Below are 71250 nucleotides of genomic sequence, written 5' to 3'. Positions count from 1 at the left end.
TACTGACTCGACCACAGAGGCAGAGTACTTTGCTGCATCAGATGCAGCAAAGGAGCGAGTCTGGTTGAAGAAGTTCATCACAGATTTGGGAGTCGTGCCGGGTAGCGAGGAGCCGATCTCCCTATATTGCGACAACAATGGGGTGATTGCTCAAGTAAAGGAACCTAGGTCTCATCAGAAATTTAAGCATGTTCTGAGGAGGTTCCACCTTATCAGAGAGATCGTAACCCGAGGAGATGTAGCAGTGGAAAGAGTTCCATCCGAAGATAACATTGTAGATCCACTGACAAAGCCGTTGTCTCAGATTGTCTTTGAGCGTCACAGGGGTCTGATGGGGATCAGACACATAGGTGATTGGCTTTAGGTCAAGTGGGAGATTGCTAGTCATAGGTGCCCAGCAAGCCAATCACGTGAGTGATGACACGTGTGACTTGATACAAAATCTTTTTGCTTATTATATTTTGGGGTATATCACTTTATAACTATTGCATAAATGCATATATATATATTGTGATGTCCTTGGATTTGTGCAATGGGAATCGGATCGTGATGAGATCACGATAATGAGATCGATTCACCTTTAAACACATATCCTAAATAATCCCGGTCATAGGTTACTCGAGAGGGACATCGTGATAACCGGACAGACTGGTGTGCTGTATACCCGTCCATATAATGGATGCAATTGGTCTCATAGCTGCTCGTGTAGGGACACTAGGGATACAGTAAAGGTGCTCTTTGGAGAATGAGTTCACTAATTGATCCGCTTACGGAATGCTGGATGGTTGATGATGCCTTATTGTCAGACAGCGATTCCATAGTCCTAGTGGTATATCTGGTCCTTAGACTTGAGACACTAAGGATGTCCTGTATGAGTGCTCCACTCTTTGATACCAGACTTATAGGTTTGGCTGTCCTAGATCTAGTACAGTTGGCCATTAGGAGTGGTAGTCAACCTTACGAGGGCTATTGAGTGTCGATAGAGGATCATCCACTCTCGGTGTCATAAGAGGAATATCCCATGTGTTCTTGCTCAGACAAATCCATAGCCAGGGTCATTCGGGTTGAGAGAGAAAGAGTTCTCCGGGAGAATCCGATTAGAGCGAGACTCGAGTAGAAACCGTATGGGTCTGACAGCACCATGCTCGATTTACGGTCTCTGGGATATTAGATGGATGAGGTGTTGGGAAATCATAAGGGGGCGACATCATATGCGCAGCGGAAGAACAAGAAAACAAAAATCCCCGATTCCCAAAAAGATGTTCATCGTCGTGCGAAGATTGGTGCGCAAAATCCGCAAAAACACAAAACTGCGTATAGAGATTGTGTTACCTAGGGAGATCGTATATCCCTGTTTCCTTGCAGATCCTTAGGAGAGGGTGAAGGAGGTCAAGCGTCCTCCTCTCTAGCGGTGATCCACACAGCAGGGTTGCGACGACGCTCCTCAAAACTCCAGGCCTACTCTGAGGGGGAGAGGGAGAGGAGAATAGGAAGGGCAAGCAAAGACTCTAGCCTATGAGGCTGTGAATCCCTCCTATTTATAGAGATCCCGTGTCAAAACCCTAATGGGTCCTTTCCCTAGTGGGTATTGGATCTGCATCCAATAAGACAAGGGCTCCGTCGGATATCTCATATCCGAACCTCTACTCATCGCAATGCCTACCATATGTGTGTGACCCTCTAGGCCCAATATCGAGCTGGCCGTGAGTCATACCTGTCAGAACTCCTTCTAACTCAGTGAATTATTATCTCTGTAATAATTCACTCGACTCATCGACTACGGAAGTACTAGGCCACTACGCCGTAGTCCCCAGACGATACAGGGGAATCCAATCCATTGGACCTGTCTGTCCTCAGTTACCATGTACCTATAGTCCCTCATCCATCTAATATCCCAGAGACCGTATATCGAGCATGGTGCTGTCAGACCCATACGGTTTCTACTCGAGTCTCGCTCTAATCGGATTCTCCCGGAGAACTCTTTCTCTCTCAACCCGAATGACCCTGGCCAGGGATTTGTCTGAGCAAGAACACATGGGATATTCCTCTCATGATGCCGAGAGTGGATGATCCTCTGTCGACACTCAATAGCCCTCGTAAGGTCGACTACCACTCCCAATGACCAGCTGTACTAGATCTGGGAACAGCCAAACCTATAAGTCTGGTATCAAAGAGTGGAGCACTCATACAGGACATCCTTGGTGTCTCAAGTCTAAGAACCAGATACACCACTAGGACTACGGAATCGTTGTCTAACAATAAGGCATCATCAACCATCCAGCATTCCGTAAGCGGATCAATCAGTGAACTCATTCTCCAATGAGCACCTGTACTGTATCCCTAGTGTCCCTACACGAGCAGCTATGAGACCAGCTGCATCCATCATATGGACGGGTATACAGCACACCAGTCTATCCGGTTATCACGATGTCCCTCTCGAGTAACCTATGACCGGGATTATTTAGGATATGTGTTTAAAGGTGAATCGGTCTCATTATCGTGATCTCATCACGATCCGATTCCCATTGCACAAATCCAAGGACATCACAATATATATGCATTTATGCAATAGTTATAAAGTGATATACGCCATAATATAATAAGCAAAAAGATTCTGTATCAAGTCACACGTGCCATCACTCACGTGATTGGCTTGCTGGGCACCTATGACTAGCAATCTCCCACTTGACCTAAAGCCAATCACCTATGTGTCTGATCCCCATCAGACCCCTGTGACGCTCAAAGACAAAATGAGACAACGGCTTTGTCAGTGGATCTGCAATGTTATCTTCGGATGGAACTCTTTCCACTGCTACATCTCCTCGGGTTACGATCTCTCTTATAAGCTGGAACCTCCTCAGAACACTTCTGATAAGACCCGGGTTCCCTTATTTGAGTAATCACCCCATAGTGGTCGCAATATAAGGAAGTCGACTTGTCGCTATCTGTATCGACTCCCAAACTCCCTCCTTTGCTGCATCTAATGCGGCAATGTACTCCGTCTCTGTGGTCGAGTCAGCAGTGGTATCTTGCTGGAACTCTTCCAGCACACTGCTCCTCCATTCAAGGTGTACACATACCCTGAATTCGACTTGCTATCATCGACATCAGACTGAAAACTTGAGTCAGTGTAGCCTTCAACCTTAAGGCTATTACCTCCATATACTAGTAAAAGATCCTTAGTCCTTCTCAAGTACTTAAGGATACACTTTACTGCTTTCCAGTGCTCCAAGCCTGGATCCGCCTGATACCTGCTCGTGACACTCAGAGCATGCGCTATATCAGGCCTAGTACATAGTATGACATACATGATAGACCCTATTGCTGAGGCATAAGGTATCATATTCATGTTTGCCCTTTGGAATTTTCCATGCCAAACCTTTTGACAATGGTTTCTATGTACCTGGACTGGGACAAGCCAAGCATCCTCTTGGATCTATCTCTATAGATTCTAATCCCCAAGATATAAGATGCTTCTCCTAAGTCCTTCATGGAGAAGTGTCTAGATAACCAAGCCTTTACTGTGGATAGCATTCCTATGTCATTCCCAATGATGAGGATGTCATCCACATATAACACCAAAAAGCTAATAGCGCTCCCACTTACCTTTCTGTATACACAAGGCTCATCTTCGTTCTTAACGAAGTCATAAGATCTGATTGCCTCATCAAATCTTATGTTCCAACTTCGGGAAGCTTGCTTTAGTCCATAAATGGATCTAAGCAACCTACACACCTTATCTGGGCAGTTCTTGGACACGAATCCCTCAGGTTGCATCATATACACCTCCTCCTCCAGGTTCCCGTTGAGGAATGCGGTTTTCACATCCATCTGCCAGATCTCATAATCTTAGTGTGCTGCAATAGCCAATAGAATTCTGATGGATTTTAGCATTGCTACGGGTGAGAAAGTTTCGTCGTAGTCAACACCTTGCCTTTGACGATACCCCTTAGCCACTAGCCTTGCTTTATAGGTCTCTACCTTTCCATCTACTCCGATCTTTTTCTTAAAGATCCACTTGCAACCGATGGGTACAATACCTTCGGGTGCATCAACTAGGTTCCAAACCTTATTGGAGTACATAGAATCCATCTCAGAATTCATGGCTTCTTTCCACTTCCCGGAGTCTATACTCATAATAGCCTCCTCGTAGGTCTGAGGATCAATATCCTCTACATCCTCTGCTCTAATATGTCCCACATATCTCTCAGGAGGATGGGATACTCTATCAGACCTGCGTAAAGTTGAAACTTGTGTATTAGATACCTGAACAGACTCGGGCTGTAGAGTGGTGCTTGAGCTTGGTTCTCCAACCTCGCTCAATTTTATCATTCTCCCACTGTCTCCGTCAAGAATGTGTTCCTTCTCAAGGAACACTGCTCTCTTAGCTACAAAGACCTTTTGGTCCTCGAGATGATAGAAGTAATACCCACAAGTTTCCTTGGGGTATCCCACAAATTTACATCGCCCTGTCCTTGATTCTAACTTATCGGGGTTGTGTCTTTTAACATGGGCAGAGCAGCCCCAAATCTTAACTACTTTAAGATCAGGCTTCTTCCCTTTCCATATCTCATATGGTGTAGACACCACCGACTTAGTTGGAACTCTGTTCAGAAGGTAAGCTGCGGTTTCTAGGGCATATCCCTAGAATGAGATGGGTAGGTCAGCGAAACTCATCATGGACCGTACCATATCTAATAGCGTACGATTCCTCATTTCAGAGACACCATTGAGCTGAGGTGTATAAGGAGGTGTCCATTGGGATAATATCCCATGGTCCTTGAGGAACTGAGTAAACTCTGTACTTAAGTATTCACCTCCTCGATCTGATCGAAGAGTTTTGATACTCTTTCCAGTCTGGTTCTCCACCTCATTCTTATACTCTCTGAATTTCTCAAAGGCCTCGGACTTGTACTTCATTAAGTACACATATCCATACCTTGAGAAATCATCAGTAAATGTAATGAAGTAGGAGTAACCTCCAATGGCATGAGTTGACATGGGTCCACATACATCACTATGTATGAGTTCCAACAACTCGGTGGCTCTCTCTCCAATTCCACTAAATGGAGAGTTGATCAGTTTTCCACGAATGCAAGGCTCACAAGTTACATATGACACATAGTCGAATGGATCTAGATATCCATTATTTAGCAACTTTTGAATCATTCTTTCATGGATGTGACCTAGCCTACAATGCCATAGGTATGCACTGTTCACCTCATCTCGTTTCCTCTTAGACACTTACATTCATGATATGTGGAGTAGTGTCTTGCATAAACAAACCTTTATGCAATATTCCTCTTGTCAATCTCCCCTCGGCATTGCTAGAATTTATAATAAATTGTAGATGTAATAAGCAATACTGGTATCCAATACCAATGCACTATCACAAAAATCTGCCAATTGGAGATTGATCATGAATGTACCTGAAGCTTCACCAAGCTTCTATTTCGCCCTTTCTGCAAGGTACTCTTTGCAGTTTCTCTTCCAATGCCCATCTTTACCATAGTGGAAGCACTGGCCTTTGTCCTTTGTTGGGTTTTTCTTAGCAACCTTTGCTTTACCTTGTTTGCCCTTGCCCTTTCCCTTCTTAAGGGACCTTTCTGCTTTCCTTTTCTTTCTGGTCTCACCAGTGTAGAGAACTGGCTTCTCTTTCTTAATAGTACTCTCTGCCTCCCTCAACATATTGAGGAGCTCTGGGAGAGTCACCTCAAGCTTGTTCATATTAAAATTCATTATGAACTGTGAAAAGGAATCTGGTAGGGACTGAAGCACAATGTCCACACACAAGTTATCCTCTAGGACCATTCCTAGACCTGTGAGTTTCTCTATCCACTCAATCATTTTTAGGACATGGTTCTGAACCGATGTCCCCTCAGTCATCCTAGCGCGGAAAAGGCTCTTGGATATCTCATATCGTTGAGTCCTTCCCTGTTCCTCAAACAATTTACGGACATGTAGGAGAATGGATCTGGCATCCATCTTTTCATGTTGTCTCTGTAACTCTGGAGTCATAGAGCCCAACATATAGCACTGAGCAAGAGTGGAGTCATCAATGTACTTCACGTAGCGAGCGATCTCATCCTCGCTTGCCCCTTCTTCGGGCGTAGGCATCACTGTATCAAGGACGTACACGATTTTCTCCGCTGTGAGAACAATTCTCAAGTTACGGAGCCAATCCGTATAATTTGGACCAGTGAGGCGGTTGACATCAAGTATGTCACGTAAGGGATTTGAAAGCGACATTTTCTGAAAATAAAGATGTAGCAAAAATGAATAACATGCAGATTTTGCAAGAAATAAACTATCAAGATATGGACTTCTATCTTAATATGCTCCCACTATTTTACTAACGAGTCACGCGACACCCTCAGCACGTGAAACGGAAGTCTCCGGCAGACTTCTAGTGGGGATCAGGATCCAATCAGCGTCTTAGTGTAACCTCGAGGGACTCGACCAATCACACTAAGCCTAAAAGGTAGACAACTCTTGCCGATCACAACTCCTTGTGATTCCCGTCCTGTTCGGCCTCCGAATCACCATGGCCTCGAGGGACTCGACCAACCATGATGCTCGGTTAAGTCAACACCTTCGTTACAAGATGAGTCTGATTTGATGATATACCCTCGAGGGACTCGACCAAGCATATCATGCCCTCAGGTCACCGGTGACATCTCTATGTCGTAAGCAAGATAGCGAATCGCGATATAGGTGAGTCTCGAGGGACTCGACCAACTCAACCTACACCGGGATTCGGTTCCTACTCATAACGATGGAAGGCCACGTGGGTCAATCTAATTGCCTCACGTTTACCGACTTAATTTTATCGAGAGATGTTTCTATGATTTGGTCTCCTAATATGACATGTCACACATATACATATTTAATATATATCTACATCGCATGCAAATATATATACATATCTAGTATGTGTATAAGCAATCACACCAGATGATCATGGACCACAACCTAATATGATTAGGCCCGAGCCAGTAGGCCTAATCACTCACATCAAGATCTATGTGTGCAACGGTGCATCTCCATGCCTTGTGATCGTCCATCTCGTCCTCGTCGGTTCCGTCGACATCTTGATGCATCTCCATGCATCACGATCGTCCGTCTCGTGGGTCCCGCTATGGCATCCACGCTCCCACTGCGCCTCCTCATTTGATTACAACTTAATCATGGGCACGCAGGCCCGACAATAAACGAGAAATATAATGGAGGTTCGCAGACCTCAATAATAATAATCACAAGTACACACATCACACGGTCCATGATCATCCGTCCACTCATCATACATCACATGTATAAATAATCATCATCATGTAGGAATACTAGATAATAATAAAAATAATAATCAACTAAACCTTTTAATTAATTAATATTTTCTGAAATCAGGGATATATAGGGAATTTCTCAATTCTTAAGGGTATTTTCGTAATTTGGACAAAAGACAGAAACTGGAATTTCTCAAATTCCGAGGGGCAAAACTATCTTTTTTCCAGAAAACCCTAATGCCTTTTCCCCTTTTCGCTGCTGCCGCCGCCGCCACCCTGCCGGCGGCGGCCTGTGCGGCGAGGGGCGGGGCGCTGCCCTCGCCTGCGGGCGGCACGCCCGCTGGCCCCCCCCCGCGGGCGTCGCCGCCTCCGCGGGCAGTTCTGCCGGCGAGGCAGCGCCCGCAGGCGGTGCTGCCTCGCTGGCGGCCGCCCCTGCGGGGTTTTTGCCCGTGGGAGCAGCGGCCACAGGCGCCGCTGCCCTGCGGTGCCTCAGCCCGCGCTGTTGCCCCGCGGCGCCTCTACCCGCGGGCTCAGCGGCCGCAGGCGCCTCTACCCGCGGGCTGCCAGCCCCGCCGGCAGCAAGCCTGCTGCAAGCAGGCCGCCGGCCGGCTGCTGCAGACACAGCGCTTGCGCATGCGCCGGCGCTGTGCTGCCTGGCTGCGACTGCGGCTGCCGCTGCAGGTGGCTGCAGGCATGCAGATCGAGGGCAGCAACTGTTGCTGCCCTTCCTCGCTTTTGCGTCAACGATTTTGACGTCAATATTCTTCCTAAACACAACACACGCAGTTCAAAACCAATCATTCGCACGAACAACCTGGCTCTGATACCACTGTTGGGAAATCATAGGGGGGCGACATCATATGCGCAGCGGAAGAACAAGAAAACAAAAATCCCCGATTCCCAAAAAGATGTTCATCGTCGTGCGAAGATTGGTGCGCAAAATCCGCAAAAACACAAAACTGCGTATAGAGATTGTGTTACCTAGGGAGATCGTATATCCCTGTTTCCTTGCAGATCCTTAGGAGAGGGTGAAGGAGGTCAAGCGTCCTCCTCTCTAGCGGTGATCCACACAGCAGGGTTGCGACGACGCTCCTCAAAACTCCAGGCCTACTCTGAGGGGGAGAGGGAGAGGAGAATAGGAAGGGCAAGCAAAGACTCTAGCCTATGAGGCTGTGAATCCCTCCTATTTATAGAGATCCCGTGTCAAAACCCTAATGGGTCCTTTCCCTAGTGGGTATTGGATCTGCATCCAATAAGACAAGGGCTCCGTCGGATATCTCATATCCGAACCTCTACTCATCGCAATGCCTACCATATGTGTGTGACCCTCTAGGCCCAATATCGAGCTGGCCGTGAGTCATACCTGTCAGAACTCCTTCTAACTCAGTGAATTATTATCTCTGTAATAATTCACTCGACTCATCGACTACGGAAGTACTAGGCCACTACGCCGTAGTCCCCAGACGATACAGGGGAATCCAATCCATTGGACCTGTCTGTCCTCAGTTACCATGTACCTATAGTCCCTCATCCATCTAATATCCCAGAGACCGTATATCGAGCATGGTGCTGTCAGACCCATACGGTTTCTACTCGAGTCTCGCTCTAATCGGATTCTCCCGGAGAACTCTTTCTCTCTCAACCCGAATGACCCTGGCCAGGGATTTGTCTGAGCAAGAACACATGGGATATTCCTCTCATGATGCCGAGAGTGGATGATCCTCTGTCGACACTCAATAGCCCTCGTAAGGTCGACTACCACTCCCAATGACCAGCTGTACTAGATCTGGGAACAGCCAAACCTATAAGTCTGGTATCAAAGAGTGGAGCACTCATACAGGACATCCTTGGTGTCTCAAGTCTAAGAACCAGATACACCACTAGGACTACGGAATCGTTGTCTAACAATAAGGCATCATCAACCATCCAGCATTCCGTAAGCGGATCAATCAGTGAACTCATTCTCCAATGAGCACCTGTACTGTATCCCTAGTGTCCCTACACGAGCAGCTATGAGACCAGCTGCATCCATCATATGGACGGGTATACAGCACACCAGTCTATCCGGTTATCACGATGTCCCTCTCGAGTAACCTATGACCGGGATTATTTAGGATATGTGTTTAAAGGTGAATCGGTCTCATTATCGTGATCTCATCACGATCCGATTCCCATTGCACAAATCCAAGGACATCACAATATATATGCATTTATGCAATAGTTATAAAGTGATATACGCCATAATATAATAAGCAAAAAGATTCTGTATCAAGTCACACGTGCCATCACTCACGTGATTGGCTTGCTGGGCACCTATGACTAGCATGAGGTACTATAGGTACATTGTAACTGAGGACAGACAGGTCTAATGGATTGGATTCTCCTATATCGTATGGGGACTACGGCGTAGTGGCCTAGTACTTCCGTAGTCGATGAGTCGAGTGAATTATTATAGAGATAATAATTCACTGAGTTAGAAGGAGTTCTGACAGGTATGACTCACGGCCAGCTCAATATTGGGCCTAGAGGGTCACACACATATGGTAGGCATTGCGATGAGTAGAGGTTCGGATATGAGATATCCGACGGAGCCCTTGTCTTATTGGATGCAGATCCAATACCCACTAGGGGAGGACCCATTAGGGTTTGACGGGGACCTCTATAAATAGGAGGGATTCAGGGCCTCATGGGCTAGAGTCTTTGCTTGCCTTTCCTATTCTCCTCTCCCTCTCCATCTCAGAGCAGGCCTGGAGTTTTGAGCAGCGTCGTCGCAACCCTACTGTGTGGATCACCGCTAGAGAGGAGGACGCCTGACCTCCTTCACCCTCTCCTAAGGATCTGCAAGGAAATAGGGATATACGATCTCCCTAGGTAACACAATCTACTCTATACGCAGTTTTAAGTTTCACGGATTTTGCGCACCAATCTTCGCACGATGATGAACATCTATTTGGGAATCGGGGATTTTGTTTTCTTGTTCTTCCGCTACGCATATGATGTCGCCCCCAAGATTTCCCAACACAACCGACAAGAGCTACCGCTCCCAAGGCCCCCACCTCTTCCCTTAAATGCATCCCGCACCAAGATCTTCCTCCAGATCAAGGAGATGGGCCTCTTGCTGCAATCTCGCCCCATGAAGGCCGCCCGCAGAGATCAATCTAAATATTGTAGGTTACACCGGGACTATGGTCATGACACGGAGGACTGCTACGACCTCCAGAATCAAATAGAGGCACTGATCCGTAGAGGCCACCTTGGACACTACCTCAAATCCCGGGAGGTGACTCCACGCCCCAAAGGACCCCTCGAGAGACAGATCAACGTCATCTCTGGTGGGCCAATAGCCGACGGAAGTAGCACGACAGCAAGAAAGGGTTACGCGTGCAGCACAGTAGAGAAGCATACCCGGCTTGAGCACGAGCCTAAAATTACCTTTGGGGTAGGAGAGGTCGAGCGCTCCCACCACATCGACGCTCTGGTAATCTCCATCCAAATCGCCAACGCCCAAGTTAAGAGGGTGATGGTCGACACCGGGAGTTTCGCCGATGTCCTCTACTTCGATGCCTTCAACAGGCTCGGCTTGACCCAGGGAGATCTTACCCCTGTGGCATCAACTCTTATAGGGTTCACTGGGGATTCCATCTCCCCGCTCGGGACCACAGTGCTCCCCATCACCATCAGGGAGGAACCAAGGGTAAAAACGGTAATGACCACCTTCATGGTAGTCGACTTGCCCTCGACCTACAATGTCATTCTTGGCCGCCCGACTCTCAACAAGATCTAGGCGGCGGTCTCCACCTATAATAGAACCATCAAGTTCCCAACCTCGGTTGGGGTTGGGGAGGCCCGGAGTGACCCGAGGGAGTCGTAGTGATGCTACCTCACCGCAGTTGCTCTCCCAGCGAAGCAGCACCCAACCCCAGTTTCCGATCCCCGTGAAGCACCCGTCCCACCAGTGACACTGGAGCCCCCGGAGCCGCTTATCGAGGTACCCCCTGAAGCGGAGCCGACCCGACCAGATTGTCAAGGTCGGGACCACGCTCCTCGAAGCGGACCAGCTCCACCTTATCGACTTCCTGAGGAAGAATGCTAACATATTTGTGTAGTCCCCTGAAGAGATGATTGAGATCAACTCATAGGTGGTGCAACACCGGCTTAATGTCGACCTTGAGGCGCGACCGGTAAAACAGAAACTAAGGAGGTTCACCCCCGACCGACAAAAGGTGATCCTAGACGAGGTCGATCGCCTTATAAAGGCCGGGTTCATCACCGAGGTTAAATACCCCTAGTGGTTGTCTAATATAGTCCTCGTCATGAAGCCTAATGGAAGTTGGAGAATATGTATTGATTACACCGATCTCAACTGGGCATGTCCCAAGGACTACTATCCACTCCTCAGAATAGACCAGTTAGTCGATGCCACCATAGGCTATAAACACCTTACGTTCCTGGATGCATTCTCCGGCTACAACCAAATCCGGATGGCGACCCAAGATCGAGAAGACACTGCCTTCGTCACCAACCAAGGGGCGTATTGTTACAAGGTGATGCCCTTCGGCTTAAAGAATGTTGGTACGACCTACCAAAGAATGGTTGATAAACTTTTCAAACACTAGCTCGGGAGGAACATGGAGGTGTACATAGATGACATGATTGTAAAAAGCAAGGTTGTAGGGACACATTTGGCTGACCTGGCAGAAATGTTCCAAACGCTCAAGTAGTTCAACATGCGTCTGAACCCGACAAAGTGTGTCTTCGGGGTCAGCTCGGGGAAGTTCCTCGGCTTCATCATTCACCAGAGAAGGTGCACACCATTACCGAGATGCACTCCCCCCGCTCGGCCAAAGAGGTACAACGACTTGCTGGGAGGTTGGCAGTGCTCAGCAAGTTTGTGTTGCGTTCAGGCGACAAGTGCCTCCCCTTCTTCCGGGTTCTACGACGGGTCAGCGACTTCACTTGGACCCCATAGTGCAAAGAGGCCTTCGAAAAATTGAGGAGTGCCTCGCCCGCTTGCCCCGACTCACTTTGCCTGAGCCGGGCGAGACCCTCAGCCTTTACCTAGTGGCCTTGGTATAGGTCGTCAGCTCGGTGTTAGTCTGGGAGGTACCATCGGTGTAGCAGCCAGTGCATTACATCAGCCATTTCCTCGGAGGGCCCGAGACACGATACTCCTCGATTGAGAAGCTAGCTCTCACCCTTATCATGATGGCCCAAAAATTGCGGCCCTACTTCCAAGCCCATACGATCAAAGTAATCACCAACCAACCGCTGCGACAGACCCTTTCCAACTTTGACACATCGGGTCGTGTGCTGCGATGGTCGGTCGAGCTCAGCGAATTTGACATTCAGTACTTCCCCAGGACCGCCATTAAAGCTCAGGTACTGGCCGATTTTATCTCTAAGCTAGCACCCGAGGACCAAGCTGCAAGGCAGCAAAGCAGCCAAGGCACGTGGACGTTGTACGTAGATGGCTCATCCACCTCCGAGGGGGTCAGGGTCGAGATTATCCTCAGGGACCTGTCAGGAGAAACCTATGAAAGATCTCTCCAATTGAAGTTACAAGCCACTAATAATGAAGCTGAGTACGAGGCGCTACTCTATGGTCTACGCCTCACTCTAGAGTTGCACGTAGACAATCTTGAAGTCTTTAGTGACTCCCAACTAGTGACGGGACACATCAATGGGAGCTACGAAGCCCGAGACCCAATGATGGTATCATATCTAGTGGAGGTAAAGCGACTCATCCACCGTTTTAATCGCCTTTCAATCACCAGAATACCTCGGAGATAGAACGAGCAAGTCAACGCGCTGGCCAAGTCAGCCTCCACCTGCACCCCTACGTCGGTCCCAACCACGGAGTTTGTGTCGGCCCCGACAATAGCGACTCACGAGGTTATCGAAACGAATCTACCCCCGAATTGGATAGAGGAGATCCTCCGCTATAAAGCGGGCGGGAAAGAACCCGACAATCCTACGACTGCGAGGCAATTAAGGTGAGCCCAAGCTTGGTACTACGTCATCGGCGAAAGATTGTACCGAAGGGCTTTCTCTCAACCCCTCCTCCGCTGCCTCGCGCCGTCAGAGGCTGCAACCGTCCTCGCCAAGCTCCACGAGGGGATTTGTGGGGAGCACGTCGGGGGACAAACCTTGGCCTTCAAGACCCTTCGGCAAGGGTACTATTGGCCGACCATGCGCTAGGATGCTGTATCTTACGTACAACAGTGCCCGTAGTGCCAGCGACACGCTTGATTGCCACGCCAGCCGGCAGTTCCCCCGACTCCGATAGATGTGGCTTGGCCCTTTTCCCAATGGGGGCTCGATCTCCTCGGGCCTTTCCCTCCGGCATCAGATCAGCGACGCTTTCTCAGACTCGGGGTCGACTACTTCACGAAGTAGGTCGAAGCCAAACCCTTGGCCTCCATCACCGAGAAGCACGTCCAGAATTTCACATAGAAGAACATCATCACCCGGTTCGGGATCCTGAAGGCTATCATCGCCGACATCGAGACTTAGTTCAACAACACTAAATTCAAGGCTTATTGCCAGTCATACGAAATCCAGTTGAAGTTTAGCTTGGTCGCACACCCCCAAACTGTTGAATCTCGTATTTTGATGATGAAACTACTTGATATAAGTTTATGATTTAATCTGTGTTTTGAGTGACGCAGGATGAGACAATTAAAGCAGGAAAATCATATTGTGCTGGAGGAACATGTCAGAAGATTGGACGTCGGGCCGAAGAATCGGACGAAGCGTCGAGGGACCAATGACATGCCAGACAACTTGGTTAATTGCTTAGGATTAATTGTCTCAATCGAAGTTTTGTTTACATGTGCAGGATTAACTACGATGAAAGTAAGACATGCAGCAGGAGTTGCGCCGGAGTCAAGACAATGATCACGTTGGGAGTTCGAGAGTTCGACGGAAGTTCGGACAGTCGTCGGAGGTTCTGCGGGAACAAATCCGAGAAGTCCATAAGCTTGCCAAAAGATGCTCGTCGGAACTCGCCAAGTGGATCGTCGCAAGTCCAGGAGTTTGCCGGAAGTCCGCAGGAGCATCACCGAGGGTTCATCGGATGATCGACGAAAACTCGCCGGAAGAAGCGATTGACGCACCGGAGCAAGCTGCAGAAATTGTCTTAGGATTTATCGTAGTTAGCACAATGATTAAGTTGGAAATGGGAGGTGATCCCATTAGCTTAATCTTGGGGCAATTGGGCCCTTGAAAAACCCAAATTGGCCGAATGGATCTACCCATTCGGACCCTGATTGTTGTGGGAGGTGCAACCGCCCAAGCTAGGAGGTAGCACCGCCTAGGCTAAGTCTCCCAGGGAGACTGAGCGGTGCAACCGCCCCAGCCAGGAGGTAGCACCGCCTGGGCTCAGTCTCCGAGCGAGACTAGGCGGTGCAACCTCTCCTGACAGGAGGTAGCACCGCCTGAGCTCAGTCTTCGAGCTCTGGCAAGCGGTGCAACCGCCCCAATCAGGAGGTGCAACCGCCTGAGCTCGATCTTTGAGCTCTGGCAGAGAGGTGCAACCGCCCCTGACAGAGGTGGCACCGCCCAGAGGCTCAGTCTTCGAGCTCTGCCAGGTGGTGCAACCGCCCCAGTTAGGAGGTGCAACCGCCTGATCCCGGAATTCCGGGAATTGACAGTTTTGAGCTCCAAATTTGAACTGGGTTGGGGCCTATAAATACCCCACCCATTTAGCACTGAAAGACAACAACTAACACTTGAAATCTTGATCTTTTTCTATGATTCTTAGAGCTCAAAATTGTTGTAAAGGCCAAAATTTCTCCTCCCTCTGTTCTTCAAAGTTTTGAGTTGTAAAGAGAGGAGAGAAAATTTCTGTAAGGGTTGTCTCCTAAGCCCGTCAAAAGGAGTGAAACTGTAAAAGGGTGGTTGACCTTCGCCTATTGAAGGAAGGCCTCTAGTTGACGTTGGTGACCTCGTCGGTGGAGGAAGCGAAAAGTGGAGTAGGTCAAGATTGACCGAACCACTCTAAATCTCGGTTTGCATTTACTTTGAAAATTTTATCTTTACTGCAAACCTCCTAAATAGCTACTGCCTTCTGCGCTTTTACGAACGAGTTTCTATGTTCAGAGCTTTCCGAATCTGCATTTAGACGTAAATCGACTTTTTCGTACGATCATTACATTTCAGTTTACGTTTACGTTTTGATTTCAATCATAACTGCAAACTGCCTTCTGCGCATTTATAAAACGTATCTCAAAGTTCAGTATCTTCAAAATCGGCATTTAGACGTAAACCGGTTTTATCGTACGAACGTCGTATTTCAGTTTGCACTTGCATTTTGATTTTCATCATAAACTGCAAACTGCCTTCGTAGATTCACTTTAATGTCATCTCGCTTAATCTTAAGTTAAAGTAATCTTAGAATCGGCTTTTACATCGAAATCATTTTTATCAAACGAACGCAGCTTTCGATTTTAATAGTGAAAGATTTCCGCTGCACTAATTCAGCCCCCCCCCCCTCTTAGTGCTCTTGATCCTAACAATTGGTATCAGAGCCTGGTATTTCTCATTTAAGATTTACACCCGAGAGAAATGGCTCTTCAAGAGGGCTTATCGGTTGTTCGTCCACCGTTGTTTAACGGATTATACTACACTTATTGGAAAACTCGAATGAGAGTTTTCTTAATTTCTATGAATCTGGATTTATGGAATATCATTGAAAGCGATTTTCAACTTCATTCTAAACCGATGAACAAATGGTCGGATTTGGAGAAGAAGTATTTTTCTTTAAACGCAAAGGCTATGAATGCCTTATTTTGTGCTTTGGACAAAAATGAGTTCAATCAGATTTCTACGTGCGAAACGACTTTTGACATTTAGCGAACACTGGAAATCACGCACGAGGGAACTAGTAGAGTCAAAGACTCGAAAGTTAACTTTTTATTGCATGATTTTGAGCTTTTTCGAATGCAACCAAGCGAGACTATAGGCGACATGTACACCCGTTTCACGGATATCGTCAATAGTTTAAGAGTTCTTGGAAAATGTTTTTCGGATTTTGAACTCGTAAACAAGATTTTGCGTTCTCTTTCTAAGAATTGGGATTCAAAAGTAACTGCAATACAAGAAGCTAAAAACCTAAACAACTTACCACTTGAAGAACTAATTGGTTCGTTGATGACATATGAAATGGTGTACAATGCACATGATGAACATGTTGAACACAATCACCTTCCAAAGAACAGGAAGGATTTGGAACTCCGAACAAATGAATGCCACTTGAGCGATGACTCAAGTGATGAGGACAATGATGAACTTGAACTTCAAACACTAAATCTTAATAAGTTTATTAAACAAAAATCTAAAATAGACAATGAACTTGAACGAAGGAAGAGACCAAAGAAGAGGAAGGCAACAAGGATGAATCAAGAACTTCCAAAGGTGAAACGACGAATTGGGCTTTGACGGGCTTCGACTACAAGGTAAGTAACTCAACTCTCTTGAATTATTTCGAAATTACATGATGCTCTTCATAATACATTTTCTTTTTAATATAGAATTAATTTTCTTAAAAATTACATGTTAAAAAAAATGATGAAAATGCAAAATTTATGATCATGCTAGTAGTTTTGAAAATAATCATGAAAAATACATATTTTATGATAAACAAACAAAATGATTTTGATTGAAAATATGAAATCATGCTTGATGATATAATGATGTTTTGATACCATGATTTTATTCTATGCATAAGATTTTAAAAATCGTGTTTATTGGTTTTATAATTATGGATGATGAATCTTGCGATTTTCGATTTTCACGGTAATGAAAGTGCCTTATTGATCTTTGTCATAATAAAACTTGCACTTTCGATTTTAAAACATGCTACATGTTTGGCATAGATGAAATAAAATCATATGAACTAAAACAACTAAAAAGAGAAAAGTATTTTTCTTGAAAATTTATTTTTCTCTACCGTATTGACTTTTTCACTAAGAGATCAATAAAATTATCTATGCCATTTTGAATCTCTTGAAAGTAATGTGGAGATTTTGATGATGTGTTTTTATTGAAATTTATTGAAATGAATTGTGATTTCTTGGAATTATAACTTGAGAATTCTTTTTATAAATCAAAATAACTTACTGTGATTCTTTCTTTTTGCTATTTGAGTTATCTAAAAAGAATCATAATATGTCTCTTAATATTCATAATTTGTCTACATGATTCGTAAATCTCATTACCAACTCTTCTTGATATTCCTTATGTGATGATATGAATACATGAAATATTCATTTTGATGTATACAAATGAAAAGTTATGATCATGGTAAGATATAATTTGACAAAATTGATACCATCATGATATGAAGCATTTATGATTTGCAATGATGCATGCAATACTTGAGTTTTTTAATTATGATGTGATGTATTGTATATGATATAAATCATGATTTAAAATGCTATGAGTTGTTACTAAAATGATGTATGTTGATTTAATGTCATGAATACTCTAAATGATGAATGTTTGGTATCATGATCAAAATGTTGATAAATAGTTAAAAATTTAAGTATCATGTATGATATGCTCATAATATTGATTGATTTATTCAGTATCATGCATGAATGAAATATAAGGTTTTTGAAATTGTGTATATTCGAATTTGAAAATATAATGATGCACAAATAAGATTGAAACCTTCCTTTGTCATGATTTAGAAATTGATGTAAAGGGTTTTTCCCTTCTTTTTGCCAATGACATAGGTGGAGAAAGAGTTGCTAATGTGCATATCTCAAAGAGAAAATTGCTAGCTTGCGTGTCTTAAAATGTTGAAATTTTTTTGCTAGCTTATATATTGTAAACTTGCTATCGTACTATCATGATGATAAGCATGTCTTATCTTCATGATTGTATTTGAAAAACTATGGTAAAAATATGTCCGAATGATTGAACTTGTTAAAATTAATTTTCGGACTTTCTTGATTGAATGATCAAATCACTCGACTGCCATGATGATTTTACACAATTACATACCCTAATAATAGGTTGGAAATTATGTGCTTTAGATACAAAATTTCCATGATAATAAGCATGTTTTGTCCTCATGATTGTATTTGAAAATCAATAGCACAACCTTGTCCGAATGCATGAAAGTGTTAATTTCATTTTCGGATTCTCTTAACTATTGGTATCCTAACAATTGAATTTTCGAATTATCCTCTTCCAGACTTAATAAGCATATATCAAGTTTAATTCATATCATTGATTTTTGACATATGGAATCAACTAGCAAATACATCTCTCATACACTTATCATGTGAACAATATTTTGTTTTGAGAAATAGATTTGATGAAATGATTCCTGCTTATAAATTCCTTCTTGAAAAAGGAAGTCATTTTTACGTACAAGGATTTGATACATATCTTGATACTTGTAAAAATGAAGAGTGCTTTAATATCTTACCGATTTTAACTTCATTCGAGTAAGCTCAGAAATAGCTTTCCTCCTTCATGCAAAAAGAAAATAACAAATAAAATGGAAGAAGTTTTCAAAGCTATCTCCATGTCATGTTTTCCTTGAAATGTTTGAATATTTGGTATCTTATCACTCTTTGTTGAAAAATGACATGAACCTACTTATGGCATCGCACTTATATTTAAAATTTGCTTATATCGTTCTCCTTTTTGTTGACGACAAAGGGGGAGAAATATATGAATTGATGCTATGATTGCCAAAATTGCATTATGCCATGTTTGCATCATGTGTTAAGATGTCAAGAACTTGTATCGTAATTTTACGCGTTGATATCTTACCATGTGATGAAATGCTACAATTGATAAACACTTGTGATATCAAAAGCTTACATCGCAGTTTTAAATGTTGATATTTGATAATAGCAAACTTGCATGATGATAAAACTTGATATTATATTTTTCATGCAATGAGTTGAACCAATATTACAAACACTTGATTGTGGTACTTCTCCTTTTTGTTGATGACAAAGGGGGAGAAGTATGATGTTATGCATAAGTTCATGATGACGTGTTGCAAGTATTCATGATGAATATTGTAATGACTTGAATTCAGTTTGAATTCAAGTTTTTATCAATATGGCATATTGATAGGGGGAGTTTGTTTAAACTCCGAGAGTTAAGTTTAACAAGATAGGGAGAGTTTGTTTAAACTCCGGGAGTTAAGTTTAACTCTCTCATCAAGTGGTTGTCATCATCAAAAAGGGGGAGATTGTTGAATCTCGTATTTTGATGATGAAACTACTTGATATATGTTTATGATTTAATCTGCGTTTTGAGTGACGCAGGATGCCTCGATCAGGATGAGAAAATTAAAGCAGGAAAATCATGTTGTGCCGGAGGAACATGTCAGAAGATTGGACATCGGGCCGGTGGATCGGTTGACGTATCGACAGAAGGCTTCGGGCCGTGGACTCGGGCATCGGGCCAAGAAGAGCGGGTATTGTGCCAAGGATATCGAAGTTGCGGAGCCAACTGATCGATTGGGCAATAGGCCGTAGGAAAGGACGATGTGCCGAAGAATCGGACGAAGCGTCGAGGGACCAATGACATGCCGGACAACTTGGTTAATTGCTTAGGATTAATTATCTCGATCAAAGTTTTGTTTACATGTGCAGGATTAACTACGATGAAAGTAAGACATGCAGCAGGAGTTGCGCCGGAGTCAAGACAATGATCACGTTGGGAGTTCGAGAGTTCGACAGAAGTTCGGATAGTCGTTGGAGATTCTACGAGAACAAATCCGAGAAGTCCATAAGCTTGCCAAAAGAAGCTCGTCGAAACTCACCAAGTGGATTGTCGCAAGTCTAGGAGTTTACCAGAAGTCCGCAGGAGCATCACCGAGGGTTCATCGGATGATCGACGGAAGTTCGCCGGAAGAAGCGATTGACGCACCGGAGCAAGCTGTAGAAATTGTCTTAGGATTTATCGTAGTTAGCACAATGATTAAGTTGGAAATGGGAGGTGATCCCATTAGCTTAATCTTGGGGCAATTGGGCCCCTGAAAAACCCAAATTGGGCCGAATGGATCTACCCATTCGGACCCTTATTGCTGTGGGAGGTGCAACCGCCCAAGTTAGGAGGTAGCACCGCTTGGGCTAAGTCTCCCAGGGAGACTGGGCGGTGCAACCGCCCCAGCCAGGAGGTAGCACCGCCTGGGCTCAGTCTCCGAGCGAGACTGGGCGGTGCAACCTCTCCTGATAGGAGGTAGCATCGCCTGAGCTCAGTCTTCGAGCTTTGGCAGGCGGTGCAACCGCCCTAGTCAAGAGGTACAACCGCCTGAGCTCGGTCTTCGAGCTCTAGCAGAGAGGTGCAACCGCCCCTGACAGAGGTGGCACCGCCCAGAGGCTCAGTCTTCGAGCTCTGCCAGGCGGTGCAACCGCCCCAGTCAGGAGGTGCAACCGCCTGATCCCGAAATTTTGGGAATTGACGGTTTTGAGCTCCAAATTTGAACTGGGTTGGGGCCTATAAATACCCCACCCATTCAGCATTGAAAGACAACAACTAACACTCGAAATCTTGATCTTTTTCTGTGATTCTTAGAGCTCAAAATTGTTGTAAAGGCCAAAAGTTCTCCTCCCTTTGTTCTTCAAAGTTTTGAGTTGTAAAGAGAGGAGAGAAAATTTCTGTAAGGGTTGTCTCCTAAGCCCGTCAAAAGGAGTGAAACTGTAAAAGGGTGGTTGGCCTTCGCCTATTGAAGGAAGGCCTCTAGTTGACGTCGGTGACCTCGTCGGTGGAGGAAGCCAAAAGTGGAGTAGGTCAAGATTGACCGAACCACTCTAAATCTCGGTTTGCATTTACTTTGAGCATTTTATCTTTACTGCAAACCTCCTAAATAGCTACTGCCTTCTGCGATTTTACGAACGAGTTTCTAAGTTCAGAGCTTTTCGAATCTGCGTTTAGATGTAAATCGACTTTTTCGTACGATCATTACATTTCAGTTTACATTTACGTTTTGATTTCAATCATAACTGCAAACTGCCTTCTATGCATTTATAAAACATATCTCAAAGTTTAGTATATTCAAAATCGGCATTTAGACGTAAATCGGTTTTATCGTACGAACGTCGCATTTCAGTTTGCGCTTACATTCTGATTTTCATCATAAACTGCAAACTGCCTTCGTAGATTCACTTTAACATCATCTCGCTTAATCTTAAGTTAAAGTAATCTTAGAATCGGCTTTTACATCGAAATCATTTTTATCAAACGAACGCAGCTTTCGATTTTAATAGTGAAAGATTTCCGCTGCACTAATTCACCCCCCCCCCCCCCCCCTCTTAGTGCTCTTGATCCTAACACAAACCAACGGTCAGACCGAGGTGATGAATCGAGCAATTCTGGAAGGCCTCAAGAGGAGAATCTCGGGGGCGCATGGGGCCTGGGTGGACGAGCTCCCCAGCGTCTCGTGGGCAATGTGAACAACTCCCAAAACCGCCTCGGGGGAGTCCCCGTTCAGCCTGGCGTTCGGGACCGAGGCGGTTCTTCCACCCGAGATGGTATTCCTGACCTTACGCACCTCCAACTATGAGTGAGGGTACTCAGAAGAGGGACTGCAGGCTAACCTGGATCTCCTTGAGGAGAGAAGAGCCAGGGCACACCTGTGCACCCTGGCCTACAAGAAGGCGATCGTTCGGATATACAACCGAAGGGTCCGTCCGTGATCAATCTAGGTCAGTGACCTTATCGTCCGAAGAGCAGAAGTAAGCGACCCGACCCGAGCAAGGGGAAAACTTGCACCCAACTCGAAAGGCTCATATCGATCTATGACATGGTATGAGAAGGAACCTACCGACTCGAAACTATGGATGGAAGTCACCTCTCGAGAACATGGAATGCCATGAACCTAAAAAAATTCTACCCTTGAGGGGGGAAGGGTTGGTCGGGACGCAGGGAAGATGTGGGAGCCCGTGCATCCACGGTCAGGGAGAAGAGTAAGCCAGAATTCTAAAGTGAAAGTGCTTCTTGATTATAAAGGTGGTACATGTAGCGGTCGGCCGATGTGGCCCCAAGCCCGACCAGACAAAAAAAAAAAAAAAAGGTGGGGGAAAGGAAAAAAAGGCTCAAAAGCTGAGGGGGTGCAGCCCTTAACTCGAGGGAGGAGTCACCGGCCTGTCGTCGAAGGGGACATTCATCGGCATGTCGACATCCTGGTCTATCGGGTTATCAACAAACGGGTCCGAATCCAGGTCCAGGTCCGAGTATTTTGCCCGGAAACGAGCACAGGCCACCTGATACCCATACTCGTACATGACCCGGCCCGACCTAACCAGGCCATGCTCAAACTCGACGGACGCTTGGTACCCGGCGATCGCGTCCTCGACCTTCCTAGGCAGTTCCAGCCACTCCCCCTCGAGTGCCTCCTTGGCAGCCCGGGCCATCGCCTTGGCGGCATCAACATCCTGGGAAAGGGATAGCAACTCATCATCCAATGAACGGATGTGTAATCGGCTTTCTTCTAGCTCAGTCTTCAAACGAGCCACCTCCTCCTCCAACGTCGTGGCGCGCTCTTCGGCCGCAGCAACCGCCTTCGCACCCCCCCCTGGCCCGCAGCTCTAGGTTCACCTTCCGGAGGGTGTCATTGAGCTCTATCTGACACCCAATCGCCCGGCCGACGTCGAGGACCCGATCGATCAGCGCCATTTCGTAGTGCAGGCTCTACATGGGAATCATTGTCAGCACCAACAAAGGAACCAGACGAGTGACTTGGCCGCCCGCTCAACCAGTGCCTCCGAGTCGGAGTAGTACAAGTCCTTGGCCAACAAGGGGTGTAGCACCCCCGGACGAACTCCTGGGCGGTTTCCCCATAGCCCAAAGGGCGGTTGTCGGCCTTCAGGGCGGCATAAGGGGCTCCCGCCTCCTTGGCCTGAAGATCGGCCATGATCCGGGCTTGGAACTGCTCACCCTCGGGCCAGGGGAAAATGTGGCATAGTTCCCGCACTGGCAGGGGGCATGCCGGCCCCCTCCTGGAAGGGTCGCTGCCGGACGACCTGATTGACCCCTTCCCCCTTCTTACTCGTTGAGCCCTCCCCCTAGGCAGGGGCCCCGGGTGATGCCAGGGAGGCGCTCGAGCAAGTGGCTCTACTGGCCGGCATCTTTCGAACCACTATCTTCATTTTCTTAGGAGGGCGCTTCGATGTCGGTGATTCCAGCGCCCTCTTCGGCATCCCGTCCAACGGGACAATCCCGCCTCCGGAGCCCTCCCCATCCCGAGACGGGGGCTCGACAACCCTAGTGCTGGCCGTCTTCTTCATTGATCGTAGGTCCACCATTTCTGTAAGAATAGACAACGGTTAGACGACATGGGATGAACGAATGACCCATTATATACAAATGGCCATACCCCCGGTGGCAGGGCTCAGCTCAGCTCCAACCATCCACTGCTTTGTCATCTCTTTTATTACCCAAGAAGAGGACATGATACCCCTTAGATGGTCCACCATTGCTATGTCACCAGCAGAGAGTGATGGGAGGGCGTTATCGATGGACCGAATAGCCCACCTGGTACTGAAGCCCCACTCTTGAGCACAACTGATGAAGAAGAAGTGCCTCTTCCAACCTTTGTTGTTGGAGGGTGCACCACTAATCTTGAAACTGTTACGAGTGGTCAAGTAATATTCGCCTGGTCCCTTCCCTATGCAGAAGCAAGCCAGAAACAAAGACTGGGACATATCGATCCCAGCCTCCCGACACTCCCAGATGAAGGCCACTAGGTAGTGCCAGGAGTTGGGCAACACTTGGGATAGGGAAATCCCCCATAAGTGAAGGCAATCCCTAATGACGGGGTGCACTGGAAATCGTAGACCGGCTTCGAGTGCCCCCACAGTCAACCCAAACCCGTCAGGGAACCGGTCATACGGTCGCTGCCCCAGGCGAGGAGCGTGCAGGCCGTAGCACTCTGGGATGCAGTAGCCATCCCAGAGCACTCTCAACAAGTCCTCGGTCACCACCAAGTCCACATCGTGCCAAGACTTGAGGGCCTCAAGCTCGGCTGAACCCTTCAAGGCCTCTACAGAGGCGCTACCTGAGGACACGCTCACTACCTCATCCCAGGAGCTTGCAGGAGGAGAGGAAGAAGGCGAGGGAGAAGGAGAAGGGGACGAAACCGAAGACAAGGATGAAGACGGAGATGGAGGCATCCCGATCTCGGAGTTACAGGAAAGAAGCCCAATTGTCGGGGCGAGGGAAGTGAAGCAAAGAAGGCCACGGAGTTGCGAGGAGGGAACCGAGGCACAGAACGAAAGGCTGATCGCAAGAGTGATGATGATTGCCCTGGATGGGGATTATAAAATAGGCGTGACCCACGGCAAGGCAGCGATTAGGGCTTCCCGAGGAAAGCAACAGTCATGACATTTATGACCTGTCATGACCCCTCGAATCCGCCATTTTCACCCGCCTCGGACTCCCCACTAGAGGCATCCCATCACCTGAGACCCCCCGCTGAGCGTCGTTCAAAATGAAGTTTCCCGCCAAGCCCCGTGACGCTCCTATTAGGATCGGAGTGGCACTAAGAGGGGGGGGGGGGTGAATTAGTGTAGCGGATTAATACTTGTAAGTTTAAAACCAAATTCGTAAATACGAGGAGATTTCGTTTCGATAGTAACTTGAGTAGATGAAAATTGAAAGCTAGCTAGTAGTAGTGTAAATAACAATTTCAGGAAAGTAAGAACTCACACAGTCAAGGAACACATCAATTTAAAGTGGTTCAGTCAAAATGACCTACATCCACTTGCGAAGCCTTTTTCGAAGAGGCTCCCAACTTCCACTAACAAATCACTTTGAAGGTGAAGGACAAATACCCCTCTTACAACCTTTTACAATGGTTCACACTCTTACAATTTTTCAACGAGAAAGGAGGTGAACACTCAAGCAATTGAAAATAAGACTTGCTAAAGACTTTGCTAAGGCTTTATCTCAATCTTTAACTTCTCAAAGGTTGTATTCTCTGCTAAGAATTGAGGGGTATTTATAGGCCCCAAGAGGATTCAAATTTGGGCTCCAAATTTTGAATTCTCTTGGGTTCCCGATGCTAGCGTTGCCACCGCCTATCAGTGTTTGACACTAACAGTGTACTGGCGGTGCCACTGCCCAATCTATTTCAACTCACTAGTTGGGCTCCAAACTTGGCCCAAACTAGTCCAAACTTGGGCCCAATTGGCCCATAATCGGGTTATAGGATTAACCCTTAATCCTAACCCTAATTACATACAAACTATGAAATTAAGGCATAGTCCTAAGCAAGTTTTTAACCGACAACATCGAGTTTCCTTCCGGCAAGCTTTTCGGTGAACTTCCGATGGACTTCCGATACACCCTCGGATTTCTTCCGACGGACTCCCAGTAGGCTCCCGGTCTTGTGGCAAGTTCAATGAGTCTTTGGCAAGTAGCTGATCTTTCTTAGTGATCTCCGTAAACCTTCGACGATCTCTCCGGTGGACTTTCGAAGACTTCGGCAAGTACCCGATTTCCTCTCGATTGGTTCCGACAGCATCTATGACGAATCTTCGGACTCTCAAACACCCATCAAACTTGACTCCGATAGACTTGCTTTATGTCTTCAATCTATTATAGTTAATCCTGCATAAGTAAAGCAAAACTTTGATCTAGACAATTACTCCTAAGTAATCAAGTTGTCCGGCATGTCATGGGTCCCTCGACGCTTCGTCCGATTCTTCGGCGCATCGTCGTCTCTTGCGGCCTATTGCCCAATCGGCCAGTTGACTCTGCAACTCCGATATCCTTGGTGCAATACCCACTCTTCTTGGCCCGATGCCCGAATCTACGGCCCGAAGCCTTCTGTCGATACGTCGACTGATCCACCGGCCCGACGTCCAATCTTCTAACATGTTCCTCCGGCACAACATGATTTTCCTGCTATAATTGTCTCATCCTGATCGAAGCATCCTGCGTCACTCAAAAATGCAGATTAAAACATAAATACATATTGATTGGTTTCATCATCAAAATATGAGATTCAACAGCTCCGCTTGGCCCGCCACATGGCACAACGGCGTTCAAGTATAACTCGCAACCCAAGCTCGATTCTTGCCTGGGTCACTCCAAATCACTCCCGACTGGCGACCCGTCAGCGCCCCAAGCTCGATTCATGCCCGGGTCGCTCTAGATCGCTCCCGACTAGTGATCCGTCAGCGCTCCAAGCTCAATTCCTGCCCGGGTCGCCCCAGATCGCTCCCGATTGGCAACCCGTCAGCGCCCCAAGCTTGATTCCTACTCGGGTCACTCCATATCGCTCCCGACTAGTGACCCGTCAGCGCTCCAAGCTTGATTCCTGCCCGAGTCACCCTAGATCGCTCCCGATTGGCGACCCGTCAACGCCCCAAGCTCGATTCCTGCCCGGGTCGCTCTAGATCGCTCCCAACTAGCGACCCGTCAGCGCTCCAAGCTCGATTCCTACTCGGGTCACCTCAGATAGCTCTTGACTGGTGACTCGTCAGTGCTCCAAGCTCGATTCGAGCCCGGGTCGCCCCAAATCGCTCTCGACTAGCGACCCGTCAGCGCCCCAAGTTCGATTCCTACCCGAGTTGCTCCAAATCGTTCCCGATTGGCGACCCGTCAACGCTCTAAGCTCGATTCCTGCCCGGATCGCCCCAGATCGCTCCCGACTGGTGACTTGTCAATGCCCCAAGATCGATTCCTGCTCGGGTCACCCCATATCGCTCCCGACTGGTAACCCGTCAATGCCCCAAGCTTGATTCCTGCCCAGGTCGCCCCAAATCGCTCCTGACTGGCAACTCGTTAGCGCCCCAAGCTCGATTCCTGCCCGAGTCACTCCAGATCGCTCCTGACTCGTGACCCGTCAGTGCCCCAAGCTCGATTCCTTCCCGGGTCGCTCTAGATCGCTCCCGACTAGCGACCCATCAGTGCCCCAAGCTCGATTCCTGCCCGGGTCGCCCCAGATCGCTCCCGACTAGCGACCCATCAGCACCCCAAGCTCAATTCCTGCCCAGGTCACTGCAGATCGCTCCTGACTAGTGAGCCGTCAGCGCCCCAAGCTCGATTCCTGCCTGGGTCACTCCAGATCGCTCCCAACTAGCGACCCATTAGTGCCCCAAACTCGATTCCCGCCCGGGTCGCTCCAGATCGCTCCCGACTGGCGACCCGTCAGCGCCCCAAGCTCGATTCCTACCCGAGTTGCTCCAGATCGCTCTCGACTAGCGACCCGCTAAATTCAATTCGGAGCCGAGCTCACAAACTCGATCCCCATACTCAATTCGAGCCAAGCTCACAAACTCAGTCCCCAGACTCAATTCGGAGCCGACCTCACAAACTCGGTCCCCAGACTCAATTCAGAGCCGAGCTCATAAACTCAGTCCCCAGACTCAATTTAGAGCCGAGCTCACAAACTCGGTTCCCTGACTCAATTTGGAGCCGAGCTCATAAACTCGGTCCCCATACTCAATTCAGAGTCGAGCTCACAAATTCGGTCCCCAGATTCAAATCGGAGCAGGATCTACCCGCTCAGCCCCCACATCCAGCTTCCGACCAAAGTGTGCTAAATCACTCTCGGTTTGCAACCGATAGGCATTAAAACTCGAGCCCAGACGTAGGTGCTTTGCCCACGAGCCCGATCCCAACGATCGAGCCACATCGTGCGGCTAAGTCACATTCCGCCATCCGAGTCGCCTCACGATGACCTCGACTCGCCGACATCGACGCCTCGGTTTCGCTTCGTCACCCCCCTACCATGCAATTAGCAAGGTCGCTCCTGCCTACACTATGGGGTCCTACCCCCCTAAAACACCCCTGACGAGTCAACCCACTTCTCCCATGGAGACGCCCAGTACGATCACGTCCCTTAGCCCCAGGCATGCCACCCGGTCCGTTGGGGGTCTGTCGGCACACCCCGGAGGGGGGGGGGGGGGTGGGGGGAGAGAGAAGTGATACGGCATATTTTGACCCTAGATGAATCACCAACAAACATCACCAACCGACAACCACGAACGCAACGCCACACGTCATCAGAACCACAAGGCGCATGCCACGTCAAGTTTGGTACTGATACACTGTGCGACTTGACCAACCCAAGAGCTCAGGGCGATGCCGTCTACTTTTGGGATAGTGTCGTTTGACGCCACAAGCACCCCTCGAGGATACCATCTCGTCAGAAGTTGTCCCGCCCCCACAAGGTCAGCGGCCACTCCGAATCGAGGGGCAATCAACTCTCACACGCGGGTATAAATACCCTCGTCCGATCCCAAGGAAGGGGAAGGGAAAAAACAGGGGAATCCGAACCAAACTAACTTGCTCGTCGGAGGGGCCAAAGTCAGGAGATACTCGACGAAGGTTGTTTTGCAAGAAGGTGATTGCTACTGAGCAACGGGCGTCTTCACCCCGAAGTTGTCATCCAGTGCGTAGAGGAGGGTGGACCAGCGGATCGAGTCCCAACCAACGCCAGCCTGCACCTCTCATCTCAAGGGCACACTCACGAAGAAAGATTACCAACTACCCCGGGGACGAAATGACACATCTCATCATAAACAACACTCAAGTAGGCTGGCCTTAGAATGCTAACCCCCGGCCGCTCGCAAGGACTCAGCCGACCCTTCCAGCTCAATCTTCGCCTAAAGCACTTGAAAAGTTCCGATGACTCAGCTTAGCCACCTCATCATCCTACTTATTCTACCAAAAGTTTTTGATGTCGGCGTATGGACCTAATCTGACTCACCAGCCACACAGAATCTTTGTTGACTAACAAACCTGAATCTGCGAAGAAGTTGGGAGATTTTGTTGACTAACAAACCTGAATCGAAGAAGTTGGGAGATGCAGATCCTTTCTAGTTTCTCGACACTCCAGTTGCAACGTCTTTAATCAACAGAAAGAAGAGTTGACTGTTACATGTTGGATAAGAAGAGGTCCCGTCGCCCATGGGTCAACGCCGCCCTACTTGTCTGCATTAATGCTCTGATGGATTCGGCTGACCAGCTCAAACGCAAGGTGTTGTTCTCCGTGCCACCGGTATCGGAACGACAAAGGTGAATGGATCTGGTGGCGTGATGCCTAACTGATACCCAGACCACTAACAAAGTCACCATGGCTTTCAATGATATTTCGTGCCAGAAAAGAATATGAGTAGAATGCCAATAATGGATGTCTCTGTGCTCGATCATCTTTCTTGGTCATCCATAAAAAAATGTGCACGTAGAAGACTTGTTTGTGCGCTCTGTATTCAGCTCCGGTCAGCAATTACGCCTACCACAAGTCCTCGTTACGTGTACGTCAAGTCTACACAGATCTCTGTGGTGTGGTTCTTTGGAGTCTTTGCTGGTTTTTCTAGTCTCCTCTGCTGAGGATGGACGGGCGAGGAAGAAGAACCTGCACACTTGCCATGTTCAACTTGGATCTCACGCGGAGTTCATGGTGGTGATGCCTCGTGGCCTAAATCTTCCCTTCTCCTTTGTTGGGTTCGGATATTTGTGTCGAATGGAGCCGACAGTCCTGTAGAAATCCACCGCACTCTGCTTGTCTTGTTGGTTAGTCGACGTGGTCGGCTTGAATCGACAGGATGCACTGACCGATCTAAGCTAACCACCACTCATCAAGATCCACTTGTAAGGTCTTCCCTTGTTGTCAGATGGCGACACCATGAACCGGAAAGGTTCTCCCCTGCGCGAGTCAGTCAACCTGGAAAGCAGAGTCCAAATGCCAACTGCGACGCTATGGTGGATGATGATGATGATTCAAAGTACAGAAACAAAGATTAGTAGATTAATGACTTGAAGCCTCGGGAATTCAAGCCTTATTAAATCCATTTCCCAGTCGCTGCGGCATTTCTTCTGCGTCACAGGTTGGACTGGTGGCTCGGATAAGAAGACGACCAAATGGCTGAAGATTAGAGAGCACAGATTCAAGTCAATTTGATGCAGCGTTTTGAGGTTTAGGATCAGTGCCATGAGATTTTGCTTGCCTTGTGATGATTGGAAGAGCAGTCTCTCCTTGAGGATTGTGGTTTCGATGCTGCAAGCATGTGGGTTCGTCCCTGTGATTGGGCTGGAGCGCAGCTGAAACGAGGAGGAGAGACAGAGATGCTTCGTTTCCAGCGAACGCGCCACCGTCTTCTCTTGTTGTCCTTCTTGGTCTTCCTCGCGGACACGGTGGTTGCCGTCGGATTGGTTGTCTCTGCACAAGCAGCCAAGGACTGCGAACGAGCCTGCGGCTCCTACGCGGCCCCGTATCCCTTCGGCTTCTCCGATGGATGCCCCATCCACCTCGGCTGTTCCAATCTCCCGAAACCCACGATCCGGATCGGAGAATTCACGGTGCGGAACGTCACAGACGACGGCCTCTTGGTCGACGTCCCACCGGCGTGCAACCGCTCCGTCCACGCTGCCAGGAGCCTCTTCGGCAACAACTACGCGCTGAGCTGGAGGAACGTACTGTTTCTCCGCAACTGCACGCCCACGGCAGGCAAGAGCTTGACAGAGAGATGCAGCGTCGACACCATCCTGATCGACGGCAGCTGCGGGCCTGTATATGACAACGCCACCTGCCTCTACAATGCGACCAAGGAAGGTTTCTTCAACGCCGACAGCATCGCCGCCTCCGGCTGCGGATTCCTCTTCACGACCATTGGCATCAAGGACCCGGGCGGCGTCTCGGTGCCGTCGCTGGACCTCAGCACGGCGGAGCTGGCGTGGTGGCTCGAGGGAACGTGTCGATGCGCGGCCGACGCGAATTGCACGACCGTTACATCCCCGGTGACCCATCGGCCGGGATTCCGGTGCGGCTGCTCGGAGGGGTTCCAAGGGGACGGGTTCATCGACGGCACAGGTTGCCGAAGAGGTTAGGCCTTTCCTTCTATCTCCATTTTCCTTTGAACCGATACTTTTTTGGACTTGAATTGTGATTGTTCCTTTTGGATTCACTCTTTCCAGTGTCTGATCCCAATCAAAAATGCAATCCAACAAAGTACATGACAGGTGGCTGCGGTGGAACCACCAGCAGATATGGTTTTCTCGCTGGAGGTATTCTTCCTGCTATGTGGTTGATCAAAGGACCAGCAGAAATTTGATGTTCTTGCCGACCATGACTGCGGTGCTAAGATGATCGATCATCTTGTTTCAGGCATCATAGCTGGAGCCTCTGCAATGGCTGCCTTGGCTGCCGTTTGCTGGTGGATCAAACGTCACTCCTCCTTGACGAGGAAGCGGAAGAGCATGAGACGCCTGCTCTCCGAGGCATCGTGCGCCGTTCCCCTCTACTCCTACAAGGACATGGAGAAGGCCACCGGCGGCTTCTCGGCGGACCACATCCTGGGCACCGGTGCTTTCGGCACCGTGTACGCCGGCATGTTCAGCCACGACAGGCTCGTGGCGGTGAAGAAGATCAAGAACCTTAACAACGACAGCATCGAGCAGGTGATGAACGAGATCAGGCTGCTCTCCTCGGTGAGCCACCCCAACCTCGTCCGCCTCCTGGGATGTTGCGTGGAGCAAAGAGAGCAGATCCTCGTGTACGAGTACATGCCCCACGGCACCTTGGCACAGCACCTACAGCGGGTGCGGGGGCCGGTGCTGCCTTGGACCGTTCGCCTCACCATCGCCGCCGAGACCGCTAAGGCCATCGCCTACCTCCACTCGGCCGTCCATCCTCCCATCTACCACCGGGATATCAAGTCCAGCAACATACTGCTGGATCACAGATTCAACCCCAAGGTTGCAGACTTCGGCCTGTCGAGGATGGGCATGACGGAGATGTCGCACATCTCGACGGCGCCGCAGGGGACCCCCGGCTACGTGGACCCGCAGTACCACCAGAACTTCCAACTCTCCGACAAGAGCGACGTCTACAGCTTCGGCGTCGTGCTGACGGAGATCATCACGGCGCTGAAGGCTGTGGACTTCAGCAGGGCGCAGAGCGAGGTGTTCTTGGCGGCGCTCGCGGTGGACAGGATCGGCAAAGGCTGCATCGACGACATAATCGACCCTCACCTTGCCCCGCACAGAGATCCACGGACGCTGGCTTCCATTCACAAGGTGGCCGAGCTGGCGTTTAGATGCCTTGCCTTCCACAGGGACATGCGGCCGTCCATGACGGAGGTGGCGGACGAGCTCGAACAGATAAGGCTCAGCGGGTGGGTACCCACCGACGACAGCATGTTCCTGTCGAAGTCGTCCTCCTCGTGCTCGTCCCCGTCGAGCTGCAACGAGAAGCCGCGCGCGACGTCGAAGAGTAGGAGGTTGGCGTCGGTGAGCAGCAGGGGAGAGGAAGTGAAGGGAGGATCCCCTGTTTCAGTGCAGGAGCCATGGTTCAGCGATCGGAGCTCTCTCTCCGAGAACAACCTGTTGGGCAACGCAATCCATTGATCTGCCATGCTCTTTCGTCCATCTGTACTGAAAACACACACTTTGGAGTTGAACACGCACTGTCTCTATACAGAAGTGGCAACAATTTCCATGTTCTCTTCGTCACTACGTTCTCTTCAAATCAATACTTTTGCATGGATAATTAGGATGCCTATGTTCCTCTCACGCGTCAGATTCCGGTCGACGGCTACAGCTATCTTGGCGCCGCCTCAAGAAATCCTTTGTGACTCGATGATGAAGGCAATTGGAAAAGATTTAGGAGGCATCGCAGCGCAGAGTAAAAGAGCTGTCTGGAACGATGTACTCTGAATCGACTACATTATTCCAAAAAATTTGTTTGCAGATATTTGATTTCCATAGCCTTGCACTGTCGAGGCAGCAATGTCAAAGTAGCAGTTGAGCTTGAAAGAAGGATCATGATGCTTGTTCTCGAAGCTCCATGAACACCAGGAAGTGATCTCAAATGTCATGGCCGGTCTCCTAATCAAATAAGTCAACCACCGGAAATCAGACATTTGTCCCATGTCATTAACGGACGGACAGGTGCCCGATAAAGACCCTCCGGTGCCAGCTCCAGCAAATTCTACGTTTGAGCTCCGACAAAGTTGTGTTCTCAGATTTCTTGCACTGACCAAATCACATGTTCTTCCTCCTCATTAAATTTTGGTTTACATTGAGCTCAGTTGATGACAGTATACAATCTGCAGACGCAACAAATAATGTGAAAGATATTGATTGCAGGAAAAGATATCCGATTTGGTAACTCGAGCATAGATCAAATGTGAAAGGCTCTGAGAAGGAAATTTGCAACCCACACCAAACTATGTTAGCTCATAAGGCGGCGAGGAAAGAAGATATGGCAAAACTTTGATCCATCCAGCACTAATTTTAGTTTGACCAGTGCAGAACATGAAAAGGACCCTAACTTAAGGAAACCGACTTCTTTGAGCTGTGGTAAGAGTTGTGCTTTGCCTCTTCCAAGCATGAAGAGGTGTGTGTATATATATATATATATATATATATATATAAGACGAAGGACCTATTCTTGGCATCAGCAATCTTGCAACAAGGAGGCAAGCTATCATGGGCAACTGCAGTGGTCTTCATTGTAGAAGGTTTGTCTCCTTCTTCCTTCGTCTAATGGCCTCCTCCTCCTCCCTTCTCGTCTTCTTCGTTGGCATGCATAGGAGATGAAACTTATTATATAAACAGAAATAGAAGAAGACCGTTAGGATTAATAAGTATTTTAGGATTTTTTAGGGATAAAGAATCTTCTTAGTACCAAAAGGAGTCTCGTGAAAGAAGAGAATTATCCTGAAATTTAGCATAAACTATTCTATATATCTTAGGTTTTGATAGTAAAAAAGAATAATCGGAGGAAATAGTTTTATTCTCTAAAGTTATGAAAAGAGCGAGAAAAAAAATATAAATTCTTTGAAATTTACTTTTAAAAAGTACAATGACATTTATATTTGAATAGAAAGAACTTAAGAATCACGACTCGTGATTGATCTCACGTACGGAAGAATTTAATCTAACATAGACATAGATCATCAAACCAAGTTAAATCTTATATCGATTTTTAGATATATTATTATTCGATCAATGATATCTGGTTTTGCAAGTATTCTCTCACACAGACCCTCCCTTGGAAGCATTAGGATTTGTTTACCTAAGACAATCTATTACGTATCGTAGTGTAACAATCACGATGGTCAAATGAACTCAAGATAACGAGACAAGTGTCACGATGAGTGAGGCAGACATCATTTTCACTATCATGCGGGCGATGGTGATGGCTACTTGCAGGGAAAGATCCAAGGAGCTGAAGAAGGATCGCAGATTTGATTCCATGGGCGCTGCTCATGAAGGGATAAAGACGGTGGCCATCGAAAAGGTTTGTGAGTTCACCACCAGCTCAGTTACTTGTGTCTGCATAGTGACATGGAACATGAATGGAAAGGTAGACAAAGGTTTCGATTTGGTCGACCGAGCAAAAGCACCTATATATTCCCGATTCACGTTGGATTCACAACCCCATGTTGGTTTATTCCAAGGCATCCTCGGGCGACATGGCGAAGCTCATCGGCTGGCACAGAAGGTTTGATCTTTTAGCGGTAGGGTTGCAGGAAGTCCCAAAGCATGACGTCGGAGTGCAGTTGCAGGCTGCTCTTGCCGAAACCCACCGGTACTTCATTCTTACTGCTTCATATCTTGTGGAACTTCTCATATACCGTCCTTCTTTTAGCCTCTTGGCAGCAGCGACGATGCAATCGCTGCAACTGTTTGTGTTCGGCCCCAAAAACTCCCAACCCTTCGCGAAAGGTGAGAGCACGAAGAAACAGGGAGCAGCCACGAGAACTCCGCTTGCAGCTTCTGCTGACAACTCCTCGACGATGCAGAGACGAGGGTGGACAAGCACGCAGTCAGAGGCTGTGGAGGGTTGGTAGGAAGGAAGAAGGGAGCCGTGGGCGTGCATATCGAGTTCAATGGAATCCGCATGGTCTTCATTTCCTGTCATCTCTCAGGTGTGGAATGCTTGGATCGATCCTACTGCTCATAAGCAATCGTATCGAACTGTCGTGTGTGTGTTACATGCAGCTCATGCGCGCAACGTGGAGGAGAGGAACTCCCAGTGCAGGCACATCTCCCACTCGCTCTTCGCCAAGGACGGGAATCCATGTCGAAGGCATTGCCATGTGACGGTGTGGATGGGAGATCTCAACTACAGATTGCAGGGAATCAGCACCCACCCAGCACGAAGCCTGATCCGTAAGAACCTTCACAACGTACGTAAGAGATCATGCCTCAAATCTGTCCTCTCCTCTCCTCTCCGTGCTTAGGTACACTCTGCGTTGCGTGATGACGATGCAGCTGTTGACGAGCAAAGACCAGCTGCTCCGGGAAGCGGAAAGTGGGGAAGTGTTCGATGGGTACTGCGAAGGGAGCTTGTCGTTTAAGCCGACGTACAAGTACGACGTGGGGAGCAACAACTACGATACGAGCTACAAGGTGAGAGAGAGAGAGAGAGAGAGAGAGAGAGAGAGATCATTGCTGGTTAGCATTCAGTGCCCCTGCAATGACTGCTCGCTATGATTCACAGGTCAGAGTGCCTTCGTGGACCGACAGAATCTTGTTCAAGATCGATAGCTCATCGGGGATCGATGCGGCGTTGCACTCCTACGAGTCGATCGATCGAGTCAAGACCTCTGACCATAAGCCAGTGAGGGCCCACCTGTGTTTGAAGGTAAAGAGTGTGTCAGTGATCTCTAACATGCAAAAATCATATGAATGGTGTGATGTCAATCTGTGGATAGTGTTGTTTTGGAGACGGTGACGGTTTGAAATAATAATAATAATAATAATAATAATAATAATAATAATAATAATAATAATAATAATAATAGAAAGGAAAAAAAATGACTTATAAAAGGTCATCGCCGTTGCCGGGGATCGAACCCGTCTCACCCGCGTGACAGGCGGGAATACTCGCCACTATACTACGACCTTGGTGAATTGCCTTCCCTTTAAAATTATAAATACTAAATATTATTAGAATATTATTTACAAAAATGAACAATTGAATTTAGATTAAAATTACACCTAAACATGCAAACATATCATCCAACCATATTCAAAAAAATTACTTCTTGTGTAACAATTGCTGCTAAATTTAATAAGCTTAAAATCACATGAAACTAAAACCATCTTGGTGAGTAGGATGTTTTCCTAAAAGGAAAATTCAGCCAGGAGTTTGTAGCTTTGAAATATTTCACAAATCCTAACAACAATATATATATAAACACTTCCAATGTAGTTTCTGCATGCCACATCACTTCAACTGGAGACCTTGGAGTTGTGGTGATCTCATCATGGTCTTGTTATTCGTTCACAGAGCAAGAAGTGCCACATTATCTTCAAGAAACTCATAATAGAAAAAATACTAAATACATTCAGCTGTTTCCACACTACCCTCCTCCCATTTTGCTGTCAGCCAGGCTAGTTCTTAGAACAAGCCCAACTACATACCACGAAACACCCATGGATCCTCTTCTTCAAGGATTTTCCCTGCCCTAACCTTTTGGCACGCAAAATACAGGCGTGACTAGTCCTAGAACAGAAGCTTGAGAAGAGAAAAATAATGGAGAAAAGAGATACAAACAGGAAAAACAAGGCTTTACAGGTACTGCTGGTTTTGTGAGTACAGATTGCCGATGCGTCTCATCCACCATGGTCGCATCTCGCCGTAGCCTGTGCACTGCCCCTCCCCTTCCTCCTCGCTGCCGAAAAGTGTTTGGTCTGAGCAATCGAGGCTGGCCCCACATGCCGCATTATATGACCGGCATGCAGAGTGGCACACCCGGAGCCTATTATCTCCATCCTTGTCACAACGTTGGATTGAGATCTACAATAGAAAAGGAGCAAAAAATTAATAACTTGTTAACCTTCTGAATGCCATACAAAGTGGTGCAGGTACATCCCTCTTCCCGACACCATCTTGGCTATATTGTTAAATAAACTAGTGATCAATCATATAGACAGGTGATGGCAAGCATGAGCAAACAGGACAAAGGCTAGCTTCAGAGCACAACTTATTATAGGTAAAAAATTGAACCAGAGTGTCTTTTCAACAAATTGGGTGAACACTACATGAATGTTGATTGTTGTGAAATAAGATGAAGTATCCTATTTCCCTGATAGACGCTGTTCATATCTTTACCAAGAGTAGCAAATTAAACTGTTTATAAAAATTATGAAAACACAATCCAAAAACTTTTTTAAAATCCATGTACCGGTGATACAGAACCAATCAACAGAACATTTAACAGAATCTTGAGAGTCAATAGATGCGAATAACATACCCAGCAGGCGAGCCGCTTTGCTGCAGCAGCACAGTGGCCATTATTAAGGATGCTAAACAGCATCCGGCCACCTGGCATCAACCGGTTGTAATTAGGCATTACTACAGCTGATTCAAGCTGCTGGAGTATGCTTGGTTCACTTGGCGCACAGTGTTGTCCAAATGCATCCTGAGCTAGCACATCACCACAAATCGAAAGGCTAGGCAGCAACGAGGAGCTGTTCTGGCAAGTATAGCCAGCATAATCGGAACAGCGGAACTCACAAACACCATTGTCACATACTCCTCCATGCAAGCTGCACTGCTCATCGCAAATAGCTGCAAAATATGCATTAATGACTCAATTTGAATGCTTTCTTTGGTTTAAGAGCATGAGCATCTAATTGTTACTGTACAGGTATCAAACATAACAAATGAATTTGGAAGACAACATGGATAGCAGAACAGGGAAGAGTACCAGTGGAGCAATCAATGCCAGCAAAGCCACTGTCACACTGACAGGCACCATTTGGATGGCATGTGCCATGCTCGCTACAATTTCCTGGACATGATCCTGTAAATGAAGAAACATAGTTTATATAGTGAAAAGCATGAACTAGAGCACAATGCACGAGTTGTCAATACTGCAGAGTGAAAAAGAAAAGACGATCTGAAAGGACGTTATAATGCCACTACAATATTGTAAAAAGTAAAAGATCAGCCAGTCCTTTGTAAGGCAGCATAATACAATTTAGAAATGGTTTCTACTTTGTGATAGAATAAGACTGCGATCATATCCTTCATAGTGAATCATCCGGACGGTTATAATGATGTAAGATATGCTTCTTGGCATACATTTTACTCATAACTTTCACAGCATCAGCGAAGCTAAAATCATCATCAAACACAGAAAGCCAAATATCCCACTGAGGATAATTATTTAATTGATGCCAGAAAAATGATGTAGCACCCCACCCACCCACTATAGAATCATATACTCTTTATTTGTTTTCTCAAAAATCTTAGTGGCATGACCAGCAATAATTGTAGGAACATATCACTTATTCTAGCTCCTCCAATTCAGTTGAGCATTTTGAAACTCACTCCTGCTTGACAGTTCAGGACTTCTAACTAAACCCCATGACAAACTAAATATATATGAAGGGTTTAATCGTGTTAACTCACTTTGGCTGCAGTCATCACCATGAAACCCAAGGAAGCAGTGGCACTCCCCATCTATGCAATCACCATTAAAACTACAGGAGCCAGGACATTGGCCAATTATAGGCACCGGTGCACCACTGCACAACTCATGATATGCTGGGCATATCAGCTCACCTGAATCATCAAGGTAGTATATCTAACTGTGAGACCACAAAGATCACATATGTGATGTTTAACACAATGACCAACTCACCATTGAATCCTGAAAATTGAACAGGACCACCAGATTCACGACAGACCTTCCAAACACCGTCCACAGCAACCTAGATAAAAGAAATTAATAAGATCTACCATGGTTATATGTGAGCATAGGTCTACAGACATGCTAGATCCACCTGTCATGAAGTCGATAAATCTAAAACAATATTGCAAGGACAGGCAGAGGAAAACCTAAAAAAGGAGCAAATAATAAATTGCATCGTGAAAACTTGTTTGCTACAGATCCAAAGGAGGACAACAATTACAAGTTTGTCTGCATTAGGTAGGAATTTCTTCTGCAACATTCAGAATAATTTTATACTTAAGAAATAAACTGGTTCAAAATATGTCAAACCAATTTCACTATCCAATCCAATTATTTATATTCAGAACATAATGCCATCTACAAAGTTACCAAGAGACAATGCAGGTCCAATAGTTACCATCAATGACCAAGAAAAATTACAATCTACAAAGCTTAGACACTAATCCTGGCTGCCAGAGTCCCTACTGATAAAATCTCACATGAATTGATCAGACAAATCAAGTGTATGGAGAGTAAATAAGCTGTCCTACTTACTGGCATGAAAAACAACAGGAAGATTATGCAAGATAAAAAGTTGTTTTACCTCTAAAGTGTTGTTTGTACACCTGTGTTGATAACAACCATTACCCTGAGTGGTAGAGCCCCTTACAAAGCCTGTGCGCACCAATGATGAAGTCATGCACCTAACAAGCATGTACCACCAGATAGGAAGGTGATCAAGAAAGACTACAGTTTTGGTCTGTTTAAACACTGCTTCAGGCATATTTGGATTTCCCATTATGTTATACACTTTAATATTTAAGCCTTTTCTCACAAGCAAATTTAACTTATGCAGTTACACCAAATCTCGTTCTTACCTGGAGTTACTTCCTCGGACCTCACCTAACATTCTATCAGGTGCACGTGCACTGTTGGTGTCTGTGCAAGAACCATCAGAATAAGCAACAAAATATGTGCAATAGTCTGCCAATGATGATTGCCCACCTGCAATACAACAGGTCTTATAACATATTTAAAAAATGCATCATCTGAAATGCTCATATTTCTAAATCTTATGAGCTACAAAAATACCGCTTCAGTTGGATTGATAAAATGAATGATAGCTTTATCTAATGAGGGCAAACTTAGGCACGTTTGCTTCAAACTGGACCTAGAAGTAGGATTACAAAACTTGTAGTCAATACAATGCAATTATTTAGCATGCAAATGTGCATAGTTCTAGTAAATTGATGGTTCACTACATACAAAATTATAAAGAATGATATCAAGAATTAACTTTTTCTCAACCACAAGGAGTCCTTTTCAAAAACAAACATAGGTAAGAAGATAAGGACATGAAAAAGAGAAATTGTCACACGAGGCTGGTATCATACATACACAAACCTGCAGTGATTCGTTTTTGTAATTAGAACCCCAAGGAGATGGAAACACAAAGCAAGAAAGCTTCTTGTAAATCTGAAACAGCTATATCACCAGACAGGCTGACTAACAATTTCACTTCAAACTGCCAAGGTTGATCACACTGTTATACAATTCACCTTTCTTTGCCTTCAATGTGTTTCACCAATTACTGACAATATATGCATAGCCTTTGCCCCCTTAGCCTGTCTATAGTCTGGTCCAGCTTGATCTCACTCATTTCATCCACCTGTGGCATCTCCTCAGCTTCATCCATCAAGTGACTATTTATACCTATTTGAATTTGTAAATTTAATATTTCAATTACCCCACACTGAAAAACAAGAACCAACCAGAAAATGTGACTGCTATTCTGACTCAAGATCAGAACCCTCCAAACAGGCAGCATTGGAAGGTGCTCAGAGGTTCCAAGCCAGCACAGTGTACTGGCATTTAAAAGACAACAAGAACAATAAAATAAAATAAAAAAACACGATACATCATTATACTTTATCATGAAATAAGAAAGACCAAAGACATCAGAAGATGATATCATGAATATCATCATGAAATAGAACACATATTTCCAAGCTTACCTTTATTAGCCTGTGGGAAATATTGAGCCCATTTTGGCAAGTCCCCATTATAGCTTACAATAGGACAATACCCTTCTGCCTCCTTGTTGTATGTACAGCCTGACAATTGAGTAGTGTTGCATCGGTATGCCCCTTTCCAGTGATTGCAAGGAGATGTAACAAATTCAGTTCCTTGATTCTGACCCCAGTCAAGGTGATCTGCCATGCTATAATTAGCATGATACCACCCACTGTCCTCTAATAAAGCCAAAGTCATTTTTGAAACTACAGATCTTGTATCGACAGATCCTGTCATAATTTCATTCATTAGAAGTCTTTTCTCCCAGTGAGATCCTGCCAATAATTCATGTATCATTTAGAAATTATGGTGAGAAACTTAATGGGATATTCGATGAGGCATTTTGACTACATTCCACTTATGAAATTGAAGGTACCTGATGTACCACGACCCCCTCCATCTTCCAACTCTAAGCCAGTAAAATTTTCAGAAAATGCCTGACAGAAAAGCATAACCACTGTGCTCAGCGACACCATAATCTCAAATTCAGGAACTGAATTCATTTGCATACTGCCATTACAGAATAAAGCAAGAATCTCATTTCCCTATATGGTTCAGTTAAACATACACCATAGTGATGTCTGGCGTGCATAACAACTCGAGGCAGGACCACACGTGTGACCATACGCCCAAGCTTCTCATCCATAACTTGAACAGTGACCTAAAAAAAAGAATGATCCATTAGATATTACAGATGATAATTGAATAGTAAGGACTAACCAATTGAGCTACACAGGATTAGAAATTAGTGAAGAAACTGCAAATGGATACCTGGCTACGCCTTCTTTTTCTCTCATCACGGAAGTGTGCAAAGGCATGAGGATCAAAACCTAAAACATGCATGACCTATGGACAGAAATCCTCATAAGTTACCAGGAGTAGTTGAAGGATTGATTTGTAGAATGTTGCTAACCTCATGTATCAAAGTAGCTGAAAGTAACGTTTCAGCTTCAGCTGTTAAATGACGGGGAGCGACATTTACATGACCTACCGATTGCGTAAGGCTAAATTACATTAGCATAAACATCATAGTTAAAAAAATCCAGATAAAGTTTGTCAGTAAATGCCAACAAACTAATGATATAAAAAGCACCTGCGATTGCACGACCCCATTGATCTCGTTCACATGCCACTGCCCAAGCAAGAGTGTTGCCAGTTGTGGGTCTAGTGGTTACCAAGAGAACCAGATCTGAATCAGAAACACCATCTGCAAAGTATAGGTAGATTTATATGACAAGAAAAATAAAGGAGAAATGCTGAAGCCAAGATAATATAACAAAACTAAACTACATCGGCACCTTCAACATATTCATGGGGGAGTTGCACCCCACCATCCTGTCCACATGCAGAATATCCACTCAACCGTAAGTTTCCCTTGACAGGTTCAACTGCTAAAGCCCTTTTGAACCACTCTGCTGTTTGTCCTAGTGCCTGCTCAAGAATTTTTTTTATGAACAAAAACAATCGATCTAGGGTCTCCACAAATAAGAATGATAAAACATCGTCACTAACTTCACTAATTTTTGTATCCAAGTCAATTTTGGCCAATAGAATGTCTAGTTTCTGTCAGATCTTCATAGGCTTCACCATCTTCAACCAGTACTGGAAGATTCAAATTACACTAAATTCTAAACATTAAAGCTTGACCATATCCAATTTCCAAAAGTGAATCCATCACAAATATCCACTGATTAGGTCTACTCAGACATTTTTTCTTTCCCAGTTTTGACTCTTTCTATAAATTGACCCAATCCTACCCTCTAATGGCCAAATTGAAAGTCAAACTATCAAGCTTTAAAGATGATCATATGCAAGATCGGGTTGTTTGCTTGTCATTACATTTAGTTCTTAGTGAAATGCTTCCCATATTCCTCATGACAGCTTGAACTAAAGTAACGCAGCTTATACTTATTTCCATGCCATCAGCTTTTGAAGCATTGTGTCTTTCATTCTATGCATACAAAATCTGGTTGAAATATTAGAAATATAACCCAATATGTTTCATTAATACAACCTTAATAGACATCACCATGATGCATAACAGCAGCTTTTGTTAAGTCCTAACTGCTAAGTACTTAGAAGTAAGGATTGCTACCAAAAGCTGAAAAGAATGAACCTAACGAACACAATATTGAGTTTGACTAATTGAAAATTAAAGACTAATGAGCAACAGCAGAAGAGATAATTTAGTAAATGTAACTAGTCTAGCAGACATAATACTTGTTGGAATAATACGCTAATACTTCATAGAGTTCTATCTGTTCTATTTTGGCGCATTGAGTTCATTGTCAGAATGCTTGTAATACACTTTTAGCTTACAGTGCATCACTCGAAGTAAATAAAAGCTCACCTAAAGATGTAAAGCCATCGATAGGGTACAAAAATGATATTAAACAACATGATGTAAAGCTAAATGGCATTAATATTCTCTTCTAGTTTTCTTGAGGTTTCCAAAACCTAATTCAGTACAGGCAAAAAGTGGAACTTCACCGAATGGACAGAAACTGAACTTGAAAGTGAGACACCTTGAATGCACTATTTTATGTTCTCATCTAGTTACCACCCACAAGTTGAGAAATCAAAAGTTGGATGAGAAAACATATGCAAATTTTGGGAAAAAAAATAATGAGCATTTTGCTCTTAAAAAGTGGGCAAATAAAGAAATAGACAAATCAAATTGGTATATACAAGTTATACCCACATGAATCAATGCCGACATGGCTGAAGCACCAACAGACAAGAAATTGTACCTTTCGAAGGCGTCTTTTTTTATCCTCCCCTGAAATGTCTTCCGATGTGCAGTTGTACCAACAATCTGCAAATACTGGCCGATCCCCATGAGTCTTGCACACAGGGGTTCTTGGAACTGATGTTACAGGTGGTTCACCAAGCTGAAATACCATCATGATAAGAGATTAATTCACACCAAAAGAACGCAAGACTCTGAATTCATAGTTGGAGGAATTATCTAACAGAAACACATTTACCTTCATGAGTTCACCAACATTTTGGCAATCTCTATCAAGAGAATGCCCCACAGCATCATAGTTCAAAAGTATCCGGATGGGCTGCTTTGCATCCTTTTGCAGCAAAGGTGCCGAGGACACCTCAAGCAAAGCTCGTCCACCACTACGGCGTGACCTTGACAAACTAGACTGGTAATAAATTTGTGGAGTAACGGAGTATTCTTTTCGACCAGGCCGACGCCTCTGATGGAGTATCTCATCATGGATGCATGAGTGCGTGAGTTGAACATCTTTCTCCCCCACCTTAGGATTTTGCGAAAACAGCAGCTCACTGTCTTGAGATTTTGCACCGGTTCCTCCAAAACACACCAGAAGCAACACAAACTGTACAGAGAATAGCAAATTGAAACTGTGAACTTCCTGTATCGGCCAAAATCGCACCAAAGTATCAGAAAAACAAATGACTGTAGCGCATTAGGTGGACAAAAAGAACGATATCAAATAGCCATTGAATGCACTAGATCAACACAAAAAGCGCTTCACAATTTTGATGAACCCACAGAAAAAAGTATAAAGCTGGTTCTATACAAAGCACAGCAACGACTGCAAAGCTTTCAACAAAAACTCATGAACATCACGAACAACTACAAGAAAGAATCAAGACTTCTGTCACCGCAAGCAGTTCGACCGATTCCATAACGCAAAGAAGAACAATCATCAGAAACATCTTAAAACTACACAAAGATGATATTTTTTTCGACGAAAACGAGAATAAGAAAAGTAAGCCCTAAACCACAACCAGCCCGGTCACCCAATTGCCCCAGATCACAGCAGACGCCGTAATCCAAGGTAAACTCGAGACAACTATCATCCAAATTCTTCGCACCCGCAACACAAGAAACCCCCAAAACTTCCAAAACCTCAAGATCAGCGGATCAACCCGCCCTACCTCAAGAGTGACAGCTGCGAGAAGCACCGACAAGCGAAATGCTGCCCTCGACGACACCCCGCGAGGAAGCGAGGGCTTCACCTCCATATATCGACCCCAGGAGTTCCCAGAGCCGCTTCCATCAAACCACGACGGGACCACCCATTCGCGCAACCTAGCACGACCGGCTCCGCCTTGGCTGGACAGGAACTAGCTTTCCCCACCGGCCGGGTCGTTGCTATGCCGGCACGCCGCCCGGATCGAGAACTCCCGTCGCGTGGCCTTCCAAGGGCGGATCAGAGCACCATTACGGGCGGCGACGCTCCCCGACGAGCGATGGAGGATTCTGGGCGCCGGAAGCAAGGAAGAGAGTAAGGTTTAGGGAAGTCTACCACGCGAGAGAGAGAGAGCGAGAGAGAGAGAGAGGAGGAGGAGGAGTAGTGTTACGGTCACCGCTCGCTTAAATCTTCACCCGAAAGAAGGTCACGATTTAATTTTAACGGTCATTAAAATAAAATCCATTTTTTAATATATATATAATACAAATGCCACTGTACTTTAATTTTATAACGAAAATGCCATCAATTCAGTCTAGGGCTTGTCCATTATAATTAGAGCCAATTACAGCAAGACTTTTGTTATACATTATTATTCTAAGGTAATTATTACAAAACAGTAGAAAATTTAAATGATGTTGATTTAACAATGGACGGTGATCGATGAAAGAAAAAAAAACTCAATTAAGCGTTGTTCTCACTTTAAATTATATATAAATGTTGCTTAGTTGAAAATTATGACATACTATATTGATTGTAGCTGAGGAAAGCTGAAGGGGTCAAAAGAGTGTTAGATCGTGTCGATAAAAAAAAGATGCATTTATGACAGCCAAATTGGATAGCTTCATTTCTGATCAATTCTGGATCTTATGCCATAAATTCTTCCTCCTCATGAGTGTGAATATTTTGTTTTGTTTAAAGAAAACAGTGCAGTGGAAAATGTGGAGAAGCTTCATAATTTTTCCAAGTCATACTCGTTGAAGATGTCATTGATGTGTCCTTTCTTTAGTCAAACAAGCTAAAATAGGTCATTGTTTTCCTTTTCGTTAGGCTAGAGTGAGAAACGTTCTTTTCTGTATGAAACAATCAGCTAAAGCATACAGACATCAAAACAAGGGCCATCGATTTCCACAAAGATCTGAATCTTCAATTGTTTCCACTTTGTTGACTTTTGTTTTGCATTGCTTTGTGATATGAAGTTATGGTAGTTGTGTCCGAAAAAATTTTAGGTTCAAGTCAATTCACAGAAAAAATGCTACCACAAACACTGCTTCTTGATGTTAAAGATCTTCTTCATCCTAAGTTGCTGAGAACTGATCACTCTATGCATATTACATTCACCTCCAATCAGCATAATCACATTTTGTTTACTGATCATCCACCTTGTCATAATATTTGAGAGATACAGGAAGATGGTAACAAGCAAATCATATACTTCAGCTTAGCAGCATAATCATATTTTTGCATACTGATCATCCACCTTGTCATAATGCTAAGAGATACAGGAAGATGGTAACAGGCAAATCAGATACTCCAGCTCGGCTAAAATGTCAAATCTTACTGATCCCAACCCCAACCATAGTTGTAAGATAGATAGATAGATAGATAGGTAGATAGGTAGATAGATAGACACCCACCCACCCACAAACCACCATAACTGTAATCACATCAAATATTTAAGTTAGGAATTGATTTTCTTTCCTTACTTGTTATTATAATTTAAGGAAATCCTAATCTACTTCCTTGTTTGTTGATATGAATTAAGGAAATAACTAGTAAGTATTCCAAATATGATGATATCATATTTGGTAGTATATTAAATGGAAATAATTTATATTAAATAAATACGAAAATTAAAATTTATTTCCCTTAATAAAGGCTCACCTCCTATTTAAAGGGGAGGGATCTCTCTCTCCGTTCCTCACCTAGTCGAGCCTGGCAGCGGGAGGAACAAGGAGTTACACCCTGTTGACAAGAGAACGAGGAGTTACACCCTGTTGACAAGAGGTAGGTTTTCCCTACCTTTCTTAAAAGTTTTAGCTTTTATTTTGATTCTTTAAACGTTGAAAGTTTTATAGTTTGAAAAATGTGTATCAATTCTTTAAATGTCAAAATTTTTTGTATTAAAGTAATCAGTTAAAGTTTTCAAAATATTCTCTGACCCATGATTAAGGTTTTTATTGTAGAATTAAATATGTTAAAAAGGTATATGTTTTATATGATATATTTTCTGTATTACAGTTTATCTTTAATCTTATCTGGATTAAAATCTTGTTAGACTAGAATATGTTATCTAAAATCCCTTTTTGATATTCTTTGATCTGAATTTTAAAATATATTATTCTAAATGATTTAAAATATGACTAGAATATGTTGAAATTTTATGTGTTAAAAACATGATTTTTATTTGAATTTAGAAAGCTATTTCCTTGTGTTAAAAACTTATCTCCTAGTCCCTCTTTTAATGTCTTATGATTTCTAGTCAAATTGAGAATGTTATTTCTTTGTATTAAAACTTTTCTCTTCATCTATCTTTTAATGCATTATTATGTTTTCATATATGTTGTTAATGGGTATATGCTATGACTAGTCCATGGGCTAAGACTGGATCAGTTTTATGTAATGCATGCTCAATCATGTATAATGCACATGACCAATAGATGGACTGGCTCAATCTAGCCCAATATTATTGTTGAACTTGAGCCCAAATATTGATTGAATTAAACTATACTTGATTAGTCTAGATCAATTCAGGGTGATTCCGAATTGATTGACTTATTCAAGTTAGTTTAACCTAAATTGAACTTAATCTAGTCTAAATTATACTAGTCTAGGGTGGTTCCAGACCAGTTAAATAAGGATTAGAGATCAGTTCAGTTAGGCTCTAGTAAATCGAGTTCAATTGAATCGATTAAACTAGAGTTCAAGCCAATTGAGGGTTAATTTATATTATTTGATATTGATGATTTTTTTGAAAGAGACGTTTTAAATATGTTATTTCATCCCGAAATGGATATGACCAGTGTGAGATTATATTCCTGCCAAGAGCAGGTAGAGCGATTCCCTTCGGGGATTAGCGGGCCGTCAGACGTGGCGGCTGGACGGTTCCTCCATCCGCTGTTGGGAGGAACGTGTCCCCACTTTGGCGGGTGTGGGACACCACTCCATCCGCTGTTGGGAGTGTGATATGAGTTTGCCTCCATCCGCTGTTGGGAGAACACAAACTCATCCCGTAGGATAAAGCCTCTCCATCCGCTGTTGGGGGAGTGCTCCTTCGGGTACTTGATATACGCCAATGGGATGATTGATTGAATTTTGGTCATGTATTTATCTTGATTTGACTTTTGGGGTTCCTACTCAACGTTGCTGAATTTTCTTTGTTTTTGATTTTCAGAGCAGCCTCCCTCTAGTACTAAATCAGATTCCAGTGGAGAGCGAACATTCCTCTACCGCTAGGTAGAGCCACTTGGATGACTCTTGAAGTTAACTTTTCTATTTGTAATTTGATGAATAAATGAATTGTAATAAATGGTTATAGATGATGAATAAAGTGATGTTTATTTATTTGGTCTGTGTGAAAATATATGAAAAAAAAAAAAAAAAATCAGGATGTGACAATAACTATACAAGCAAGAAGGTCCTGCTGTAAATACATGTGAGCTAGATGGCATATTCATACACAAATAAATTTTCTTCCAAGTGGAGTTGCCGGATGGAAGAAAGCTTCAATTTTAGAAGCAGCAAGAATTGCTGCTCCAGTGGGATAAGGAAGAGGGAAGAAGCCTTGACATGGTGGGCAGGGTTTGGTATTGCTCCGATCCCAACCTTCCAAGGAAAGCCACTTGTTCTATTGTTTACGTGCCTTCATGTAATTATGTGTAGGCTTATTCTTTCTCCTCCTCCTTCCTGATTGCCTGCTGAACAATTCAAGGGTAGGTGGAGAACCACAGGTCATGTAGTCGAACTATCTTACTTTGGGTCATCTATGGCTTTGTTTATTATATGCACAGGAATCAAAAGAAATGTGTTCAATTATTTAGTCTTATCCGGAGAGAACCACTGGGCAATAGCTACTATCAATTGTGAATGTGGTCCACAGAGAGTCAATTGGATCTCAACTATCTATCTTTTTGGGAAGATAGAATCACAGGACTCAAAGGAATTTAGCTAAACAATAATAAGACAACCAAAAAGTAACATAGTAAAAAAAAGTCACTTAGGTACCAACACTTACCTATTAGCTCTGCTCCAACAGTAGTTAGTTCCATATTACATGGTACTGAAGAAGACCTACAGGAAAAAAGAAAAAGAGGAAGAGAACAAAGAGAGATTGTGATGACAGCGAGTTAAGCACTTTCCTGCAGAGTTGGTGACTGAAGCCACTTTAATAACATAGTAAATTGAAAGAAAGAACCCAAAAGTAATGTAAATAACTTGTACTGATGTGCTCGAGAGAAGGAGATGGTTAAGAAATCCCCCAAGTCTGCCGACGAAGAAGACTGTATGAAACAAGTATTGTGCTCCAACCATGCCTCCCTCCTAAATCATGATTGCTTCACCTGAAAAGCCAAAACCCAAGAAGAACGCACTGCTTCTTCTTCAACCATGTCTTCACCTAAAAAAATCCCTACACCCGGGCAGCATACTTCATTCTTCAGAGGACACTTGCATGCCTCCTTGGAATCGCGAGGTGGGATTTCTTTGCATCAGTGGACGCCACCACCACCAGACAGGGGTTCCTTAATCTTGGAAGGAAGAAGCAGTTGGACACCATGGCTATTGCTTGGTGTCAAAGAAACACCCACACTTGTGCTGATTTATCCTTGTATGGACCTATGGCAACACAAGAACAACGGGGTGGGTCGGTGGGTGGGAATAAGAAGGGTTTAGACATTAAATATAAATATTTACATAAATGCCAAAAAAGGGCAAAATATGGCATTATATATATATATATATATATATATATATATATATATATAATTAATTGGCGAGAATTACAGAAAAAAAAAGGCCAAAATATGACATTATAATATTATATATATGTAATGCCTAACATAGGGTCAATAGTGTGTGAGACTAGCGTGATAACCAACTACACCACCCAGACGATGTGAATAGGGTCAATAGAATTAATATATATATATATATATATAGATATATAATTAATTGGCGAGAATTATAGAATAAAAGGCCAAAATATGACAACATTATAATATTATATATATATAATGCCTAACAACTATGTCTGAGCCCGGGTTCGAACCGGGGACCTCTAGTGTGTGAGACTAGCGTGATAACCAACTACACCACCCAGACGATATGATCAGGCACAATAGTATTTATATATATATATAGAAATATATGTATAATGGCGGCTAAATTCGCATTCCAGAGATGCAACAGATTTTTATGGACCAAAAGAGAGTCAACTTATTCTTCGTAGAAGTCAACTCATGATCCATGTTGGTATCAGTGTTTTAGACGATAGATTTATCATTTTAAGAAGGGAAAAGAAGGATAGATTTGACAAAGATTACACAAGCTATTTAACTCAAACTCCCGAAGTATAGATGAGGGTCGAGCAAATCGTTGCTTTCGGTAAACAGAGAACATCACAGAAGCAAAGGAACACAGTGGACTTGAAGAAGAAGAGATTGCTCGACAAATTTCCTTTTTCATTTTATTTCGGAAGAATTCTTCCTTCCTCCTCGCATTCTCGAGAGAAGAAACGAAGGAAGAAGAGAGTGTGCTCCTGCTCTTATCAGTGTCTGTTCCCTTGGGTATATATGTAGTCTGTGTGAGCTACAAGCGTTCTTCTCATCAAGCACTCCTCCTCGTTAGCTGCTCCACATCCTTCGTCCACCCTTTCAAAACCGTCTGCTTCTGCACCCTATTACGACAAACACATTACATATCAGAGACAAGGAAAACAATCTCAATTAACCCAAAGAAGACATCATTTCAGCTGCCAAGGTGAGTGTTTTTCTGCAGAAATCGGACAAGTGCCTCTTGTTGGGTGTTTCTGGGATCCACTGGCTCATGTCGAGCTGCTTGGCCAAGTGAGAAAGAGAGCAGAACAGCTATGACGAAGAAGGTGACACACTTTGCCATGACAGCTATCTTGTAGATAGATCCAGGGGGATGCTTCCCGCTGGTTGAACACCAGAGAGAGGAAGCTGTACTGAAGTTGGAGGAAGAAGGGAAGGGGAGTGGAGAGGCTTTTAAATAGAGGCTCATGAATGAGTGTGGACACATGGATTCTTCTTTTCTCTCTTTCAGACCGACCGTTCACAAACATATGACTTGTAATTAATTGTTTGTGATATTCTCTTGAAATGTTCCTTCAGCAATAATCCACAAGCTTCTTTCTTCTTCACCGAGGAATTCCCTGCATGAATGATACCCGTTGGCTGCAACTTGTTCTCGGTGGATGCCACCTTCTCTCTCCTCCTTCCGCAGTTAGTGACTTTTTGACATGGATCACTCCGTTCTTTCCGCAAACCAAAAGCTCTTCCTGTGGATTCCCGATAGGGTGGGTTAAAGAAGTTCGAAGCTGCATAGATGAAAAGATTGCAAGTATTCCAGAAAGACGGTAAGATTACTTATTTGTTTTGCTGGACGGTGGGATCAACTCAAGATCTCTGCTGTCGGACACCACTAGAGAAGTTACTGGTTCGACCATTGTCTTAAAGTCTGAATCCGATGAGGAAGAATCTCGTTGTTGGTCAGCTTCGGCAAATCTTCAACAGCCATCCACCGTAGAAGATAGATAGGTGAGGTGATGACTTTGAATACTCTTTGTTTTCAGGAAAAAGAAGATTCGTTATGGTCTTCGAAAGCATGCGAAAGCTGTGTCACGGACGGCCTTATCAGACACAGCTCTCCTGTATCCACGTAGAAGACTCCCGAGTGATATCCCCCTATTATATACATTCTCACATAAATCTCAAAAAATTAACATATTTATTCTCTCGTCCTTTTTAGAAATCAAAGAGAACACAAGTTTTAAATGTGCTAGAGAGAATCCGAGGAATACTCTACTCAAAAGTATCTTTCTTCACACCAAAATTTAGGATATTTATAGAAGAATCAAATCCTAATTTTGAGAATTTACAGAGTATTAGTTAATAATTAGTGTGGAATAATATATTGCTCGAATTATGGGCTAAGCCAAGAAGGGAGTGCAGACATCCAATCCAAGCATCATGGAGAGCGGAAAGATTTGGTTGACCGTCGTGCCCTGCCATGAGTTGACCGCTTCCATCCTCGCGAGAGAACAACCATGGAAACTATGCTCTGCAGTAATTTTCCCAATACAAGCCGACGACTCCTGAGATGTGCTCCTTATGTTTGAAGACATCACACGAGCAGAACAATGTTGCAGATATGCGTGAACGTGGAAGACAAAAGATTCATGTCTTCTAGTCTTCATAGGAAGAACGAAGAACGAAGAAGGAAGACTAGAACAGAGAGCAGCAGCCACAGTGATTTCCTGACGGTGACTCAGTTCAATCTTGTCCGGTGCCCCACTCCTGATGATGAATACTGGTTTCTTGTCTGCATTTGATCATTGCTGTGGGATTCAAAGGATACTTCCCACCAAATCAACCAAAATATCACAGTGCCCACGAAAACTCCTCTGTTAGAAGACATATAAAGATGTATGTATTGTGGTCTTTTGTTCTTATGAAAGAGGGGGGCGGCGCCCCGCGGTGGTTGTGGGGGAGAGAGAGAGAGAGAGATATATATATATACCTTTGAACAGTGGAAGAGTTCACTGGGTATTGGTGGTGGTTACTGAAAAGCTAGAAAGCGTGACAAGACATCAGACTCTGCCCACCAAGAAACAAACACTTGCATGCTGCCTACAGATTCGCTCCTCCATCGCCATTACGATCGATGGCAATGTCTCGACCAACATCTGGGCGAAGAGATTCTTTGGAAGTGCATATAACTCCTCATCCTGTCCTGTTCCTCGACTCTTCTCCCCTTCTGAAACTTCCTTCGTTCTACTCTCCTTCAGAGCCTCAAAGCGGGAGAACCAATGGCATGTCTTTCTGAATCGCCTGCTGTTCATGGACGACGCCTTCTCGAGCTGCTGCAAGAGCAACAAGAGCCTTTCCACTTGGATGTTTACCTTCTCGGGAAAGGGCACTCGGATAGGATTCTTGCATCCCGGTCTGCAAGCATTACCTGTTGGCCTGGTGGGAGTACATGCACGAGTCTGCAGAAGCTGACATGCCGTCATCTGAGAACTTGTAGAGACATGATGAAGAAGACGCTCTGCGGAGCGGCTGAGAAGAACTCTCTGAATTGGGAAAGAATTGCGCGGAATCATTTGAGGGTAGACTCGAAACGACGCAGTCCCGTCTCGACTCTCGAGCTGCGTTGTCGCCGACCAGTCGATCATGTTCGACGTAAGTTCTCGGCATTCTTCCTCCTCCTCCCTCTACTTATTGGTGATGCAGGACATCATGTTGTTGGTTCTTTCCTTGCTTCAGATGTACAAGGGAAGATGTCAACCGTGGGTTTGGATTTGCCAGCCAAAGTTCTTGACATCTTCAACGAGCTGCTTGAGGTAGCTTATACCCCAGCCTTCTATGAACTCATCGGATCAAAGTGGCAGCTGGATCAATCGGACAAGCTTTTGGATTCCCATGAATGTTTCAATCATGAGATTCCTCCGTTGTTGAAGCAAAAAGCTCTCTCTACCATAAGAGAGCTGACAGTCTCAGAGCTAGCAAGCTCCAGGAGTGAGTGGAGTCGATTCCAGCTTCAGATGAGGGAGATTGCAATCGACATAGGAGCTGCCCTCTTCGAAGATATCAAAGAAGAAACAATTCTAGAGATTATAGGCTCTCATTGTACATCTCAGTGGAGTTCATCATCACTGTAGCAGTATGGTACACATCAGTTCAGTAGATTCAGGAGCCTCCTTTTTATCTCTTGTGAATTGACATCGAGTTCTTCCTCGCTGGTTTCAGAGAAAATGGACCACAGCATCCTCTTAAGACTCATCAATTGAGATTGCTTCAGTCATATCTGTACTAGTTTTTTCACCCCATCATTGAAGACTCAACCACCATGACTACATAGAGGAACAAAACAAATGTTCAGGAAGCATGTTGCTGCAGCCTTTTAATTTTCTATTGTGGTGATGATGCTCGATTGATGTTAGAATAAGTTGAATGATCTGAACAGCACTTGATACCTGTATGATTAAAATAGAGTTGATGGATGCTTCTCACCTGTGCATCACTTGCTCACAGAAACACTCTTCTGCTGCATTGCTGCTCTTGAAAGAAACTGCACATCGCAGTTGTCTATTTCTGTGGCAAACATAAAAGCCTTTGGCAATCACAATCCACCATTTACTGAATGGACAGCAAAACATGAATTATAGGGTCTTATAGGTATGTTGTTGTTGTCAGTGCCCTACAAAACCATGTGCAACATTAGTAATGTAATTGATAGACATAAATGGCATGAAACCTGGGAACAGTATCCAACTATTTTGCATTACGAACTACATAAGCAAGCCTTGATTCATTTGATAAGTCACACGCTGGTAATATGTACTGCTACTTCAGTGTGTTTAATAAGTCGATGGAAGAATCAAAGAACCTAAAGGTACTGCAGTAAAATGCTTTAAACAAGTCAGGGCAGTGCAGAAATGGCCATTGGAGAATTTATACTTGTATATAAGCATCAAGTTCATGTTGTCAAATACCTATCATAAGTCATCTTGGTACAGGTTTTTAGATGAAACTGATGAACAAGATTTTGCCAGCTACAAAACTTGGTACCCATTCGAGAGACACAGTTTAATGTCAACTCACTTATCATAAATTCCAAGAATGCATAGATAAATGAAGTGCATCAACTTGCTCAAGCAGTGGTTTTCATGGCAACCAGAGGAACTTTTAGAGACTTTAGGATGTGTTAGCTTGTCACACCATGCATTTGGGATTTAGATCAAACACATGGGGGCCTTAAATTTCTGCCTCCGATGGAGCAATGCACCTGAACTGTTTTCTTTTTTTTTCTTTTCTGTAAACTACTGTTGAGAGAAATTGATATCTGAGCTGCTCACACAAATTTATGGATGAGAAACCAAAACTTGTTTCAAGTGTATGATTGAAGCATAGGACAATTCAGATATATGACCGGAGATAAACGAAAAATCATGTTACTCTTGAGTTGTCTTTTGTTTCTGAACAAGCCTGGATCTTCAAATCATGGTGCGAAGCCTAGCAAAACACAGCTGCAAGCTCAATGGTGATGAATCCAGGCAAACAAACCACAATGGTTTTATATAGGAAGAACTTCCAACACCTAGTCTTTCAGGTTTACTTCTGACAAATGAGATTAATGTCAGTTCTCAGACTTTTGGTTCTTGTTCCTCTGAAAACTATCCCACTTCCATAACAGAAGTTGCACCGATGAACTCGAAAAAAATGTAAGAATGCATTCCCAAGTATCGTGATCAGCATTGCAGGGAATATAGTTCCCCAAGTAATTGAAGGATCCAGCAAGAGAGCAAACACCAGGCATTTTAAGCTTAGCATCTGTTCTTAAGAGGCAACAGTATGAAGTCATACATAGCTGTTTCTGGATTTAGGACATGGTACAGAAACAAAAGAACAAATAAACAACACCGCTAGAAAACTACAACTCGATGGTTCCTAGTCCTTGATTAGCAGAATTACCACTAGTTGCCAACAGGGATCATCTCATTTTCTTTCTCTCTGATGCTGACACTTCTCTTTGCAGACCTCTCGAGTGGTCACAGTGAGGGGATGGTGGGGGTGTTTACAACAGCCGAACCAAGGAGTTCGTTGCACAGTTTGCCGGTGCTCTCATGAATTTTGAGGTTCTCCACCCTGGGGCTACTGCCATTGCTGCTCGACAGTGAACCAAACGAAGCTTTCTGTAAGACACCCGTCGGCGAGGATTCCAACTGACGGCTTGAATCCCAATTGTCACACAGTAAGTTTAGAGATGATGATGAGCAGTTCTTGCTTTGGTCCTTGGGAGTGCTGCTGTTGGTGCTCGTCAGAACCTCCCCTAGAGGTCCAGCCATGGAGGCCTCCCAGGAGATTGGTCTCCAACTAGCCTGTCGATGGCACACTTCATTCAGCAGTCCTACTCCAAGACCCATGGGGATCGGATCATGTTCCCTGGATAACTTGAGAGGTGAAAGTGCCAGTTTGTCATGGTTAGATGAGGAGGAAGATGAGAAGTCGGAACAAGACATGGGGATTGAGATAGAGAGCTGGGTTCTATCAGATTGTGTTTCTTCTATCTCAGGCCAGGTAACAGTTGAGTGATCAGATTGGGATTTGGGACAGACATCAATGAAGTGTCGGAAGGCATGGGAATGGGACTGCTGGTCATTAAGCTTTGTGTTCGGTATTAAACCGATGTTGTCAGAGAATGAACTACCTGAGGGATTCAAAAGTGAATCAGCAGAAATGAGCCCAAAGTCTGTTCTCGATGAGGTCTCCCCAAAGGGATTGTGTTGCTTTGAGAGAGAGAACGAGTTATTAAGGGAATTCTGGTTTGCAGGGTTCAGCATAGACAAGCCCTTCAAATTCCGCAAACAATCATTTCGATCTTCTTTGCTCATCAGCACCCTGCAGAACATAGATCAGTGTTACACAAGGATCTGGTTGGAATGGCACATCTTTTACCAAATGACTTGAGAATCCACTAATCTCCAGTATAAAAAATTACGAAATGTCAAAACTCTAAAAGTATCATCATAAATGTAGTTTATTCTTGATCTGATGTATAAAAAGGTGACCGGCACTGGTGATATCCCACGGCATAAGAGCAATGAGAAACACTTTGAAGATATTACAGATGCAAGCTTATGCGATAACACAACATGATTTGATTGGTCCAATTTTGTGTCGAAGATAAAATCTCTCGTACATTTGCATGTGTAATTCTGGTTCAACAATGACAAACATTTAGTGCAAGCTGGTGAATCCAGCACTATTTTCATTGTTAAAAATGCAGTGAATCAGCACTAACTAGCAATTTTAAACTTATCAAATGTTGTTGTTTGCAATAGCTTAAATGAAATATGAATTGAATACAAATCAAGAATAAAACCATGGATCAGTGATTTCTTGGCTCCTTATACTCATTAACCCACTAACCCTATCAGCATCTTCGTCATGACAGCAAAATAAGCTGTAAGTGTTAAAACCATCTAATTTATTGAGGAAAAAAAGATCAATAATTAGTTGTTTCCTACCCATTGAGCTGCACAGGGCGAGGATCAGTGATGTTTGACTGTAATTTTTTATTCTCATGCTGTGAAATGGTGAGGCTAGCAGACAAAGTGCCATCAGAAACAGCTGAAGCTGACTGTGAAGATGCGATGGCAGGCATCGCTTTCGCGGCATGGCCAGTGTGGCCTTCCACATGCTTTCTTGAACGATGGCGGCCTCGGTTCATGTGTCGTTCACAGTACTTCTGGTCAGCAACTGCATCCCTCGAGCACCGCCATTTCTTCCCATCAGTCCGACGGCATCTACCAGGCTCTGGATCAGCATTTCCAGAAAATCCCACATGGAATTGTCCCCATCCAACTGCTAAAACGAAAGAGTTTAGCAGCAATAATATAGCCTTTTACGTTTTTGAAATGAGATCTTTCAGAACCCAAAATAATCAAGAAGGCAGAAGGTCATGAAGTGTCTGTATCATTTAGGATTTGACCATTCCTTTTTATAGAGCAAAACTTTATTAGTATCACCATATTTACAAAGGAAAAGGCATGAAGGTGATAAAACTTTAGTTGAGTTAGCACTATTTCCAAAAGATTAATCTGTCAGGAAAGAGCACAACTAGTGTATAAATTCTAGCAAATATAACCGTGGAGGTATATTTCCAGATGCACACTGGCAGATCTAGCATGCATTTGGATAAGCAATCAAAGGTTCTGCTGAGAAAGATTGTGCATATCTCCAGAAAACTAGCAACTTCAGCTTATGCTTCAAAAAAAGATGTCAGAATGCTAATGAAGAAGATCTATACTGCCCAAAAGATGAATCTTTCTTGAGAATCTGCAAACACTAACCACCTCACTAAGAAGCAAGCATGCATGGCTCCCTTATGCCAACAAATATTTCTTGGATACAGGAGGTGAAAGACCAAGGAGTACCTGAATCAAAAGATCCAGAAGACAAGGAAGGGAACCCAGACGCGTTGAGGCTTCTTCTGATGGGAACGAGCAGAGTGGCCGGTATGGGGACATTCACAACAAGGTACTTGTAGATCAAGGCCTGGTGTTCCAGCTCCAGCCACTGAGATGGAGTGAAGGGTCCCCTAACCCTCGCAAGAACCCCTTGCATGCTCGCATGAGAGGTTGCGGAAAACAAGCCTGCAACAGAAGAAAGGAAAAGGTGGGGAACGAATGTGAAGTGAAAGACGAGCCCGAACTCGAACCACGTTAGATGCAGGGGGAAGACAAGGAGAAGAAGATGAACATATTAGACAACTGCAAAGTCCCCCGAGGGGACCTGGCAGATGAATCACAACTCCCATGCCTTGCCTGCAGCATTTGAGGAAGCACATCAAACTGCAAAAAGATCAAAGACGCCATCTTTTTCCCCATATCTTATCATTTTCCTCGAGGAAAAAGCATCACACGAGATCAGGGAATATTAAGGGATGGATGGATCATTCTACTACTTTTTCTCTCTTGGATTGATTGCTGTGTCCCTTACCACTTTCTCTCGCGAGAAGACAGAAAGAACTTAAGCTCCCAAAACAAGTCCTCGGAAGACAATAACCCAAAAGAAAGGAGAAACAGGACGGAAGAAGCCAGCTCTGTTTTTTTTTTTCTTTTTCTTTTCTTTCCTTGAAAAGACTGAAAAAAAGACAAAAAATTCTACGAAAAAGAATCAAAATCTGCTACTTCCCGAACCCCCTGCTTGTTCTGAGAGACCAGAAACAAAACCCCCAAAAGAAAACCACCGTCAACCAAACATCCACCACCCGCCAGAGAGACTTAATAGCGCCATCAATACGTCTGATCCAGCAAGTATGTAGTGCGTGTTACCTGCATTCCTGAGATAACACCCCGTTGGAGAAGGCGCCGACGGGCGGATGTGGTAAGGCAAGGTCGCATCACCAGAGACAGCCATGTCACTCTGCTTGGACGTGGACGAGAAGCTGAGCATATGTTCTCCGTCAGGAAAGAGGTGATGGGAGTCGGATCTGAGGAAATGAGGTGTCTTTGTTGGTGCCGTCACCAATGCTTCGGTCCTGGCCATCTTGAGGGATCTCCAGTCGCAGTCCTCAGGTTCAGCAGGCCTGTCATGCTTGTGGAAAATGGATCCAAAGAATCCTCTTTGCCTGCTGACTTGGGTGTCTTGGGAGGTCAGGGAAGAAGAGAAGAGGTTACCGCCCTCGGAAGAGGAGGCGCCCACCAACCCATCCATGCTCACCACCTCACCGAAGTCCATCTCCTCCACCACCGCCCGAGCCCACTATACGACCGAGGAGGTGGGTTCATGAGAGTGGAAGCCGAGGGAGAGAGAGTGGGAGAGTGGGAGCAGGAAAGCAAGCATCTTAAGGATGGGAAGTTGGAAGAAAGGGAAAGCAGAGCATGGTTCTTATGGTTGGGAGTAAGCCCAGGCTGTGTTTCTTTTGCTGTAGAAGTGAAATCAAATTATTGGATGAGAGAGACAGAGAGAGAGAGAGAGAATCAAAATCGTATGCGTTATGTGTGATCATTTTCTTACATGGTGATGAACATGCGATCCAAATTCCTCTCACTGAATTGTGCTCAGTTTAGTTATGTCAGTATATCTTTGTAGATTTAGATTAGATTATTGTTAGATTCAAAGGAAACCAGCAAGCTCATCTCACAAAAACCAACTTCAAGGCTACACGTACGTTTGGGCGTGCTGTGTATGGCCACCAGGGTTTTTGTCTCTGAGCTCCTCCTCTCCTCCTCCTCTTCCGGCAGAACTTGGTCAAACTTATGGACGACAATGACAAAAGCATTTCTCTTTCCTCATACGTGGAAACGTCTTATTACGACTCGATTCATACATACATGCTGCCGTCAACAACGTAAAAAGACCCTCCTCCTTTTGTCTTTGACATCCATGGAAGCCATCAGCCATGCATGGATTCCGCCCGCCCCCTACACAATATTAATAGCCTCTGTGGACTTTTTGTCCCCACTTTTGTTCTCGATCGAGGTTAAGGCAAAAGAAGAGAAATCATAGGCGTTCTAGGTTGATGAGTAGCGTTAGGGTTCCTGGGAGAAGTGGAGTGCTGGAATCCGGGAAGCATGGGTCGGTTGAAGTGACGAGTCGAGGCTAAGATGATGTAGCCCAAAGCTCACCGTTCCTGCAGCTCTTGGATGCTCCCAGCTCAGTGAAAGATGGTAATTATGTTTTGATAATGTTGAAGATACAGAAGAGGAAGAAGGTTCCACCAGCGGTGAGCCCCCTCTGTTCGCCCATTCCTTGCAACAGGCACGACACCAACGATGGGCCGATCCATCGGTGGCATCACATCAGAGCGTCCTTAAACACAGTAGCTTTGATGGAGGAGAGGGTCGGGGGGGCGGTAGGGCGTCCTCAACGCAGCCATAATGGAGGCTTTGATGGAGGAGGGAGAGGAAACGTTGGTATCGAGCTGTGCTCCCCATGGACCCAACCTAAGCCCTCCCCCAGGGGTGGGGGGTCCATCTCCATCAATCATGCATGCGGCATCTCTCATCCGATAAGGGAATCCAACAGCGAGGCATGACAGGGACGTATCATTCCACCGCTACATATAGTTATGCTCTCCCACTATGCAACTTTGGCAGCGAATAGATTAGGCACTCTCTTTTACTTTTGCTGGTAACTCCCCGTCCACTCATTCGACTCTCTCGGCAACACTTACCCTCTCCTCATTAATCCATGAAAGACCTCCGGAATCGACCCTGACCGAGGCCACCATCGACGAGAAGAATAACTCTTACGGTCTCCCTCACACGAAGCTCGCAGGATGAATCGGAGGGGGAGAGAGAGAGAGAGAGAGAGAGAGAGAGAGAGAGAGAGAATTCGCCTCCTTGTGGCCGACACGTTGACGGGTCCACTCCGGTCACCATTGAAGTCGATACTGCTTCTGTTTTTACTGCTGCAAACTCTATATATTTGACCCAATAATCTCAGCAACACCTGTGAGCGAGCGACCTTCGTCAGAGAGAACTCAGCCAAACCAGAGAGCATGCATGCAGGAAACAACGATAGAGTAGACCCGTCAACGTGAGCTGATGACAACTTCTCGTTACGTAGCGTTGGGAAGTGCAAGCAAGACTCGGGAGGAGACATGGATTCAACCCTTTGTTTATTAGGGTAGCTGTTCACCACCCCCCTCCCCTTGTGATTTATCTTGCAGACTCGTGATTCGAAAGTGCTTCTACGAGAGCAGTCGGTGATGGAAGCACAAACACCAATTACTGGCCCAGCTTTCATGGTGTCTTTGCTAAGTCGTTAATGGACATTTATGACCAGCTTGCAATGTGGTGGTGTCGTCGGGTCCAATGTCTTCTCGGTGGGTGTGACCACCTCATTTCTATCCTTGTATATGGTGGAGCAAAAACATCCAAGTGGTCTCTTGGCTGCCTGTTGTTGCTATGAACCCTACCCTACACAGTTTCTATATCTCTCTCCACATCATTTATAGCCACGAGATATTTGTCCATTTGTTGTTGCTGGTTAGGTGCATGTGAGCCCTACCAACCTCTTCCAACATCCTTTTAATTCTTGCTATCAACTTCAATTATTTCTCCTGTTTTTTTCCCCCTCTGATTCTTACACTGCCTTGTTCTGGAATTTATTCCCTAGATTGTTCTGGAATTTGTTTCCTGATTCCCATGGAAGGAGGCTTCCACTTTTAACCTGCAATTTGGTTTGGTTTTTATGCTAAAAGGCATTCCCCAATAATGCTGAGAACTATCATTTTATTGGAAGGAGGGAGAGAACAACCGGAAGCTAAAGATATCAAAAAATTTAATCATAAAAAAATATATTAAAAAGTTAATGTAAGACTAACACACTTTTCATCTATATCTATCATGAAAAATATTATTAATATCTTGATACGGTGTAGACTCATGTACGAAATAATATCTAAGGTGTATTCGAGGTAAAAGTATTATGCTCTCGAGGTGTCACCGGCATGAAGACTAGGGTCGAGAGAGGTTTCTCAATCCGATCCCTCTAACGCTTAAGTTAGTAATTCGAGTTTTTCAAACGTGAGCTCGAGTAGTTTAAAAAAAGAAAGAGTAATCGTCTTATTTGCTAGTTTAGGATGTATTTTTATATATTGAAGGAGGGAATGTAGTTTATGATGGTCTTTCTTATCAAGAAAAATAAATTTATGATTATTTTTTATCATAAAAGAATATAAAAAAGCTTATAATTATATTTCTTATCATAATAAACAAGATGAAAGTTTATATTTCTCTTTCTAAAGCTTTATATATATATATATGGATGGATGATGACTTGGATGCCACATGACAACCATGTCACAGCCGACGATAGATTCTCTATCAATATTTATAGATAAAATAATTTTTTTTACCGTAAGAGATCAACTATAAGATTGCTATGTCATCTTCATTCTCATTTAATACCCTCTCCAAACATAACATTTAATAGTTTTAAAATTCTTATATCTTACTTTAAAACATAAAAAATCAAATATTTATTAAATAATTAGCTATCAAATATTTATTGAATAATTAGTTATCAAATATTTATTGATAAAATATATTTATCAAATATTTATTAAATAGTTATTGGGCTGATAGCCCATATCAGCCCAATGTGGGCTTTATCAGCCCACATCTCACCCCCTCTTAACCTAACTTTAATTAACATTAGGGGGGTGCGGGTGGCTGCATTTTAGAGGTAGAAAAATGCTATAAAAGGGTCAGCAATGAGAGAGATCTTCGTAGCAGAAAAGAGGAGAAGAAAAAGGTAGAAAAATAAGAGAAAGAAAGGGAAGAAAACAAGGACAACACAAAGAGATTGTTCTCAATCATTTAGCAGTGTTCTCATCTCAAGTTAGATCAAATTAGACTCTTGCTATGATTACTTGGGGAGGTTTTAGATATTGTGGACAGTGACGTGATCCTTGTATCCCAGTTATTCTCTTGTGATTGTTGCTAGGATTTAGGGTAAGAGATTGAGATTTGTATATTCATTATTCTCATAGTGGATTATCTCTAGTTTGCCCCGTGGTTTTTACCCTTCACATTGGAGGGGTTTTCCATGTATATCTTGGTGTTCTATTTGATTGTGATTTCATTTAATTCCGCTACATATCATGGCGTGCTAGTATTTGTTCATATACAAAAGTTATTCCACTTTACATCCCATCAACTAGTATCAGAGCAAGGGTTTTGGTGATTTAATTTTTGTATTTGAACATAGAGGCCAGTAATGTTTCTTGCATAATTAGTTTGAATGGAAACAATTGGATGATATGGAACCAAGAATGAAAGATCTCTTGTATTGCAAAGATTTGTATAGACCTTTGCAAGGGGATAGTGCAAAACCCACAACTATGACAGATAATGAGTAGAAGAGGTTAGATCGAAAAATAATTAGGTTTATTCGATAGTGGCTTGATGATAGTGTCTTTCACCATGTTTCTACTAAAATTTCTACATATTCTCTTTGGAAAAAGTTAGAAAGTCTCTATGAAAGAAAAACAATTGGCAACAAAGCTTTTTTGATCAGAAAACTTATGAATCTAAAATATAGAGAGGGTGCTTCTATTGCTAAGCATTTGAATGAAATGCAAAGTATTACTAACTAGTTATCCTTTATGAAAATCTCTCTTGATGATGAGCTACAGGCATTGTTACTTTTCAATTCATTACTAGAAAATTGAGAGACATTGGTGGTTTCTCTTAGTAATTCTACACCAGATGGTGTTGCCACTATGAGTCAAGTAACAAGCAGTTTGTTGAATGAGGAGTTGAGAAGAAAGAGTTCAGCAACATCTTAGAATGATTCACAGGCACTTATATCAAAGAACAGAAGAATGTCAAAGTCTAGAAATAGTTCACGCATGAGTAGGAGCAAGTCAAGATCAAGAAAAGATATTATTTGCTATAACTGTGGTAAGAAAGGACATTACAAGAACCAATGTAAGAACTTAAGAAGAGCAAGAAAAAGGGAAAAGAAGTGGAGTCTATAGAGTCAAAAGATAATATCACAGCTATAGTCCAGGGTGGTGATTATTTAATTTTGTCTCATTCTGATGATATTTTTTCTTGTGTGTGTTAGGATCTTGAGTGGGTGATTGGCACATGTGCTTCTTATCATGCTACACCACGGAGGGAGTTTTTTGCTACATATAAGTTTGAAAATTTTGGTGTTGTCAAGATGGGCAACTATGGCACAGCAGACATCATAGGCATGGGTGGTATCCATTTAAAGACCAATCTTGGCTGCAAGTTGGTACTTAAGGATATGAGGCATATGGTTGACTTGAGGCTGAATTTAATTTCAGTTGAAAGGCTAGATGATGAAGACTATGATAGTAGATTTCACATAGGGCAATGGAAGCTCAGTAAGGGTTCTTTTGTTATAGCTAGTGGAAAGAAATGTCATATTTTGTATAGGTTGTAGGCTAAAGCTTATGGTGAGCAATTAAATGCTACAGAAAAAGACTTCAGCATTGAGTTGTGGCATAGGCGACTATGACACATAAGCGAGAAGGGGTTGCAAGCTCTTTTCAAAAGAGAGGTATTGCCAGACCTCAAAGGTATACATCTGAACCCTTGTATTGATTGTTTGGTTGGTAAACAACATAGAGTTTCATTTGCTAGTCCTGCTTTGTCTAGAAAAATACATGTCTTAGACCGTGTTTATACAGATGTATGTGGTCCTTTGAGGATAAAAACTCCTGGTGGATCTGTTGATATTCTTGGTATAAATGGTGTACTTTATTTTGTCACTTTTATAGATGATTTTTCCAAGAAAGTTTGGGCCTATGCTTTGAAGACCAAAGATCAGGTTATTAATGTCTTCAAAGAGTTTCATACCAGGGTTAAAAGGGAGACAGAAAGACAATTGAAATGCATAAGATCAGATAATGGTGGTGAGTATACATGATTATTTAATGATTATTGCAGGTCACATGAAATCCAACATGAGATGACAGTTCTTGGTACACCTCACCATAATGCAATTGCAGAGAGGATGGACTGCACCATCATGGAAAATATCAGATGTATGCTTTCATAGGCCAAGCTACCCAAAATATTTTGGGATAAGGCTTTGAGGACTATAGTCGATGTGACTTATCACCATGTATAGCCCTAGATGGTAATGTTGTAGAGCATGTATAGTTAGGGAAAGATGCTTCCTACAAGCATTTGAGAGTGTTTGATTGTCGTGCATTTGCACATATTCCAGACAATGAGAGGTCCAAGCTGGATGACAAGACTAAAGAATGTATTTTTCTTGGCTACTCACATAATCATTTTGGTTACAGGCTTTGGGATCCATAAAGGCAGAAGGTGTTTAGAAGTAGAGATGTAGTCTTCTTTGATGATCAAACCTTTGAGGATTTAAAAAAGAAGGTATCGGTCAAAACTTTTGCAGAAAGATTAGCAGATTGTGACCCAGTTACTCCTCCAGTATATTAGGGTGATGGGGGAGATGTGCAGGAAGATGATGTAGAGCTTGATGCTAATCTATCTGGAGGACATGTTGAGCAAGAAGAAGTTGGAGAGCAACTTCTCGTAAAACCTCAGTTGAGAAAATCTTCTAGACAACGTCAACCTTCCATAAGACACTCTACAGTTGAGTATGTGATGCTTACTGATGTAGGTGAACCAAAGAGTTACCAGGAAGCAGTTGAAAGTGAACAGAAAGAGAAGTGGTTAGTTGCTATGCAGGAAGAGATGGATGCTCTTCAGAAGAACCACACTTATGATTTGGTGCTACTACTAAATGGAATAAAGGCCTTGAAGAATAAGTGGGTTTTCAGGTTGAAGACTCAAAATATTGTTCTCAACCAAAGTACAAAGGTAGATTGGTTGTAAAAGACTTTGGTCAAAAGAAAGGTATTAACTTTGAAGAGATTTTTTCTCCTGTTGTTAAAATGTCTTCTATTCGTGTTGCTCTTGGTATTGCTGCTAGCCAGGACTTGGAGGTTGAGCAGTTAGATGTGAAGATAGCTTTCCTTCACGGGGATTTGGAGGAGGAAATTTATATGGAGCAACCAGAAGGCTTCAAAGTCAAAGGTAAAGAGAACTTTGTCTGCAAATTGAAGAAGAGCTTATATGGGCTAAAGCAAGCTCTAAGACAGTGGTACAAAAAGTTTGATTCATTTATGACAGAAAATGAATACAAAAGAACGACTTCAAATCATTGTGTATACATCAAATGGTTTGGTGAGGATTTTATTATTCTCTTACTTTATGTTAATGACATGCTTATTCTTGGGAAAGATATGTCTAAAATTGATAGATTGAAGAAGGAACTGAATGAGTCTTTTGCAATGAAGGACATGGGGCCAGCAAAACAAATAGTGGGTATGCAGATTTCCTGTGACAGGAAAAATAAGAAGATTTGGTTGTCACAGAAAAAATACATCGAGAAGGTATTGGAAAGATTCAGTATGAGCAATGCAAAACCAGTTGGTTCTCCTCTTGCAGGTTACTTCAAGTTATGCTCAGAACGGATTCCGTCAAGTGATAAGGAGAAGGAGAAAATGCAAAATGTTCCTTATACTTTAGCAATTGGAAGTTTAATGTATGCAATAGTATGTACGAGGCCTCTCTTATGGGCTGAAGGGGGAGTTTGTTGGGCTGACAGCCCATATCTGCCCAATGTGGGCTTTGTCAGCCCACATCTCACCCCCTCTTACCTAACCTTAATTAACATTAGGGGGGTGTGGGTGGCTACGTTTTAGAGGTAAAAAAAGACTATAAAAGGGCAGCAACGAGAGAGATCTTCGTAGTAGAAAAGAGGAGAAGAAAAAGGTAGAAAAATAAGAAAAAGAAAGGGAAGAAAACAAGAACAATGCAGAGAGACTATTCTCAATCATCTAGTAGTGTTCTCATCTCAGATTAGATCAAATCTATAGTAGACTCTTGCTATGATTACTTGGGGAGGTTTTATATATTGTGGGCAGTGACATGATCCTTGTATCCCAGTTATTATTCTCTTATGATTGTTGCTAGGGTTTAGGGCAAGAGATTGAGATTTATATATTTATTATTTTCATAATGGATTATCTCTAGTTTGTTCTGTGGTTTTTCCGCTGCATATCATGATATGCTAATATTTGTTCATATACAAAAATTATTCCACTTTATAAACCATCAATCTTCATTCTCATTTAATACCCTCTCAAAACATAACATTTAATACTTTTAAAATTCTTATATCTTACTTTAAAACATAAAAAAAAATCAAATATTTATTAAATAATTAAAGCTTAATTCTCAAGGTTAATAATATCTTTCACGAGGATTCATTCGTTATCCTCATGCGATATCGGCTTCAAAAAAAAAAAATTCAAGCAACAAGTTTTTCTATTTTGTAAAACTATCATCAAAGTGAGATTAAAAAAAGAAAAAAATTGTATCTTCGATGGTCGTCACAAGGTTGTATCTACGAATGCGGCCAATCGGATTTGTCCACGAAGTTGTGGCATGCCCAATGTGCATTGAAAGATACGTTCGAGTCAAAGTACCCCCACGTCAATATTCTCACCGTGCATCGAGAACATGCCTCTTATTTTAATACCTAGATGTGATCTATGGTTAAAGAAAGATCGGTAGGCGTTTCTTATAGACTCCATCTTCATTTCTTCCATATAAAATTAGTACACTACCAGATTAGTAGCTTGTGGAAAAATATAGCCAGGATAAACTAAAATATTATCCAAAATAGCTTTCCCTCGAGGCTGGGAACACACAAAAATATGAACTGGGAGCACTCGAAATAGATCATCACGCATTGTGTAAGAAGAAAACGAACGAAAGAGTTTCGGGGAGGACGCCAACGGATGGTGCCATATTATACTCGTTCCTAGGAGAACATCAAGATGTCACCCACCTTCTTCATGCCTTGAGAGAAAACAAGAGGAATAAAAATGCAGTATCCTGTCTCTAATTTCCTCGCATGCTAGCTGCTTTTCTCTCTCTCTCTCTCTCTAAAACAAAGGTCGTGAGCATGCGTTAGCTCACAAACACTTAAATCAATATGATAAGCGCAGCGAAGAGCATCTCTTCACGTTCTTAGAGTTGGGTTTCGTGACAAATATGTATTTGAGAGTTTATTTACCCAAATACGTATTAATTAGTGATGTACACACGACTATAAGGATAGCTCTTTAAGGAGGAAACAATGTTATAGCACCATCTTCACCATAACATATGCCAAAAAAAAAAAAAAATCATAACAATTTGCATGAAATATTCTCATTCAGATTATATTAATCTTGAAATGTCCAACAATTTATTTTTTGTTTTATCTTTTGCTCAAAAATTTTATCCTAACAGATTTCTTCATCCAAACTAGTCTTAAATCATTGATTTTACATTTATTAAAATAAAAAAAATCATAATTTTATTTGTAAGTATTGATTGTAATGCCACTTTGAAAACTGGTTATATGATAATGTCATTCTTAAGTTTTTAATTACAAAAAATAATCAAAACCTCCTGAAATTAGCTTATCATTTGCCCCCTGCAGGTCTCGACTGTTAAACGCTCAAACAGTCTTCAAAGAATCGATCAAAGAGGTTTTGATCAATTTTTTTTTATTTTTTTCTATTCTAAAATCTAGAAGGAATGGAATTAGAAGTGCAACCACCGATTCTGATTCTCAAAAACCAAAAATCAAAACCAAACTATCTGATTCCAGTTTCATTTTGAATCGACATATCATCAGATCGATTCACTAAACCAAACTATCCAAAGCTGATTCCAGTTTCATTTTGAATCGACGTATCATCAGATCGATTCGGTTCAATTTCATATTTAAACCGACCAAGTTTAATTTAAACTATTCTTGCAGAAGATGTTGGCTCCATAAATTCGAATAGATGATAATTACATCAAATTATGGAAGGGCATCTTTATATGCTACTGCTGCTCGTTGTTGAGGATGGAGGAGCAATAAAAAAACAGAATACTACGATACGAGTAAAAACAATCATTTCGACTCAAGAAAATTGATGTAGTATTTAAAAACAGGAGGATTGACAAGAACACTTACAAGATGCCAAATGCACACTCTCTCTATATACCTTGCTTCATGAACTAGGTCCTATTTATAGGACCTAGTGAAAGCTACCCTATAACTAGGTCCTATTTATAGGACCTAGTGATAACTACCCTATAACTACTAGATCATGATTGATGTAGTTATTGAAATCACCCTGTAACTACTAGATCATAATAACTACCTAGATAATTATGAATCAAATCTCAATAATTCAGTACATTCATCTATACAAGATGTTCCAATCCTTTGCAATGCCACCGGGCACCTTGGTACTCACCCACACCGATGAACAAGTAGACTTAGAGTTCCGTTACAAGCTTCGATCCTATCTAATTATATAAAATATATTATATATTTAATTATATTATGATTATAGTTATCAATCGATAGAAAAGAAGTTCTAGTAAAATTTTTAAGAAGATAATTTTGATGGGAGATACTTTCTTAATTATCATCCTAAACACTCTATTCTTGTCTATAAAAGGATAGGACCTCACAAGAGATGAAATACAAGTTATTGAGATTATAAATCTATTTTCAATCTGCCTTAGTTTCTAATCCATCACTCGTAACGATTCTATGAAGGATACGAAGAAAGAAGAAGGCGAGCATAGTTCTCCATGCAAATCGTTGTAGCTTTCGGATCTGATGATGGTGCACTTGTAAATTAGATAAAGGCTTTTTGAATTACATCGAAATGTAAGTATCATAAATTTAATATATTATTATTTGATTTTAATTTCTTACATTAAATTTTTATATAATAATAGTATAATTATGATTTTTATGCTTATAATCGATATAAGAGCCATGTTTTGAAATTAAGTACTTTAGAACTATTTATTAGCACCCTTCGCTTGTGAAAATATATTATTCAATTTTAATTTACAATGCTTAAATGATCTATTTGTGTTGTCGATATGCTTTTCTATCTAGTTCTTCCTATTATCTACTTGTGGGCGATGCAAGGTGTTGGAAAACCTTGAAAGAGCATCATGTGTGAAGTGAAAAATAGAAAACAAAACTGGTTTCACAAAAGAATGATATAATATATTTGTGCGATGATTGGGAGCAAAAAACTCGTGAAATTGAAAACGTAATTCATAAGATGCTCTCACTTAGGGAAGATCATATATTCCAAAAACTATAGATCTAAGTCCGTGGATGAAAGACCTCCCGCAAGCTCCTCTCTAGCAGTGATCCAACATGATGGATGAAGCGACGACACACCTCATCGCATAAGGCGTTCTTTCCTCGCTTTTGCATATCACCATACAAATAGGGGCAACATCAAATGGGTGGTTCTTTTGCTATCCTCTCACACCAGAGAAGGGGCAAATTGTTGGAGGAAGAATGAGGGAGGTCTAAAGGGGTTCAACCTTATAACCCTTTTAGTCATATATCTCTTTTATAGAGAGTCATCTTTGCTAATTCTAATGGATCATATCATATTAGGTATTGGATATCCATCTAATTATCCTAATATATTAGATACTGAATCTCTATCTAATTATCTCTTGCTTAATGGAAATTGGATCTCTATCCAATTATCCACTCTAATCTCTTATTGGGTCTCACTCAATAGATTAAATAAAACATGGGCTTATTGGATATCATATATCCAATCCTCTATTCGTTACGTCATCCACCATGTGTGTATAACCCTCTAGACCCAATACTGAATTGGTCGTAAGATGCATCTATCAAATCTCCTTATGATTTAGTGAATTATCATCCTATAATATATTTCACTCAACTCATCCACTATGGATGCACCAAGCTACTATGTCATAGTCTCTAGACGGTACAAGGGAATATAATCCGTTGGACCTATCTGCCATTAGTTATCATGTATCTATAGTCCATTATCCATCTAATATCCTAAAGACTATATTACTAGCCAGATGTGTCTTGCAAGCCAATCACGTCAGTGATGACATGTGTGACATAACATGTAGTCTTTTCGCTTATTATTATTATGATATTTTCTCACTTTATATTGCTTGTTATATATATATATATATATATATATATATATATA

The 71250-nt window shown here is 43.5% G+C and overlaps 4 protein-coding genes and 1 non-coding gene across 6 annotated transcripts; 2 read left to right on the top strand and 3 right to left on the bottom strand.

Annotated features, from left to right (window-relative positions):
• Positions 1 to 29896: 29896 nt before the first annotated feature.
• On the top strand, positions 29897 to 32717 carry LOC103978338 (wall-associated receptor kinase-like 14). Its single transcript, XM_009394098.3, has 3 exons — positions 29897 to 31089; positions 31182 to 31271; positions 31372 to 32717. The coding sequence occupies exons 1-3, from the start codon at positions 30273 to 30275 to the stop codon at positions 32610 to 32612; spliced, it is 2148 nt and encodes a 715-aa protein (XP_009392373.2). The 5' UTR covers positions 29897 to 30272; the 3' UTR covers positions 32613 to 32717.
• A 140-nt stretch (positions 32718 to 32857) lies between these two features.
• On the top strand, positions 32858 to 38008 carry LOC135586629 (type IV inositol polyphosphate 5-phosphatase 11-like). The gene is made up of 8 exons (XM_065143280.1): positions 32858 to 33727; positions 34311 to 34575; positions 34670 to 34937; positions 35015 to 35140; positions 35214 to 35401; positions 35487 to 35624; positions 35716 to 35859; positions 37871 to 38008. Exons 2-8 carry the CDS (start codon positions 34363 to 34365, stop codon positions 37910 to 37912), a joined length of 1119 nt encoding a protein of 372 aa, XP_064999352.1. The 5' UTR covers positions 32858 to 33727; positions 34311 to 34362; the 3' UTR covers positions 37913 to 38008.
• Positions 36469 to 45313, bottom strand: LOC135633609 (uncharacterized). The gene is made up of 17 exons (XM_065143279.1): positions 44888 to 45313; positions 43960 to 44322; positions 43723 to 43863; positions 42271 to 42403; positions 42066 to 42179; positions 41886 to 41959; positions 41744 to 41818; positions 41541 to 41633; positions 41349 to 41409; positions 40915 to 41247; positions 39778 to 39904; positions 39504 to 39603; positions 38870 to 38939; positions 38638 to 38790; positions 37931 to 38026; positions 37475 to 37791; positions 36469 to 37017 (listed from the first exon to the last, which is right to left on the bottom strand). Exons 1-17 carry the CDS (start codon positions 44972 to 44974, stop codon positions 36790 to 36792), a joined length of 2565 nt encoding a protein of 854 aa, XP_064999351.1. The 5' UTR covers positions 44975 to 45313; the 3' UTR covers positions 36469 to 36789.
• A 4854-nt stretch (positions 45314 to 50167) lies between these two features.
• Positions 50168 to 50241, bottom strand: TRNAV-CAC (transfer RNA valine (anticodon CAC)). The gene has a single exon. It is a non-coding gene; the product is annotated as a tRNA-Val (tRNA).
• Positions 50242 to 55373: 5132 nt separating this feature from the next.
• Positions 55374 to 59604, bottom strand: LOC135632432 (growth-regulating factor 6-like). Of its 2 annotated transcripts, none has more exons than XM_065141006.1 (4): positions 59000 to 59604; positions 58100 to 58318; positions 57191 to 57530; positions 55374 to 56561 (listed from the first exon to the last, which is right to left on the bottom strand). In XM_065141006.1, exons 1-4 carry the CDS (start codon positions 59403 to 59405, stop codon positions 55712 to 55714), a joined length of 1815 nt encoding a protein of 604 aa, XP_064997078.1. In that variant the 5' UTR covers positions 59406 to 59604; the 3' UTR covers positions 55374 to 55711. The 2 variants fall into 2 exon arrangements, with proteins under 2 accessions (XP_064997078.1, XP_064997079.1); XM_065141007.1 differs by having other exon boundaries at positions 57191 to 57527; positions 59000 to 59603.
• Positions 59605 to 71250: the final 11646 nt, after the last annotated feature.

This window comes from Musa acuminata, chromosome BXJ3-3 (assembly GCF_036884655.1).
Source record: "Musa acuminata AAA Group cultivar baxijiao chromosome BXJ3-3, Cavendish_Baxijiao_AAA, whole genome shotgun sequence".
In the NCBI taxonomy this organism is placed as follows: domain Eukaryota; kingdom Viridiplantae; phylum Streptophyta; class Magnoliopsida; order Zingiberales; family Musaceae; genus Musa; species Musa acuminata.
The sequence above is the reverse complement of the archived record's forward strand: the minus strand, read 5'-3'. Positions and strand labels throughout refer to the sequence as shown.

What these genes read in the sequence shown, in the direction of transcription:
- LOC103978338 (XM_009394098.3), top strand. Translation starts at nt 30,273, where the DNA reads ATGTGGGTTCGTCCCTGTGATTGGGCTGGAGCGCAGCTGAAACGAGGA. An exon ending in CGGCACAGGTTGCCGAAGAG is followed by an intron (nt 31,090 to 31,181) that starts GTTAGGCCTTTC and finishes CACTCTTTCCAG; the next exon opens with TGTCTGATCCCAATCAAAAA. An exon ending in ATATGGTTTTCTCGCTGGAG is followed by an intron (nt 31,272 to 31,371) that starts GTATTCTTCCTG and finishes ATCTTGTTTCAG; the next exon opens with GCATCATAGCTGGAGCCTCT.
- LOC135586629 (XM_065143280.1), top strand. Translation starts at nt 34,363, where the DNA reads ATGAGTGAGGCAGACATCATTTTCACTATCATGCGGGCGATGGTGATG. An exon ending in CTCCCAACCCTTCGCGAAAG is followed by an intron (nt 34,938 to 35,014) that starts GTGAGAGCACGA and finishes TCGACGATGCAG; the next exon opens with AGACGAGGGTGGACAAGCAC. An exon ending in ACTACGATACGAGCTACAAG is followed by an intron (nt 35,625 to 35,715) that starts GTGAGAGAGAGA and finishes TATGATTCACAG; the next exon opens with GTCAGAGTGCCTTCGTGGAC.
- LOC135633609 (XM_065143279.1), bottom strand. Translation starts at nt 44,974, where the DNA reads ATGGAGGTGAAGCCCTCGCTTCCTCGCGGGGTGTCGTCGAGGGCAGCA. An exon ending in TCGCAGCTGTCACTCTTGAG is followed by an intron (nt 44,323 to 44,887) that starts GTAGGGCGGGTT and finishes TTCTCTGTACAG; the next exon opens with TTTGTGTTGCTTCTGGTGTG. An exon ending in TTTCCCACAGGCTAATAAAG is followed by an intron (nt 39,905 to 40,914) that starts GTAAGCTTGGAA and finishes GTTGTATTGCAG; the next exon opens with GTGGGCAATCATCATTGGCA.
- LOC135632432 (XM_065141006.1), bottom strand. Translation starts at nt 59,405, where the DNA reads ATGGACTTCGGTGAGGTGGTGAGCATGGATGGGTTGGTGGGCGCCTCC. An exon ending in TTCTGGATCTTTTGATTCAG is followed by an intron (nt 57,531 to 58,099) that starts GTACTCCTTGGT and finishes CTTTCGTTTTAG; the next exon opens with CAGTTGGATGGGGACAATTC. An exon ending in CGCCCTGTGCAGCTCAATGG is followed by an intron (nt 56,562 to 57,190) that starts GTAGGAAACAAC and finishes TATGTTCTGCAG; the next exon opens with GGTGCTGATGAGCAAAGAAG.